Source organism: Dendrobium catenatum, unplaced genomic scaffold (assembly GCF_001605985.2).
Source record: "Dendrobium catenatum unplaced genomic scaffold, ASM160598v2 fragScaff_scaffold_1374, whole genome shotgun sequence".
NCBI classification, from domain to species: Eukaryota; Viridiplantae; Streptophyta; class Magnoliopsida; order Asparagales; family Orchidaceae; genus Dendrobium; species Dendrobium catenatum.
Genome location: NW_021319836.1, coordinates 619,307 through 691,395, shown reverse-complemented (window position 1 = coordinate 691,395; position 72,089 = coordinate 619,307). Strand labels below are relative to the sequence as shown.

General features: G+C 34.1%; 3 protein-coding genes across 5 annotated transcripts; all 3 read left to right on the top strand.

The window, feature by feature from the left end:
• The first annotated feature begins 17,716 nt into the window (after positions 1 to 17,716).
• Positions 17,717 to 28,416, top strand: LOC110102424 (probable WRKY transcription factor 26). 2 transcript variants are annotated; one of them, XM_020830760.2, is made up of 6 exons: positions 17,717 to 17,917; positions 18,549 to 18,827; positions 18,920 to 19,057; positions 19,400 to 20,106; positions 26,196 to 26,351; positions 28,118 to 28,416. In XM_020830760.2, exons 2-6 carry the CDS (start codon positions 18,663 to 18,665, stop codon positions 28,227 to 28,229), a joined length of 1,278 nt encoding a protein of 425 aa, XP_020686419.1. In that variant the 5' UTR covers positions 17,717 to 17,917; positions 18,549 to 18,662; the 3' UTR covers positions 28,230 to 28,416. The 2 variants fall into 2 exon arrangements, with proteins under 2 accessions (XP_020686419.1, XP_028555558.1); XM_028699725.1 differs by lacking the exon at positions 17,717 to 17,917 and having other exon boundaries at positions 18,689 to 18,827; positions 18,933 to 19,057.
• A 16,878-nt stretch (positions 28,417 to 45,294) lies between these two features.
• LOC110102422 (probable serine/threonine-protein kinase PBL7) lies at positions 45,295 to 52,169 on the top strand. 2 transcript variants are annotated; one of them, XM_028699724.1, is made up of 6 exons: positions 45,295 to 45,330; positions 45,478 to 45,597; positions 47,447 to 47,667; positions 48,263 to 48,452; positions 48,844 to 49,235; positions 51,515 to 52,169. In XM_028699724.1, exons 2-6 carry the CDS (start codon positions 45,522 to 45,524, stop codon positions 51,839 to 51,841), a joined length of 1,206 nt encoding a protein of 401 aa, XP_028555557.1. In that variant the 5' UTR covers positions 45,295 to 45,330; positions 45,478 to 45,521; the 3' UTR covers positions 51,842 to 52,169. The 2 variants fall into 2 exon arrangements, with proteins under 2 accessions (XP_028555557.1, XP_020686418.1); XM_020830759.2 differs by lacking the exon at positions 45,295 to 45,330 and having other exon boundaries at positions 45,337 to 45,597; positions 51,515 to 51,851; positions 51,998 to 52,169.
• A 10,461-nt stretch (positions 52,170 to 62,630) lies between these two features.
• Positions 62,631 to 63,493, top strand: LOC110102421 (NEDD8-specific protease 1). The gene has a single exon (XM_020830757.2). The coding sequence runs from the start codon at positions 62,687 to 62,689 to the stop codon at positions 63,362 to 63,364; it is 678 nt and encodes a 225-aa protein (XP_020686416.1). The 5' UTR covers positions 62,631 to 62,686; the 3' UTR covers positions 63,365 to 63,493.
• Positions 63,494 to 72,089: the final 8,596 nt, after the last annotated feature.

The window sequence follows — 72,089 nt, the reverse complement described above, 5'->3', positions numbered from 1 at the left end:
TCGATCCAATAAGAAGGGATCATCATCCAAGGAGCGACGTCGAACAACAACGAAGGAGCCAACAAGCGAACTCCCGTCATTCTTCCGATCAAAATTTTGCAACTTCTGATCCGACTGAAAGGGAACGTCGTCCAAGGAGCAAAGTTGAACAACAATGAAGGAGCCGAGGTGGTAAGGTACCTTCACAGCGAGCGAACTCCCTTGGTTGCTTCCGATCAAAATGTTGTAACTTCCGATCCGAGGTGGGTACTTCCTTCAACGACGGACTCACCCATTAGCACTATGTGGGTCGGGTTTGGGTCCTAAAAACTGACTCGTTTGTAAAACGGGTCGGGTCGAACAATGTCGGGTCAATTCGGGTTAGACCTGAACTCGATCTGTAACCCGATTTTGACATCTCTATCCAAAAGCACAGCTCAAAATTTCAATTATTACATGTGTACATATTTATTATTAACTAATTAAGAATTAATATTTTATAAATGCATTGTTTTTTTTTTAATTTAAAAAATATTTATATAATTAGATTATTTAAATTATGTTATTCTTTTTACATAATTAGTTGATTCAAATTAGGTTATTCATAATTAGTTTATTCATTTAATTTAAAAAATGAATATGTAGGTCTAATTTAAAAATTTAATAAATATAAAGATATGATTAAAAATAAATATAAAAGAAAATATGAGAAAGAATATACATAAAATATTCTTTTTTATGTAAGGAAATGGAGTTTGATTGTACATCAGTTACTGCACGATCTGACCCAAACTCCATGATAATTTTGAAAAAAAGCCAGTAGTTATCCTGTCATTTCACTTTTAAAATTGCGGAAGACCAAAAGGTTTAGGGTTTCCAAGTTGGAAGAGGACTTTGAGATTTTGATTGTCGAATAAATACTGCTCTCGTCTTCTTCGTCAATCTTCATCTTCGAACAAGGATTTCTTTGTTGTCTCCTTTAAGGTAAGTTTGATGAAGGTGCCATTTTATTTATAAGGTATTTGAAAAGAGAAGAAATGAACGGCTACTATTTAGGGTTTGCCACCTCCAACCAATATTACAATATTTTTTTTTAACAAATAAGAAAGAATATACATAGTTTTTTTTGTTAAGAAATAGTTTTTTTGGTTTCAGAAGGTGTTTAGGTTTCTTTATTTTTATTTTTAGATTATCTTTGTATTTGTTAAAGGCATGAACTACGAATCTACATTATCTATTTGGATTTTCTCCATAAATGATGTTTAAAATTCATGTGTACACATTGTATTGATTTGCCTTGCACACACACTGTGTATGAGTGTACATAAAATGCTTATAAATTTTTCTTGTATACACACTGTGTACAAGTGTACATCAAGTGTATAGATTCTTATTGTATACACACTGTGTACAGACACTGTGTACAATTGTACACAAAGTGCTTATAAATTTCTCTTGTACATACACTGTGTACAAATTATACACAAAGTGTATAAATTTCTCTTGTATATTATGTGTACAAGCTTGTACACACACTACGTATAAGTATATACAAAGTGCTTATAAACTCTCTTTGTGTATAGATTCCCCTTGTACAAATACTGTGTACAAAGTATACATAGTATATGTATAAGCTTGTATACACACTGTGTACAAGTATACAAAAGTGCTTATAAATTCTCATGTACGCATATTATATGCAAGTTTACGCATATTCTACACCCATTATGTACAATACATAGTGTGTGTACAAGCTTGTATACATACTCTATACAATTGTACATAAACTATTCATAAAATTCTCTTTACACACAGTGTGTTAAAGTTGTACAGAGTGTGTCCACAAGCATCTACACATACTATATACAAGTGCATACAAAGTGCTTATAAAATTTTCTTATATATACACTTTTATATAAAGCACTTTTATATAAAGCATACATAGTGTATAGATTCCATATATATATATATATATATATATACCTCTTCTACACACACTTTATATAAGTGTACACAAAGTACTTATAAATTATCATTGTACATACATTGTGTATAAGTGTACACAAATAGTATAAATTCTTCTTATACACACACTGTCTATAAGTGTACAGAAATTGCTTATAAAATTTTCTTGTACACACTGTGTACAAGTATACAAAAAGTGTATAAGTTTTCCTTGTACGCATATTATGTACGTACAAGGGGTATACAATATATGTATAAGCTTGTATATACATTGTCTACAAGTGTACAAAAAGTATTTAGTCCTTGTACGTGCATTGTGTACAAGTATACATAAAGTGTATATATTCTCCTTATACGCACTATGTACAAGTGCACATAATGGACTTATAAATTTATCTTGTACAAGTGTACACAAAATGCTTATAAATTTCTCTTGTACACACTGTTTACGACTTATACATGGTGTGTACAAGTTAAAAAAATATCAAAATAAACAAAAATATCACATAAACCATTTTATCATTGCATCTAAGCTTTTAAAAAAGCATTAAAATAAATAAAAAAATTTATTGTACACACAGTATGTATAACTACAAAATACATTAAATTGAATAAAAACACATCATAAATCTTTAATATTATTATATCTAAGCTTTTTCACATGCAATACATAGTGTGTATATACGAAAAATATCTCATTTTAATAAAATTTCTCTTGCACCCATGCTGTGTGTACAAGTTCGAAAAGCATCAAAATGAATAAAAATAACACATAAATGAAAGAGGAAAAATACATAATAATTACAATTGAAATAATAAATGAACTTTAAAAAAACTATCATTTAACATAAAATTTACCTAGTCGATCATTTATAGAAGCATGCATTCTTCAAGGCATTCGATATATAAATAATTGAAGAATGCGTTCGAGTCAATGTGCAAACCATCAAGGTGAACACAGTTATGTTGTAGTTGCCTTTATGATAGATTTCTTTGTTGAAAAAATTAAGCTCAGCAAAACATACATTACCTCAAAATAAACATTAAAAAGACAATCATTACGTAAATTACATCTTACTCTTTAGTTTTTCTTTTTATCCTGTTGGTTCTTTATAAAATTTTACGTGATTACTAGACAAAAGCATCCATCTTTTTGACATTCGACGTGTAAATAATTGAAAAATACACCATAAATTCTAAAAATTATACATTTACGAGAAATACAAGAAAACTTGAGAGGAGTTTAAATTTTATCGATAAGAAGTTCAAACGCAACGTCTTCCAAATGAATTGTGGGCTTTATCTTATTTTATGTGGATGCTGCTGCAGTATTGTGGACTTGATCTTATTCACTCTAATTGGTGTACCGATCTCAATGATGTGATTTCTTTGTTCGATCTTCCCTTGAAATGTCGCTTTAATCTGAATGGTCTGATATTTTGCCTTCATTTTACAATCAGGTGGTCATCACTCCACCTTTCAATAATAGAAGAAATTATTCTGCGGGGTTATCGGACGGTTCAGAGACGAATCAGGATGTGTAACATCATTTTTTTGCTGTGTACTGATTTGTACCGAGTGACGTGGCACATCCCGATTTACCTCTAAACCGTCTGATAACCTCACAAAATAATTTCTCCAATAATAGTGCTTGAATATGTACTACTTAGTCGCCCTGCCTGAGCTCACGCGTACAATCCCTTTGGTTGACACGAAGGAATTCTCCCGCGAGGCTCACGTTCGAAGCCCCTAACCTTTCAAAGAAAGTTCTCCCTGCCACCTATAATGCATGTGGCACTTCCATTAATTTAGTCCTTGTTTGACTAGTGGGTTATAGTGAGCCCTATTTATTTTTTTTTTTTGTCTTTTTAGTTGTTTTCTTCTCTTGTCAATCTCAAGTTCTAATCTTGTTTTTGTCTTTGTCGCTGGCTCGCTGCACCTTTTTTGGCCCTTTTCATAAGTAACTTTTTTGTTCATAAATGAAAGCTGAGCCTGACCCCTAATTTTCCCAAAAAAAAAAAAAAAAAAATTTTATCCAAAAAAAAAAAAAAAAAACTATTATGAGACACTTAGACTTTATAGGGCTCATAATACAAATATTTAGATAAATATCTATTTATACATTTATTTGAGTAAATATATCCAAATTTCTACTTTACATAAAATATCCTAAAAATTTATATTTCTCCTAAAACTATAATCCACTCAAATCACAAATAAGTAGAGTTTGTAGCTACTTCAAGTATATTTTTGTAATAATTCAAATATGTGAAATATATTTTCTTGAAAAATATAGATCTAGAGTGTGATAAAATGGCATTAGAGCAGATAAAAGTACGTAAAAGATAATTATCGCACTATTCATTAAAAGAAAAACTGCAGAGCAATTGTTATTAGAAGAATTGAAATATAAATAGAGCTTATGAACAGAATAGAAATATGATTTATGATTTATAATCAGTTGATTTGAGTTTGAATTTTTGTTTTGAGCATTCTCTCTTTCTCTCTCTCTGTGTGTGGCTGATATAGAGTGTTGAAACAATAGGATTGAACCAATTTAGTCAATAATTCAAAAAATGTTCGAATCTTGTTTTAAAATTGCTCAAATCTTGTTCAAACCTTATTTTAACTTCTTTTGATTATTGATTGGAAGCTCATTGAATCTCAATTAGAAGAAACTTTCACAAATGCTATTCCTAACTAGTTCGAACTAGATAGCAATCTTTCTTATGTTTATATTTAAAGTTCTTTTTTTTTTTCTTATGCAAATGAGAACATAAAGAAGACAATCAGCCTGGTTAGTTGTTTAGTGAAAAACATAGTAAAACTATATTTTTTCTTAAGCAGGACGTCGAGATTGAACATCGGGCCTTAAGCGAGACGTCGAGTCTTCAGTAGGACGTAGGGACTGAACGTCGGGCCTTAAGCGGGACATCGAGTCTTCAGCAAGACGTAGGGACTGAACGTCGGGCCTTAAGCAGGACGTCGGGTCTTCAACAGGACGTAGGGACTGAACGTCGGACCTTAAGGCAGTGGTGAAATGAAACTCCGGCGAGGCTTTGGTGGTGGTCCGGCGAGGTTCCTGCGGTTGTCCGGCGGGACTTCTGCGGTGGTCCGGCGGTGGTCCGACAGCCGTCGAGGAGGAGCTTCTTCGTTCTCTTCTCTTCTTCTCTCTATTGCTTCGGCCTCCCTCTTATGAAAAATAAGGGCTCTATTTATAGATTTTATGGAGTGGCATGGCCTGTAAATAGGCGTGAGATCAGGGGCGAATAGGGAGTGGTTGAATGGACGGTCGATATTGAATCCTACGATCGTGCACCGTTCATTGGTCATTTGAATGCCTTAGTGATGTCGAAATTCAGTGATCTTGGGCTCGTTGGATTCTTCTCGTCGAGCCCTTCGATTCGAGTATAAGCTCGTCAAAATCGGAGACCGTTTGGTAACTTAAATTGCAGTTTGAATCTTCCAACAGCGCTTTGAGCCCTTGATTCAGACTCATTTGGGCTCGGATTGGGTTGATCTTGGTGTCCTTGGGTTCCTATTTCCGAGACGCTCAGTTCGATTATAAGCTTGCTGAAATCGGAGTTCGGGTGCTCTCTGAATTAATTTTTGAAGTTTCCAACTAGTTTTTGCCTCGAGATTCGTGCCCGATCAAGCTAATTTTGCATGACGTATCAACTATAATTCACTCAAATCACAAATAAGTAGAGTTTGTAGCTACTTCAAGTATATTTTTGTAATAACTCAAATATGTGAAATAGATTTTCTTGAAAAATATAGATCTAGAGTGTGACAAAATGGTATCATAACAGATAAAAGTACGTAAGAGACAATTATCGCACTATTCATTAAAAGAAATCATGCAGAGCAATTGTTATTAGAAGAATTGAAATATAAATAGAGCTTATGAACAGAATAGAAATATGATTTATGATTTATAATCAGTTGATTTGAGTTTGAATTTTTGTTTTGAGCATTCTCTCTTTCTCTTTCTCTCTCTGTGTGGCTGATATAGAGTGTTGAAACAATAGGATTGAACCAATTTAGTCAATAATTCAAAAAATGTTTGAATCTTGTTTGAAAATTGCTCAAATCTTGTTCAAATCTTATTTTAACTTCTTTTGATTATTGATTGGAAGCTCATTGAATCTCAATTAGAAGAAACTTTCACAAATGTTATTCCAAACTAATTCAAACTAGATAGCAATCTTTCTTATGTTTATATTTAAAGTTTTTTTTTTTCTTATGCAAATGAGAACATAAAGATGACAATCAACCTGGTTAGTTGTTTAGTGAAAACATAGTAAAACTATATTTTTTTTTAAATTTAGTGGGACATAGATTTTTTAAAATTTAATTAAACTTAGCTAAATTTTTATTAAATCATAATATTAGCTAAATTAAATACTGTTACTTTAAAAACTAAATAAATATTTATGATGATAGAATACAGAAATTTAATTTCTGTATTCATTCATGAATCCAAAAATTAGTTCTTCTTATTTGCTTATTATAAATTCTTCTTTAACTGTGCTCATTCTCTTTAATTGTTTTTCAGGCTTTATTTGGGACAACTTTTTTTATTATTTTCTAAATCAAATTTTTAGTTAAAATTATTTAATTTAAAAAACTATTTTAGAAAATAAAAAGAAAGCCATACCAAACGAAGCCTTAGTTCGGCTCCTCATAATTTTGCCTTCTTCTTATCCTATGAGATCTTAACAAATGTTGATTATTTGGCATTGCTACATGATTATAACTTTGGATTAATTTATAAACTTTTCAATTATCAATCTAATCCATATCAAGATTTCGTTTGGAATGACTTTTTTGTTGCTTTCTAAAGCAGCTTTTTAGTATATATATATTTTTTTTAACTAGAAAATTTATTACTAAAAAGTTACTTTAGAAGTAGCAAGAAAGCTGTCTCAAACAAAGCTTAAAATCTAACCATTAAAGGACACCATATTCCAACATTTAACTTTCAAAAGTTGATTGTGTGATTTAGATTACAACCTCTCTTAAGCCAAGTTTTGTATAAAGAAAGTCTTTGATTTTATTTTGATTAATTTTTTAATTTAGCTATTAACTATCTTAATTTCTATGAACACTTAGGCTTCTTTTGAGACGGCTTTCTTATTGCTTTGTAAAACTGTTGCATAGAAAATAATTGTTTAAATTTGTTGTGAAAAACAGTTTCTAGTACAATTTTTTTAAAAAAGCAACGAAAAAATAGTGGCCAAATAAAAATTTTGTGGGATCTGAAAAAATAAAACAGTAAGAAAAATATCCCAAATGATTAATCGAGCATTATGGGCATAAAAGTAGTATGAATCCAAGGCTTCTTTTTCCCAATGAATAATATAATTAGAAAGTTGGTCTTTTCTATGTGGCCTAGTATTGCATTTTTGTACTTCAACACCCACTTATGTTAATTGAGTAAAATAGTTATCATGATTATTATAGAATGGCTTGTTTGGGTCTGTTTTCTTTTGCTTTCTAAAATAGCTTTCTAGTACAAAATTTTTTTGAATTTGAAATTTTTATACTAGAAAGCCGTTTTAAAAAGCAGCAGTACGAAAGCTGTCCCAAACAAAGCCTTAAATTGATTATATAACTGTACGTGTTCTAAGAACCACAAATTCTCAATTGTGTGATTTTTCTTCTTTTCTATTTTAAAAGGATTACATAGCTTTGTATTTATGTAAAATCAAATGATTTGCTAAAATCTAGATAATATAAAAATGCGATTCCAAACAATCCATTAATTTTCAATCAATAAATAAGTTAACTTAGGCTTCGTTTGGCACGACTTTTTTATTGCTTCTTAAAGCAGCTTTCTAGTACAAAAATTAAAAAAAAATTTGTACTAAGAAGCAGCTTTAAGAAGCAGAAGGAAAGCCGTCCCAAACGAAGCCTTAGAAAAAACTATCATTGAGACAATTATTAATCTAAGAATAGGTTGAAACAGGACCAGGCCTAATTAGCTGAACAAAATGAAACTATTTGAAGACCTAAATAAAAAGGTCTACTTTTTGGCTTTATATGACCTTTTATTCATTGAAGTTATTAATTAATCTCTAACTAAATAACTTCCTAATCTTTGCAAAATTACTCTTAGGATAAATGTCTAATATTCATATATCATCCAATATTATATACCAACAACCGGCTTAATCGTGTAAGGTTCTCATAAGGGTCATTACCTGAATCCAACCCGTTTAACTCCTCGACAAACCAATTGACCCAAATCCAACCTAATAACCTATTTTGATTTTAGAAAAGTATATATAATTTATCAACTATAAAATTTTGATTAATTTCTCAAAAATAAGAAGGGCATATTAATACGTAAAAAAAATTTGAGAAAAACACTTAAAACATATTACTATTAGGTCAAGATCAAGTTTGCATGTTAGCCTGGCCAAAATTCCGAACTAGAACTCAACTCACTTATTAAATGGGTCAAATCAAATCCGAATTTTTGGATCAGGTCTGTTGGAGTGCCAGATTAATACATATTCTTGAACAATACAATAGTGCAACTAGTGTATCGAAAGAACTGAGTGTCAAACAAATTATATGATCATCCAATTAAAGAAGAATAAGTCCTAACTCATTAGTTGGAGAGTACTAATCAAATGGGCCCAAACTTATTTTAATAGACCAAAATGATCTAACTCGTTTCCAAAAACCTTAAGCCTTACAACTTAGCCCCAATCAGGGGCGGAATCAATCTCTTTTTTAGGGTAAGCAAAATAGGATTATGAAATGCATAATTTTATGTATGAAATAGAAAATGAATTTTTGTTCCTAAGAATTTGAACAACTGCATTTACTGAAGGTGAAAAAAATAATTAAAATATTTATTTTTCTAAGAAAAAATAATATCCACCATGAGCTCTTTATGATTCCACCACTGACTCCACTGTAGTGTTTTATATCTACACATTTTATATGTGAGCTAAATTGAAACACTTATATATATAAGAGAGGAAAGAACTTTATTTCATAGAATTGATCATCAATCTAATACATGAGCGAACTTGTGCTTATGTGAGGATGGGCAATTACCCACCACCCTCAAAATTTTAATAAAATAGTTTAAGTAAGGGTATTTTTGTTATTTCCCCACCCGTAGCCCTAGTGTTCCCAACAAAGGGAAAAAAAGACCGCATAACAGTAGAAATTTTTCGTCCCGCAGCTACAAACAATCACCAGTGCCTACCAGCCGTGTTCAGCTCCAACACAAAAAATATTTTTGAGTTCGAACGATTAGAGCAGCAGCTGCAACTCTTGTTCGATCGTTCCCCAGTGTCAGCAACCGTCTGCAATCCGTGCACAGCTCCAAGCCTCCAATCGCTTGCAATCTGAGTTCTGATCTTGAGAATCCAGTAAAATCTATCATAATAAAATACAAATTTTTTTCTTTGAATTATACCTTCATTTTATTGTTTTTAAATAGTAGTCCATTTATGTGAAATTTTTATCCACCCTAAAATGGAAGGCTAGTTCCATCTAATATATATACAAGAAAGGTGAGAAGAGCTACTAACCACACTCAGCAAGTAGAATTACTTATGCATAAATTTTTAATGTAAAATAGTACGCCTATTATGGCGAGCATTAATTCACAAACCCAAAAAAGCAAGGTTGCTTCGGGTCTTATTAATTGCATTAAATAATAATTTAAAATTAGTATAGAATATTCACAGTATTAAAAAAATAAAAAATAAAAAACTCTCCCAACTAGTTTCAGTTTGTTTCTCACCTGTAATGGAAAGCACGTGCCTCAACGACCATTCAAAGAGACCACAAATGAACGCTGCTTTAATGAGACAGCAAATCATCTTACGTGGCGCTTTCCCTGCCATATGTATGTAAATCCGGTCAAACTTTCTCGTCCCGCTTTCCGGGATCCAATGAAACGAGCCAAGCATGATTTAAATATTATTAAAGTTACTCTTACATTAATACACAATACAAATTCCTTATATGTAATATTTATCATAAAGCAAATATAGGGATTCACAAGTCTGTTCTCATATAATTTTTATCCTGATTTTCTGAGTTTTTTTTTTATAATTTCAATGAAATCTTAAACAGCTTTAATTTGAATTCTAAACTTTAAAATTACAGACTAAGAAATTATTTAGTAAGTCTGCAACATTTTATAAAGTTGGTTGTGAAAAAATAACTTGGTTACTATAGTTATAACAAATAACTTTCATCATAAAAATTTATAAAAGGCAGTAATAAAATAACAAAAAATAGTAGGAAAATAAAATTATGGTTGTTGCGGGCTAGAATATATGTGGCGATAGAGTTAGTAAATTTCCGTCCGAGTGTTGTACGAATATTCAACACATAAACAGGAAAGGAAAATAAACACTAAGATTTTTACGTGGAAAACCCTAAAAAGGAAAAAACCACGGGGCATCGCCCAGTTGAAATGATTCCACTAGTGTTTTGTTTGAGATATAAGATACTGATTCGTCCAACAAGTCAATACGATCAGATTACAATGGATTTTTCCTGAATTGAGATTCAATTACAAAGTTGTGCAGAGTTCTAGCGTCACCCGAATGTCCGGCAGAATTCCGGCGTTATTCAGGCGGCGGGAAGAACTCTGGCGGTGGTCGAGGAGGAGCAGTTCTCTCCTGTCATTCTCTTCTCTTCTTCTCTTCTTCTTGCTTAAGTTCCTCTTATGAGAAATGAGGGGTCTATTTATAGTTTTTCTAGAGTGGCATAGCTCATAAATAGGTGTGAGATCATGATCAAATAGGGAGTGGTCTAAATGGACGGCTGATATTGAATCCCTTGATCGTACACCGTTCGTCAGACATTTGAAGGCCTTAGTGATGTCAGAATTCAATTATCTTTGGCTCGTTGGATTCGTCTCGTTGAGTCGTTCGATTCGACTATAAGCTCGTTAAAATCGAAGATTGTTTGGTAACTCAAATTGTGGTATGAGCTTTCCAACAGCGCTTCAGGTTGAGTTCGTATTTCCGAGACGATTAGTTTGACTATAAGCTCGCTGAAATCGGAGTTCAGATGCTCCCGAATTTAATTTTTGAAGTTTCTGGTTCAGTTTTGCCTCGAGATTTGTGCTTAATCAAAACAATTTTTGGAGAATATATCAATGGTTGTTGTAAGAAAAGCAAAGCAATAAAAAAGCTATCACAAACAAATCCTAAGATGGATTCACTATACCCTAAAATTGATATCACAAACAAACCCTAGAGTTGAATGCGGATGGTGGAGGAATTTTTTTTTTCCTAAGACCGATAAATAAGGTATAACAACTATTAATTCTCTATTAATAATTAAAAAAGAAAGGTGGATTATTAATATAAGAAGCCAACCAATTGACATAGATTTGGGGGAACCCTCTTAGATGAAGTTTATTAATGATAGCTTGGATGTTCACACCATCAAAAGCATTTTGAAGATTGATTTTAGTCTAAAAGCAAGTAATTAAGTTAATTGTGAGATTTAGAATGCTTAAATAGCTTAAGGGGAAGGGAAATATTATTTATTATGCACATATTTAATGAAGTAGCTTACGAGAGATGAATGATTGGACATATTTTGAACTAGTGATAAGAAACTTGGCAATGATTTTGTAGAAGATTTTACGACGAGTGTTAGCATGAAGCTATTTAGGGATGAGAGCAATGAAATCATTCAACCGAGGGGTTGAATATTTAATATTTTGTTGAGTGAAAGAAGCAACATGTTGTTCATAGTTGCTCCTAAAAATTATTAGATTAATAAGAAATAATAACTTGTAATTATTATAAGAACACTAGAAATTATTATATAGAGGCTTGTAGTACTCAATAGCCTCCTTAATAATATTGTGATGAGAGGAAGGAGTATTATATAATGAATGTATCTCTTTAATATAATTGTTAGTTTTCCTACATTCTTTTGTAAACTAACTTATGATCATCACTCCTCCCCTCCCCCTCCTCATCTTAAATGTCAAAAATTTTAAGGTGTTGATGAAGCCATTGGATTCATAATTAGAATGCCAAGGAATTCCATTTTTGTAAATGTCTTTACTTTAATCATTTATTCTTGATTAATTAAGCTCCTTTCAAGAAGTTTAAAAAACATTAATTGATGCTCTTTAAGAGTAGTAGTGTTTTATGGCAATTGATTAGTGAAATTTTAATGTAATTTTTACTTTTTCCAATTTATTATAAAACATAAAACTATAATCCCACGTTACATTAGTGAATAAAGTAGTGTTGACCTATATTGGGGGTGTCAAAATGGGTCAACGAGTCGGGTTCGGGTCCAACCTGAATTGACCTGAGTCTAAACAAATCAACCCGAACCCGGACCGGTTTTACAAACTGGTCATGATTTCCAACCCGGACCCAACTAATGCAGGTTACCGGGTTTACTCAACTCGACCGACGAACTTGGACTCGAAGGTTTGATCCACGTGAGTGAAAGAATGGTGCATCATGCAAAGTCGTGGCACCACAACTGGTGCGAGAGGCATGCAATGTGAGGCTAGTGTGCTAGGTGAGGGTGAGGCCAGTGCAAGGTGAGGCTAATGTGCGGGGTGGCTCGGGCGCAGACTAGCTTGACCGCAGATGTGAGGGCCAGCGAGGCTATCTTGCGGGGCGACCAGGCATCTAGGCAAGGCCAGCGCCAGCACGGGTTTAGCCTATGCGAGACCTTGGGTTCAACTGCAAGGCTGAGGCAGGGGGGGTGGGCCGGGGGGTCGAGTACTCAATCTACAAAGCAAAACACGGACAACCTATGCAGATACGTACGACGTGAGTCAAACCTGGGTTGATTTTGGGTTGCCGGGTCAACCCAACCAAATTTTAGAAACGTTTCGAAATCTCAAACATGAACCTGCCCTATATGGCAAACGGTTTGACCCAAACTAGACTTTTTTGTGCCAATTTCAGGTCAAGTCATATTTTGACACTCTTATGTATTGCATGTTGCTCTGGAATCCACCAAATCAAAATAATTTTGTATGGATTCCCATCTATCCAACTTTAATTACTAATTGAAAGCTTTAGAGTATATAATTATCATTAAATAAGAGCAAGGAGTGAAAAAAGGAAAAGAAACCTTTAGGGGCAAAAAATACCTTGGGAGCAATACGACGCAAAGGGATGCGACATCGTGGCATTAAGATATCTGCTTGAGAAAAATATTTCTGGGATGCTGTAACATTGGGTGGCATTAATGCGGCACTGGGTGGCATTACTACGATGCTCAATTTCCTGTTTAGAGGAATATGGGCGGATCTAGAATTATTTTTTAGAGCGCAGCAATGCTATGGAGGTGAGCATCACTAGGGGTGTAAGTGAGTTGAGTTGGCTCGAGCTCGACTCATTAAGGAGTTCATTAGTCAAGCTTATCGAGCCACGAGTTTGAGCATGAGCCTATAATTGAGCTTATATATTAAACAAGCTCAAACATGAGCTCAGCCTGGCTCAACTTGAAAGCTCGTTGAGCTGCTCGATTAACTTACATCACATTTGAAATCAATTTAAATTAACATTATATAATATATTTAATATTTTAAAATTAATCATATATTAAAAATAAAATTCTATAAAAAAATAAAAATTTTAATTTAAAATAAAGAAATCAAGCTCAACAATCGAGTTAAGCTTGAGCTTTCCAAATGAGCTCGACTCTATAAGCTTTTAATGAGTCGAGCTTGAGCTCAGTTAGAATTAAACAACCTTAGCTTGATTAACTAGATACTCGACTCGTTTACACTCCTAAATACTGCAGTGGTAGATTTAAAATGAAGTGTTAATATATATATATATATATATATATATATATATAACTCTATTTTGTCATTTTCACCTCAGTACCCTTGCCGTAGAACAAAGAAGTAAAGGAGAGGGAGAGGAGAAGAAGGAGAGAGAAAGAAAGAAAGGGGATTTGGATATCGTGGCTCGGGTTTTGTCCATCGGGATAGTTACATATTTTTTAGAGCACGAAGTAGACTTTTGAACACTTATCTCTGATCTTAATAATTTTATAAAAAGATATGAATAAATAATTATTTTTATAGGGCTTTATAATATTTTTACCATGCAACTTTTACTATATTATTGTGTGCTTTATTTTGAACACTTTGACTATAAAAAAATAATTTTTCATCGATTATCTTCTTTATAATGATTTTTGTGTGTATTAAACAAATAAGGTATTTTTGGCTTTCATGATAGTTCTTGAAAAGTCATAAAATGTTATTCTAGATATTCCCTGTAATTGTTACTGGATTGAAAAATATTTTGTGAGTAGGCTTTTACACATGTAATGTAGCTTAATATTACCATTTTTGGCAATTCAAGCATCATCATGGTCATAATAAGCTAAAATTGCATTCAATATGCACGATTCATGGCATGGCATTGGAGAAGTTATGAACATTAGAATGTTACGAGTGCACTCTATAAAGTGTTACAAGGGCCTTATATGTTCTATTTTGACCCCATCTGTTTTGAGTAGATGTGGGAGGGATTCTGCTCCTAATTGTTGAATGTTGGTGTAGGAGGTTACTATGTTTTGTTCTGTTATTGCCCCATTTATTGTAAGTAGGTTTTGGAGGTCAAAGGGAGCATTTAAGTGAAAGTGGAGTTATAATCAAGTATCAGAACATATGCATTATACTCATGCATTGCATACTATGATGATTTGATAAATTCAGTACTAATGACAGCTTAGTTAGTTTTGATAGTCTCAGGATTTCTTGTATAAATTCTAATAACATAAGAAAGACATGTACAAATAAGACTCTGATGGTAAGTACTCTCTAAAATCTCTGATATCTATGAGGGAAACTATATGTGAAAGTATAACTAATAATTTTGAAACCAAGTGCACTTTGATGATCCTAAGAAACCATGTTCTGCTAGTGTTTTATTCCTTCTTTATTGATTTATTGAATGTTTAAATAAATTGTTATTAATTTTTTAAATGGATATTGATATCTCTATTAGGTTTGTAAAGGAAGTCTACTGAGCTCGTTGTGTTCATCCTATGATATTTATTATTTTTTCAGGCAAAGGGAAGAGCCTAGCAGAATATAGAAGGGTAAAGGTGGGGTCATATGAATCAACATTGTTGATGTATTTTGTAATATATCATAATTATTTTGATGTATAGATTACATGCAAACTGGATTAGTGTATATGGGTTTTGATAAGTTAAATGAAATGCTATTTGAATTATTCTTATTATTATTTTGGATTTTATAGATGGTTATGGTTTATTCTGCATTGAGGTTGAGTTAAAACTAAGGATTAGATCTTCAATCTTTACATTAAATCTTAGGGTGTCACATGACCAACTCAAAATACTCCAAGTAATTGATCTAAATAATTAGCTTAAAAAGGAATTTATGTCCAAAGGAGGAAAAAATGAAGTTAAGAACCAATATGCAAAAATCAAAAGAGAAATAATAGAATTGAAAGAACTTATCCCATTAGTTAGCATTGTAAACTTCTTTATTATTTTAATCCCTAATAAGAGAGTCAAGTTTGTTGTTAAACTAGTATAAGGATCCTCACAAAAAAAAAAAACATAATCATTAAAGTTCTTAAAGTTTATGAGAAGAGAGGCATTTTCTCCAACCTTTTCTAAAGGGGAGCATATTTAAAATTCCCCAAACAATCCAAACCATATCAACAAAGTTAAGAATATTATTAAGAGAATCCTTCTAATACTAAGTACTTTAGGCCAATCCTTGAGGTATGCATTATTTATAGAAATCCAAAATGTTGATTTAAAATTTTCAAATATACATAATAACCATAATAAAAGCATACCGAAAGTTATGACGTAAAAGATGTCAAAATATTCAAATTTGTTATTTTTTATAAATTATATAGAAATAAAATACAATAAATTATATGAGTAAAGAAATCATCGAAAATAGAGGTGGGATAAAAACAACCTATCTTGCATAGAATAAATTTTCTAATTGGCATCCTCATAAAATATGTTGTAAAATTGCAAAACCATCTAGAACTTTTTTTCTCACATATATCTCCCTTACTTTCTTTCAGATCCAAGAAATGTAAAATAAGTACTTAAGAGACTTGTGGAGAGTTTATATATATGTATAATAAAGAGATGGTATGATTAAAATTATCTATATTATTTATTTTTAAATATAAATTTTTATGGTTCTTGATGTATGAAGGTCACATCATATAATTATCTGAGTATGTAGAGCTATTTCTTTATTTTGATTATTCCGCTATGTAGCTCAATCTATATCTATGTATATTTATTTTGATGATGAAATGAAAAATAAAATTTTGTGAATGAGTTATTTTTAGCACATCGAATGTTATTATTAGCTATGCGATTATTGTTGTATATTTTAAAGTTTAAAATTTTGGATAAAAAAATTTGAGAAGTTTCTAAAACGTAGATCCTGGGATTCGCCTTTTGCAAACCAACACGATAAGACCTATCCACTTTGTGGGTCTTATCGAGTTGGATTGTAACACTACGGTCCTTCCAATCTCCATCACGTATTGAATATAGTCCTTTCAACCACTATCATTCACCAACTAAAATCCTTTTGATCTTTGTTGATTGCCGACTGTTCTTGGACAACCATGACTATGGTCCCTAGACCTTTGTCTCACAATATAGTACTTCGACCTTTGTCATTCAACTATGGTCCTTCGAAATATCATCACCCAACAACAGTCATCCGACCACTGTCACCGTTTATAGTCCATCGATCATTAATCTTTGATTATTATCACATGGCTACTACGACGCCTACTAACTTCATCATCTGTCATCACTACTGATGCCAACACACGACATCACTTATATAATTGGTGCACCAACTTAATCACTAAGATTTATGCTGGATTTTTCCCACAAGACCCTTCCAAGTTCAATAATGTAATATATTCCGTATCAATACATTTCGTCGAGGAGGGGCATCATATGTAATCAATGATAGGCAATACTGGAATCATTTTAATCAGGTCAAACCCGTGATTTTTCTCTTTATACTGTAAAAACTCTATTGCCACTTATGATTCTTGCACTTTGTACTTTATATGTATGTGTGTTGTATCTTCATATAAAATTAGGATGTTAAACTATCTACATCTCTAGTGCTGCAAATATTTCAACACGCGATAATTATCATATGCATTTATTTTGCGTCCATCCAAATAATTTTAAATATTTTAAATATATCAATTTTTCACTGTGTTATATTTTATTTTACTTCCAATTTCAAAGACAATTTTTACGCATGCGTGGTAGTGATAAAAAGTTAAAAACTAAATAATGTTTGTATGTAACGCTAGATTTCTGAGTCCAATTTTTTGGTTTCAGAATTATCTTTTAGTTTTTTTTTTTAATGTTTATTCTACTTGAGCTTTGCCCTTTTGGTTGCTGCTTGATATAATTTTGGTTTCTGTTACATCTGGGATCTAACTGCCTCTGTCATGTATTTTATAGTTAATCAAATGGGCTTTGAAATCCACCGTTGCTTAGCTTTGTTGGTGGGATCCGTACTCGATTTCCCTCGAGCGTCAGTACCTCTTAAGTAGGGCTCAATCAAGTATGGGCCAGGAGGTTTTTGGGGTGGGTGTCTCTTCTAGTTCAGCCAAGGATTAGTCTTGCCGCCAAACATCCTTTTGAAGATGTCAGCAGGTGGATATCCCGTTCCCAAAAAATAAAATAAAAAAGCTTTGCCCTTAATTTTTCCAAAAAAAAAAAAAAAAAAAAAAAAAAAAAAAAAAAAAAAGTCTGTGCAAGTCTCCTGCTTATTGCAGAGCGCACTCTCCCTCTCTCTCTCTCTCTTTCTATTTTAAGTGTGCATGTGGATTCATTTGAGAACTGATAGCATTCATTTCTCCACTCATCTTGCTCTCCATCTTCAACTTCTTGGAGTACGGGTTGCCTTTAAGCTGTCTCCTCTCAATTAGAAGATGAGGTAAATTTGATTCCAATTACCATTTTCAATTCGCTCATAACACTGTTCATTTCCACTGCAAACCATTTATCTTCTCATCTCTTCTTCTCAAGGCGCTCTCACGGTGTTCTTATCCTTTTTCCAGGACAGAAGTTTCCTTTTTGTGTGGTTCTTCTTCATAAATGTTCTCAACTTTATAAACTGAGCTTAGTGTAGTGCTATGAGAACATCTATCAGAGAAATCTTGCAGTCAAAACTCTGTTTATATGCTTCTACACTGAAATCTTTTTCCTTTCAAATCTAGTTGTAAAATCTCTTCAAGATTTGAGCTTTCTTGAGGTTTTCATCTCTATTTGTTGCATATGTGGCTCAAAATTATTTCAGTGCTCTGTTAATATTTTTTTATATGTATTGACAGTACATTTTAGTGTTAATCTAGTGTCAATAGTAAGTAATACTGTGCAAAATGCTGATCAATGCAAGGAATTTTTTTTTTACTTAAGTTCACCTAAATCTTTTTTCAAATTATCTGGTGTTCTCTAGCTAAAGAGTTTCTGATGAGATACTATCCTTTACACACAAAAAAAGCCTTGAAGTTTAGAAGAATAGTCATTTAACAAATTTTCTGATATTTTTCCTCTCTGAACTGCAGAAAGAGCCTTCAATGACTAGATGGAATTCTCTCATTCTCTAATTCTATAGGAAATCATTTGATTCTCTGATATCAAGTGGCCAAGCAGAACAAATATAAAACTTCATTGTGATCATGCAAGATAAAAACAAGAATTCCTGTGCCAATTTAAGGAAATCTCCCGAGCAGCTTGCAGGTTCCAGTAGTGCTTCTCCAAGTATAATTTCTGAAATAGCTTTCAAACCAAAGGCTGTCAGGTTGAAACCTGTAGCTAATCTTTCATCTGAAATAGCCTTCAAAGTGAGTTCCTGACTCTTCTTTTTCAGAAAATTTAGATGACTTTGTTGCTGTTGCTTTATTGAATTTTAGTGATCAATCTCTTAAAATTTCAGTGTGATGCATCAGTTCAAGCAGCTTCAATGGCTTTGGATATGGAATCAATTGATATATCAAAAGAAAACTCAAAAACTATCATCTTGTACAGACCAATTGCTCAGGTTGTTCCAAGCTCAGTGTTGCTGAAAAAATTGGTCAGTTCATTCTAACTTGTAATCTTTTCAATTATTTATAATCAGATAAGCTCAAATTCAGAAGATTTTTCTCCAATGAACTTTGAATTATGACTGTAGAGATTTTATGTGAGACATTTGGCCAAATTAGGAAGATAGATTAAGGCTACGTTTGGGACAGCTTTCTTACTGCTTTAAGAAGCAATAAGAAAGCCGTCCCAAACGAAGCCTAAGAAGTGATTATATGTGAGAAACTGTAGAGAGTAGCATTCAATAACAGCAAGAATTTATGAAGAATGATGATTCATAAAGCAGATTCCAAATAGTTTGGATAATTCTAATAATGAATTATTTTCTTCTCAGGAAAACCATGAAGAGCATAAACAAACATTACTAGATGTACACTTCCAACCTCAAGAACTAAATCAAGTAAACTGTAGCCAATCCACTATGAGTCTTCATCAAAGTTTGACATCATCAAGCAATGCAAATAATTTTCTCTGCTCTTCAAATTCTTCTCATGAGAGTAAGAAAACTAAAGTGAAATCTCAACAGATAACAAAGAATGGAGATCGAAATTCTTTGGATGGATATAATTGGAGAAAGTATGGGCAGAAGCAAGTAAAAGGAAGTGAATATCCAAGAGGCTACTATAGATGTACACATCCATTTTGTCCTGTGAAGAAGATGGTTGAGAGATCAAAAGATGGAGAAATATCTGAAATTGTCTATAGGGGAGATCATAATCACCCAAAGTCTCAAAAAAAAGAGCAGATTTCATCTTCCAGATTAAGAGAACAGACAAGTGTTCTTGATGGAAATGGTGGAAACTTCATGGACGATCGAGCGTTTACTGATTTTCTTCTTGAAGAGAATTTGCTTGAAAATAAGACAGAAAATTGTGATGTTGAAGACTTCTTAGATACTGGCATTAATAGGAAGGCACTCTACTCTGATGATTCAGATACGGTTCTTCATGCTCTTTCTCTTAGTTTTGGTGCAGATCTCAACGGAGGAAAAGCTGCTGCATTTTCCACCAGGGATGGTTATGAGAAGAAGAGTCAGAAAAGGTATTTATTTTACTAATTGGTTTATTATGAGATTAGAAACTAAATTTAAATTTGACTATCTGCATCACTGCATGAATATATCGTACATTTTTTTTTTTTGTGATATTTAGGACCATTAAGGCAAACTCACACACACACCACATTTGTAAGACTTGTACCCAAGACTTTTGGTTGGTAGCCAAAGCTCCCAACCAACAGACCAAAATGAGCTACGTAGTAAATTCATTTATGTATGTGATTAAGGCTTTGTATGGTTTGAATTAGGCTTCGTTTGAGATTGCTTTCTTAATGCTTCTTAAAGCAGTTTTTTAGTATAAAAAATTATACTAAAATTATACTTTAAGAAGCAGTAAGAAAATCCTCCCAAACGAAGCTTTAATTAGAAGAAAGGAAGTGAAACGGAAGTACTAATGATTAAGGAATTGAAATTGAATTTTTTTTTGCCTTACTAGTTTTCTGAGAAGAAATTTAATGAAAAACTATTTTAGTTCTTGTTTGATTGATGAAAATTTGAGTTTTTATTTTTAGTGATGTCGGTGTGTGCTAGTCTCAATAATGACCTCATATTGTTAATGGGAAGATATTTTTGTAAAAAAAAAAAAAGCATTTGCTTGCATTTCATAGGTAAAATTCAATTTCCTGTTAATTACATTTGAGCCAAATGCTCAATATCTAATTATGAAATAGCATTCCCTTTAATTTCTTCAAACCATACTGACCCTAAAAGTTTTTTTTTTTTTTTTTTTTTTTTTTACAGTTAAAGTCTGATAGTGTTTGCTAGAATTTGGAATAGATTTCATGTTTCTCGTATGAATGATAAGCATTGCAATGATAGAAGCAGTGATGCAGTAGTATGTTAAAAAATCAATAACATTTTGCGTTAATTTCATATTTTCTAAATTATTCTAGTTTTTTTAATATTTTCAATACTTTGTTTCAGTTTTATAGTATTCAATTTAAGAATTAGTATTAAATAAACAAGGGTTCCGACATTATGGACGGATGTGGGTAAAGAAACTAATCCATGAAAGTATAATTAAAATAAAAAACTTGGAATATATGTTTGTTTACAGACAAATTAAAGGAATTAATGTATATTATTATTCATAGAAAGAAGTTCTGTGCATTTAGGAAACTAAATGGGTTGGAGAGAAGACTAAGGAGATTGATAGTTTAGTATTTAAATTTTGATATTCATGTAGGAGTCGTACTAGAAATGATGTAGTAGTGAGTATAAATAAAAAATTGAAGGATAATGCTATAAAAATTAATAGAATTAGAGATAGAATTATAGCTTTATAGATTGTTGTTAATTTGAAGATTATTAATATTATAAATGTTTATGCTTCTCAAGTAGATTTAAATGTGTTTAAAATTAAAATTTTAAAATGACCTAGAATAATTACTACAAAGTACACCTTTTGAAGATAAAATTTTTATTGGAAGAGATTTAGGCTTTGTTTGGGACATTTTTCTTAGTGCTTCTTAAAGTATCTTCTCAGTGCAAAAAATTATTTTTTGTACTAAAAAATTGTTTTAAGAAGCAGTAAAAAAGCCGTCCCAAACAAAGCCTTAAATGAACATGTTAGTAGAGTGGTAGAATTTTTAAAAGCATTCATGGTGCCTATAAGTTTAGAAAGATTAATGAAGGTGGTAGTATCATGTTAAATTTTGCTCTAGCTTATAATTATTTAGAAATTGCTAATACATTTTCTTAAGAAAATAAAGGAACATTTCATCACTCATAAAATTGGATATAAGAAAACTTAGACTGATTATTTTCTTATAATAAAAATAAATCGTTTAGATTACAATGATTATAAAATTATTTTGAGTGAAAGTTTATGGACCTAACATCGTTTGTTAATTTTAGACTTTACACGATGAATGAGCGAAATATGAAAAATAAAATAAAATGTTGTCCTAGGATTAGGTAGAAGTATTTAAAGAATGTCAACAAAAATAAATTTAAGAGTAAGATTTAAGATCTTAAATTTTTGATTGTGCATTAGGACGAAGCTAATATTAATTGAGAAAAAAATAGTTAGTGATATTAATAATGTTGCAATGCATGTGCTTGGTGTATCAAAACAAAAATCTCCTTATAGTAAAAATAGTTAGTAGTGTAATAAAAATGTACAAGAAAAAATATAAAATAAGAAGTTTTATTATAAAAATTGATTTAGATGTAAGAACTCGAAAAATTGAGAAACATATTGAGGGGCTAGTAAAGAGTATAAGAAAGCAATATGCGATGTAAAGAATTTAGGTTTGAATGATTTATATAATAAATTAGATATGAAGAATGGCAAAAGCAAGCAAAGAGATATGATAAGTAAGGATTTAGTTCAAGTGAAGTTCTGTAAAGATATTCAACATAGGTGGATGAGATATTTTGATAAGTTTTTCAATAAAGATTATGAGAATATGATTAATTTTAATGAACTTAGCACCCTAAATAAAAATATGGAATTTTATTTTTATTGTTTTATTAGTAAAATTGAAATTAGAGACTTTAACTAAAAAAATTGTGAAAAAAAATTGGACTTGGCGAGTGATTATATTCTAATAGAGGTGTGAAAATGCTTAGGAGATGCAAGAATTTTGGCTTACTAATCTTTTTAATATTATTTTGAAGACTAAAAAGATTTGAGATGATTAGAGAAGGAGTTTGTTGGTTCCTATTTTTGAGAATAAAGGTGATGCACATAAGCGTGCAAATTATGGAGGAATTCAATTAATGTATCATAAATTAAAATAATGGGAGAGTAATTGAGCATAGATTATGATGTAACACTAATATTTCTCAAATTCAAATAGAATTCATGTCGGGTAGATCTACTATGGAAGTTATACATTTATTGAGAGATTTGATGGATAAGTATAGAGAGAATAACGAGGATCTATATTTGATATTTATTGATATATAAAATGCATATCATAAAATTCCAAGAGATGTGCTCTGGAGAGTTATAGAAGAAAATGAATTAATAATTCTTATATTTAAGTCATTAAAGATATGTATGCAGGAGTAGTTGTGTTAACATAAGGTGGTTTGACCAAATATTTTCTATTTCAGTTGGATTACATCAAGGATCAGCTTTGATACGTCATGCAAAAATTATCTTGATCGGACATGAATCTCGAGGCAAAAAGCTAGTTGGAAACTTCAAAATTTAATTTCGGGAGCATCCGAACTCCGATTTCAGTGAGCTTATAGTCAAACTGAGCGTCTCGGAAATACGAACCCGACGGCACCAATTAAGTTCAACCCAATCCGAGCCCAAATGAGTCCAAATCAAGGGCTCAAAGTGCTGTCGGAAGGTTCAAACAGCAATTTGAGTTACCAAACGGTCTCCGATTTTGACGAGCTTATACTCGAATCGAACGGCTCGACGAGACAAATCCAATGAGCCCAAGATCGCTGAATTCCGACATCATTAAGGCCTCCAAATGTCCAACAAACGGTGCACGATCTAAGGGTTCACTATCGGCCGTCCATTCGAACCAATCCCTATTCGCCCTTGATCTCACTCCTATTTACTAGAAAATCTATAAATAGAGCCCTCATTCTTCACAAGAGAGGATCCAAGAAAGAGAGAGAAGAAGAGAAGAGAGGAAGAAGAGAAGGAAGAAGCTCCTCCTCGACGGCCGCCGGACCACCGTGGAAGCGTCGTCGGACCACCGCAGAAGCACCGCCGGACCACCACAGGAACCTCGCCGGACCACCACCGAAGCCTCGCCGGACCACCGCCGGAGTTTCATTTCACCACTGCCTTAAGGTCCGACGTTCAGTACCGACGTCCTGCTTAAGGCCCGACGTTCAGACCCGACGTCCTGCTTAAGACCCGACGTTCAGTCCCTACGTCCTGCTGAAGCCCCGACGTCCTGCTGAAGACCTGACGTCCTGCTTAAGACCCGACGTTCAGTCCCGACTTCTTGCTGAAGACCCGACGTCCTGCTTAAGGCCCGACGTTCAGACCTGACGTCCTGCTTAAGGCCCAACGTTCTGCTGAAGGCCCTACGTTCTGCTCAGGGCTATACCATCAACACCCGAACTTTCAAGTGACATCAAGTCTAACACCTGACTCCTATCGAACAGTTACTGATTGTAAACCTGATCACCCTTGGAGGGGATTCAGTTCTTTGTAACCAACTCAAAGTCTAGTGGAAATATTTTCAACTGGGCTAGGCCTCGTGGTTTTTCCCCTTTTCAAGGGTTTTCCACGTAAAAAAAATTTGTGTTCTCTGTGTGTGAGCTAGTTATCCGTACAACGCTAAGACGCAGAATTAAATCTCTATCGCCGCGTATTTTCTAGCCCGCAACAAGCTTCAAGCCCATATATTTTTTGTTTTAGTCATGGATGCTCTTATGAGACATTTACAAGAGGATATGCCCTAATGTATGATTTTTGCTGATGATGTTCTTCTTGTTGATAAGACTAGAGAGGGAGTTATGAAAAACTTGAATTATGGAGGTTAATCTTAAAATTTGGAAGTTTTTGCTTGAGTAGATCTAAAATCGAATATATGGAGTATAATTTTAGTAGTAATAGATCTAGCGGTAGGATTGTGACTTTGGACGATCAAATCAATAAAAAGAGTACACATTTTTTATATATCGGCTCTATTGTTCGAAATAATGGTTAAATATATTGAGATATTATTAGTGGAATTTAATATGAATAGTTAAAGTGGAGGAATGCTTCAGTCCTATTATGTGATAGAAAAATACCCCTCAAACTTAAGGGAAAATTGTATAAGATGATGGTCAGACCTATAATATTTTATGGAATAGAATGTTGGCCATTAAAACAAAGCATAAAATTAAGTAAGGTGTTGCGAGGATGAGGATGCTCGGGTGGATAAGTGTCTTTACTCTTTAGACAATGCAAAATGAGTATATATGTGAAAAGATTAGAGTAGCTCCAGTGGTAGATAAGTTTAGAGACAGTCGCCTTAGATGGTTTAGTCACTTAAAATATCGGTCTTCCGATGACTCGATTAGATGTATTAGATTTGGTTTACGTTAAGAAATGTATAAGTAGACCTAAAAAGACTTGGTTAGAAAGTATTAGAAATGAAATTTTTTTTATTAGTTTTAAATGAGAATATGACTCTTAATAAGACACTATGGAGAAAAAGGATTCATGTAGCCGACCTCAGGTAGTGGGATAAAGTTTTGTTGTTGTTGTTATTGATGGAATTTTCAGGATTTATCTATTTAAATTTTGTATTAGTTTTATTTTATCGTGTGACTTTGTGTTTATAAATAAGGATTTGAGTGTTTATAATTTGATTATATATTGTGAATTGAAATTCAAAGTTAAATCCTCTTTCCCTCATTAATTCCCCCAAACCTCTCTCTCTCTCTTTCTCCCCTCTCCCCTCTCTATTCTTTCCTCTCTTCACATGAATCTCTCTCTCTTCACCTATTATTTTTCTCTCCCAATGTCCTCACAAGAACCATAAATCATGAGACTGCTTTAGGTGTAATTTCCTATTTTTGAGAAACCATCACATGAAAATCCTCTTTCAATTATAATTCCCAAGGTGTCACATGTCATGCCCCATCTCAATGCAAGCTCTTCACAATAATTGGTCATATTGACCTAGGGTGTAGCAGATAAGCAGAGTTTTGATCCATTCATTCAGTACCAATATATTCTTATCTTTCATAGCTCCCCTCAAGACAAAAGCTTGAGCCACTAAACTAAATCAATAAGGTATTATAATTAATAAGATAGCCATGATTACATTTGAGTCAGTACTTTACATGCATGCCAATTCATTTACATAATTTAATTAGCTAAATATGTCGATCTTAGATGTGATCATGCTTGTTGAATCAAGAGCCTATTCATCAATGTTTTGCCATGATAAATAAGTACATTCTTATTATGAGATTTAGGTATTATTTGGGATGGCTTTCTTACTGCTTCTTAAAGCAGTTTTTTACTAAAAAAAATTTAATTTTTGTACTAGAAAGCAGTTTTAAGAAGCAGTAAGAAAGCGGTCCCAAACAAAACCTTAATTATCATTTTATTTTACTTTTCTGATTTGTATTGCTGGATTTATCATATTCGTAGAAAAAATGGTGAAAACACAAATGAATCTTCAGTGGCAGCACATAAAACTTCAACACCTAAAGTAGTGGCTGCAGTAAATCACAAACATACAACTGATGATGGCTATCAATGGAGGAAATATGGACAGAAGGTTGTTAAGGGTAACTCTTATCCAAGGTTAGACAAATCAGCTTGATTTACTCATTTGTTTTTTAAAATCTTAGGCTGTGTTTACTGATTTCATAGGAAAAATTATGCAATGCTCAATGTAATTTGTGTGGAGAAAAATTTTCACTTTTATTCTACTACTCCTTAAATGTTCAACTTTTCTAAAATATTAGGAAAACTAAAACTCCTAATGATTTCCAATATCAAATCTACTAAGGTTTCACCAAACCTTGTAGTATTATCAAGGGACCAGCTGATAGCAAATTATCAGGTTTGGTATAACCCTTAAATTCATCTATGAATCAAGTAGCATATCAATCATATATGTGTCATAGTTAGAAGGCTATTACTGGTAAAATAATAATTTGATTATGAGCTCTTTAGCCTCTAGTGTTATGGTGCCTTCATTCCTTTCTCTCAGCTGAACTGAAATGCTATATATCACAAACATCATTTATGTTTCTGATAGGAAATACTTGAGTTATCAAGCAAATCTAGCAATAATCGGTAAAAACAGCGAGCAATAAGCGGATTTCAGAAAGAAAAACAACAAAAACGATGCAGGAATTTCAGAATATTGGAGAGAAACACAAGGAAAACTTCTTCAATTCAATCCACGAACAAGAAAAGCAAGACAAGATACAAGTTTCTTCGATTCGAGAGGAAGATCAAATCGAAGAAACAGCTCTCCAAATCTCTAGCACACCTAGAGCCCAAGACAAACCCTAGATCTCAAATTTCTTCCAAATTCAAGTTGAAAATCTAACCCTAAAAATAGAGACTAATTAAAGCAAAGCGGACAATTACAAAATCCCTAAACAACCGTTAATTTAAATTTCCCTTCCAAGAAAAACTTAATTAAGAAGTGGGTCCCATAGCTCCAACCGCCCCCTCTCTCTTTTCCCTTGTTCCGCCCGCCCCTTGGTCCACCTCCAGTAGCATTGAACCAGTCAAGGATGGACCAGTTCAGTCGGCCCCTGGGCCGGCCTAACAGTTTCCTCTAGCCTGTTTGGGCATAATGAGTAGGAGAAAACATTATCATGTATATTATTTAAGTAGAATATTTTACAATTTTACAGCCAACCAAAAATACAATTCCCATACATTTAATTTATGGCAATCAAGCAGCTTTGAATCAATAGAAAACTTTGTTTTCACTTTACATTTCATTTAAAAATACATGAATATATGGTAAAACCAAACAAACACTAAAAGAAGGAGAATTTAACTTCTAACAATGACAAGCTCAACTGACTTCTTAAATTATAGCAAAATAAGAACTTACAGACTAACTTTACTCAACTCAGTAAGCATGCTAAAAGAGTTTTCTAATCCCTGACCATATAGTTATAGATTTGAGGGCCAGATTTGCTAAGACTTTATCAGAATGTTGCTAAGACATTATCAGCATGAAAAGAAATATCACTATTAGATAGAAGATGTAGCATCTCCTTCCTCTTCTACAGTCTCATCTTCTTGGGAATCCATAGAGGTAAAATTGGGAAACATTTAAACTCTTCAATATTGATAGGATTGTCAAAAACCTTAGCTTCATGAGCACCATCAGCCTAAAGCTTCATTTGGAATGGCTTCCTTACTGCTTCTTAAAGCAGCTTTTTAGTACAAAAATTTAATTTTTGTAATAGTAAATTGCTTTAAGAAGCACTAAGAAAACTATCGCAAATGAAACCTAAGATAAACTTCTGATGTTTCACTCTCCTAATATAAATTTCCTCTATAAATGGGTTAAATGATAATATAATTGTTTCTTGCAGAAACTATTATAGATGTACCAATCAGAACTGTAGCGCTCGCAAGTATGTAGAGAGGGCATCAGATGATCATGGTTCATTTATCACAACATATGAAGGGGATCACAAGCATTAATGGAACTGATGGAGATGACAAGAATGCTATTGGCATTAGACTCTTATACTGCTGCTCTTTATAACATTGGAGGAAACTTTTGGGTTATACAAGGCTTAATTACTTGGTTCACTTCTTATTTTTAGTTCTCTCTGATAAACTTGAATCGGATCGATTTTAAATTTTTTTTTTTTTTTCATTTCTAAAATGTTGTCTCTCAAACATAAATTTTTTTCTTACTAACTATTTTTCTTATTGTAAAAGTAGTTAAATATTATTTCAAACCAAACTTTAGGCTTCATTTGGGGCAGCTTTCCTGTTGCTTCTTAAAACAACTTTATATTATAAAAATTTAAATTTTTATACTAAAAAGTTATTTTAAGAAGCGACAAGAAGGCCATCCCAAACGAGACCTTAATCTTAGTTAAAAATTAATATGATCTTTATATAATTTTTAAATCTTAAATTTTAAGATAATTTTTATATAATATGTATGGCGCTTCAAGGTTTAATTTGAAAGAATTGTTTATTTTATCTCTTAATTAGTATATCAGAGTTACTAATTTTCATTTATTTAAATAAAAACTAGAAAAAATGACTATTGGCATCAAAACATTCACTATATTCATCATTTATCTAAAATTTATTTATAATAGTTAGAAGTTTAATTAATACAACAATGCATTAGTGTTTTTTTTTATTACTTCTAACTATAAAAGAGTAAAACTCAAAATAGAAAATGAAAAATTAAACCTGAAAATCTTGTTTATAAGTTTTATTTTTTTAGTCTTTATGTATTTAGGTGTATGTTGGCAAGACAATCGAATCCATCACGAGTGAGGATCACAATTGAACACTTAGTTTCTATGTTAAATCATACTGTACTATCATAATCATGTTATATGATATGTTGTTTAAAAATGAAATCAAGTAGTTTATAAAAATTAAGAAAATAAAAAAATAGTATAATTAATTATACTGTATAATCTAGAGCATTCATGATGACTAGTTATTTTGATAAATGCTAGTTTGAAACTCTCAAACTCTAGATTTCTAAAAATAGATACATTTAAATTTTGAAATTTGAACTAATTGTACTATACAATCTTGATCTTATTGTACGTATATTAATAAACTTTGCATATTTTGATTTGTCATCCAGGCAATCGAATCAATTCAAAATCATAATTGCACTTTGTACAGCACAATCAAAATCGTACAGAATGAATGCATAGAATATTTGGTGGATGAATGATGGTTCATCTAGGATGATTCCTGAACTAATTCAACAAATCATATTGTACGATTCATATCATACAATGTGATCCTATAGAACTTAAAATCAAGTATTCTCCCATATTTTGTATTGTACGATTAGTATATTAAAATTTTAAAATTAAGTTTTTATGTAAATTGCTAATTCTGATTCTTTTGACCATGTGAGTGTACAAATGAGTAACCAAAGATGTTTTCTTCTTGAGAGAGAGTCATTGGAGAAGGAGATTGATGTTCTCTTTACTTGAGAGAACTTGCCCAACCCACTTGGTAGAGAGGGTGAGGTTGAGAGGTTGTTCCTTGGGGATTCAAGAGTTTTGTAAGGGAGATCACATGGTTGTCCTTGTCGGCTTGTATCTTTGTTCTCTAGGTTTTGTGTTGGAGCTTTTGGAGAGGAGCTCTAGGGAGAAAGTTTTTGGGTGAAAGACTTGTGACTAGTTGAAGAGGCTAGGGGAGCGGTGTCTCCACCGTTACGAGGATCAGAAGGAGGGTGAAGGCACCTCTGCCTAGCAAGAGGTAGGAGGCAGAAGGAGTTTAGGCTTTTAAAAGGAGAAAGAACTTGTAAAGATCATTCTCCAACTAGAAATAGAGAATGAACTTCGCCACCTTGCTAAGTGCAAAATGAGTGGTTGATAGTGGAATTTCAAAGTAGGAGGAACTTAGGGAGTTGATGTAGGTTAAGTTTGGCCGGACAACTATAAAATTTTTGTTTGCATTTCTTTTACTTTTTTGCAATTTTATTTCTTGCAACTGCATTATCGAGATTTGTGATTTCAAAATTATTGTGGTTACATTCAAGTAAAATTTTCAAAAAAATTTCTTTCAATCAAAAGTATTTGTTTTGAATTAACTTTTAAATTAGCCTTAAGTAATTTTTATTGCTCTGAAAAATAAAAATTATAATTAAAAAATAAAAAATATTTTCAACACTTTCTACTCTGGTGGGTTTTCTAATAATGCTTTTTTTTTATTATTTCATTAAAAAAAAAAATTCTGACCCAACGCTGCAACGCTCATGACCCTAACATCACTGAGTTCACTCAAATTCCAGAAAACTCGAGAGCTTAGCACTACAACGTCCAGTAGGCTCAACACCACAGTGCTTACTTGATCAATTTTTATAAATTTTAGTGAAATTAAAGTCGAGACTATTACAATATATGCTTCCATTTTGTAAAGCTATTTTTGGTGCATTGTTTTTTTAACAAAGCGCTATAAGAATTTCTAAAAGTGATATAAATATTTGATTAAAAAAATTATATATGCACGATCTGTACGATTTTACAATTGATATATCATCAAAAAATTATCTTGATCGGGCACGAATCTCGAGGCAAAATCAAGTCGGAAACTTCAAAAGTTAAATCCGGGATCATCTGAACTCTGATTTCAGCAAACTTAGAGTCAAACTGAGCGTCTCAGAAATACTAACCCAACGACACCCAATTCGCCTCAATCCGAGCCCAAGTGAATCCAAATCAGCCCGACTTTCCAGTTACGCCGGAACTATGCCTGATCTCCAAGTGACGTCACAGTTTTGCCTGAATACCATTTAACGCCGGAGTTCTCCCCGGCCATCGATTGAATTCGGACTTCTACCCAACGACGGACCTCCGCTCGTCGCCAGATTTCTATCTGACACCGTACTTCTACCTGTTGTCGAACTTTCGCTGGATAACTATCCAATGTGGGATTTATATATATAACTGGACTTCTTCTTGACGCCGTACTTCTGATCTCCGTCATATGACAATAGTCCTTCCGATCTCCGTCGCCCGCCGACTATGATTTTTCTGACTTACGTCGCCCACCGACTACAATCCGTTCGACCAAACAAACACATCAATAGTGATTCTTTGTATTAAAATCATGTAATGTACTCTATAAGATGTACATCGAGTTAAGGCTTTCACCCAATGAAGGGCCTCATTTGTAATCAACCGCAATACTAGTGGATTCATTCAAACTGGGCTAAGCCCCTTGGTTTTCCCCCTTTTCAGGGGATTTCCACGTAAAAATCTTGGTGTCTCATAAATGCTACACCCCTCTCTTATCTGATTGCGTGCCGGATTTTCGTACAACGTTAAGACGTTAAATTCTATATTTCTCTACCGCCGTGAATACTCTAGGACGCAACAACAATAATAACAAATAATTTTATTTTTGTAGGAATTTGAGTCATCAAACTTAAATTTAGAGGTCAAAATAATACAAATCAAATTAATAGCACAATAATAGATCAATTTATTCACATTTATAAAAACAAGAACAATTTTTTATTCATAAAAATACAATTGAAGACACAAAATCATGGTTGCCTTAAGGTCTAAAACATAGAGTGAATTATCTTCTTCTGTGCTTTGTTTTAGCTGTGATGATAAGTACATCTTTCTCATTTCTGGTCATGGATGAACAATGACATTTTCTTGATATAAATCATTTGAGATATTTCAAGCAATACTATTCCATAAAGTTTTTAGACTAGTTTCCTTTATGTCTTAGCTTTCACTAATGAAATGACAGGAGTGGACTTCTAACAATCTCATCAGAAGAAAGGAACCAATTCAGGAGAAGAGTGATATTATTAACTTCTAAAAGCTTCTTACTCTAATTTGATGAGAGGAGAGAGATATCTTAATACGATCGATAGGTAGGGGTATCAAAAGGGGTCGACAAGTCAGGTTCGGGTCCAACCCGAGTTGATCCAGGTCCAAATGGGTTGACAACACTGTGCAGGTCTAGCCTGCACGGACAACGTCGACGACACGGACGACATGAGTGCACGGGACGTGACGATGCTTGGCTCTCAGCCTGAGCCTCTCATGCGACGAGACATCAAATGTGGTCAAGCACTCACCTGACATCAGATGTGGTCGCGCACTGTCGCACTCACGCTAGCCGACGACTAGATGAGACGTCAGACCGCGGTTCCCGGTTCAATCCGGTTGGTTTCTTGGGTGAACCTGAGCCCGTCCTTATTATAAACGGGTTGAAATCCTAAACCATAACTTGACCCATTTCTCAAACGGGTTGACCCTAACTCGGAATTTTTTAGAAGAATTTTTGAGTCTTGTCAAATTTTGACACCCCTATCGTTAGGCCACAACCTTCAACATTATTCGATCAGCACAATAATATTTTTGTCTTGAGGCTACAAGATGTTGATTAGAATTTGTCCGGATAGCACAATCATCATCATTATCATTTGATTTTTAATATTTCTCACCAATTTCCATCTAATGCTTATGAACAATTGTCACCTATCAGCCATCAAGGCTTGATGTTCATCTTCTTCGTACATGATTGTTAGATCACCCTCTTATCATGATGAGAGAGGGCTTATTACCTATCATTGCTTAATTTTTTTTTTTTTAACAAAAAAAATATTTATTCAATAAAGAAAAAGGGGCACAACAACAATTGACCAACAGCCAGAGATACAAAAAGTAAGAACATAAAAAACCAGACAAAGAAAGAGAATCAGCAAATAGGGACTTAGGAATGGAGGCCCCACACCAACCTCGCAGCCAAGCACAACCCATCCATAGGTGTCAGTAGTACGAACACATTTCAGAGTCCACCAAGCAACAAAATGAGGCACCCAGGTTGCCAACCAGCCCAGCCAGCCAGGGGAAGCTGGGGGCCTCCTCCTCATCGTCCAGCCACAATCTAAAATCATCGACGAAATAACAAAAACCAAAGACAACACCCTATTTCTTCTTGCCTTTGTTTTTATGCTTCTTTCCACCCACATTGACAAGGGGCGACCACTTAGTAAACTTCATATAACAATTATAAATCAAATATGATATATGACATAAGACCCTATAGTAATCAAGGTTGTTTGCTCGCTTGATAAGAATGTGCGACGAATCCAACAGGGTGACTGAAACCTCCCATTTAGCTTGAGATTGAAAAAAAACTACGAATGGTATCAAGAGAGGGTTTTTCAGAAGGAAAAAAACCAACTAACGAGAACTGAAAAGACTTAGCTAAAGCCTCTATTTTCTGGTCCGAGATCCAAAGGGAAGGCAAGCCATGAAAGGATGATGCCCTAAGTTCAGAAAATTCAGTGATTGAAGCCTACAAGAACATGCAAAAAAGACCGCGAAGAAGATGAACCCCCTAAAAAACTAGGGTCGAAAAGCTTCGGTGCCATCCGGCACACGCTGGAAGCGGAGAAAAAAACCAGCAAATCAAAATCAAAACCAGAAAAGAAAGGAGACTTCCCTGGAAAATGCAGAGATGACCGGCGCCACCGAGGCGAGCAACCCTTCAACGTGGAAGCTAGGGCAGAGCCCTAGCGGAGCCCTAGCGGAGCATGTGAAACGACATAGCGAAAAAATTGAACATAGAATCCCCTAATTAAAAAAAAATGTATCATAGCTTAAACTTGGATATTTATAATCGATAGTCACTCAATGTCTAATTACATTTTCAATAATGAAGAAGTATTTAAAATAGCAAATTAATGAAATCAATTTATTTTTTTATACAATGATATATTTCCATTAAATCACATTTTAAGTCATACAACACAGAGTAGCCACTTTCCTTCAAATAAGAACACATTTTCATCCTAAATCATACTTTTTTTGCAAATATGATATTTATAATTACAATATATTGCTCATCATTTTAAAAAATTTACAGGCAACACAAGTAAATTAAGAAAATTATGTTACCACCTGTCATAGTATATTTGGCTAGAAGTTTTATGCAAAATTTAAAAAATAATTTCATGCTTCATTTGAAATAAATTTATTACTTTTTTTTTAAATAATATTTTAGTTTAAAAAAATAGCATAGAAGCTGTCCCAAGTAAGCCAAAATTAGAACATTTGAAATATAACTCGCGGACCAAGAGAAGTTGCAGCAAAATTTTTGACGGAATGTTGGAATGTCTAATTTTATTGAAGATTAAGTATGAAAGTGCAAAATAATTTCAGTTAGATTAATAAGAAGAATTAACAGCTCAGCAAAGATTAAACACATCACTAACGGTAAATATTTTAAAGCAATTTCTGAAAGTTGGGTTGGAAGCGAGTCCGGGGAGGTCAAATTTGTAATAAATGATTTACACACATTTAGCTTAAAAAAAATTAAATTTTGAGTCAACTTAGAGTGAGTGAGGCCTTAGGCTTGGTTGAATTTAATTTTATTTAAATAAAATAAAAAATTGCATGATCGGACATCTGTTCTTTTTATGCAAAATTAGAATTTAAACTCTATTATGCTTGCTGAAACATAATTATTTAATATAATATATGTATTTTGAGTGGGTTTTTAAAATAATAATAGTGACAAATAGGCATCAAAAATATAAATGAAAAAATATTTAGATTCGAATGAAAAATTTTATGCGGATAAAAATCATGAACATAAGAGAAGAGTTCGCTACATGGAAAATTTGATGTGAGCAGAAAATGGAGGCTCACAAATATCATATTGGAAAATCCTAATTACCCACAGTTGGTTAGCTCGTGTGGGAGAGAACCGGCTGGGCAAAGCTCAGGTCCCAGGTTCGATCCCCATGGGCCGCAGCGGAAGTCTTAAGTCAACCAGGGCCGCAATGCGGATTGGTTCATTGTCACCTAATTAGGGATCAAGCGATCTGACACATTGGTTGATGAGCGGAAAATCCTCCCATCTGCTCGCGCTCGAATCCCCCATAATATATATGAAAAAAATAATAAAGGCCTATACTGTTAGGGTGTGGACAGATCCTCAAAAATTCGCATAATTAAATTGCACTACATTTGTTGCATCACTAGCATTTCATCTCACGGCTAACAGAATTTGGGACAGACTTTAACAATTCGAGCCATATTTCTTGATACGTTACCAACAAAAAGGTCTTGATTGCGCACGACTTTGAATGCATGTTCAAGTTGGAAATTTTTTAAATTAAATTCTGAATCATCTTATAATCAAACTAATTCATAGACTCTAACAATTTGGGTCATCGACTCTAACAATTCGAGTCCAGACTTTTGTCGGACCATCGCTCGGCTTCTGCTCGCTGTCGGACATCCACCTGACCACCTTCGGACTTCAGCCCGATCATTGTCGGACCACCGCTCTGTCGCTGACCACCGTCAAAGTTCCACCCAGCCGTCAGAGACTTCCACCCAGCCGTCGTCGGACTTCCACCTCGCCACCGACCGCCGCCGAACTTCAGCCCAACCTTCGTTAGACCACCCCCTCGGCCTCCAAGCGTCGTCGGACTTCCACCCTCCCGTTGATAGTTTTCGGACTTCAGCCCGATGATCGTCAGACCACTGCACGACCGCCGAGCGTCACCGGACTTCCACCCAATCGTTGACTACCGTCGTTCTTTAGCCCGATCTCCGTCGGACCACCACTCAGCCGCCAACTACCACCGAACTTCAGCCCAACCTTTGTCAGACCACCGCCCGGCCGACGATCGCCACCAGACTTCAACCCGACCTTCGTTGGACCACCCCTCAACCAACGACTAGCATCAGATTCCAGCCCGACCTTCGTCCGATCACCGTTGGAACGCCGACCGCCTCCAGACTTCCACTCGGTAGCCGAGCATAGCCAGACTTCCGCCTGACCTTCGTCGGATCGTTTCCCGTCAGCTGAACTTCTGCCCGGACACTGTCAGACTTCTGTCCGTCCGTCGTCAGATCTTTGTCTAACTCTCAAAACTACTGTAATTTGACCGCCTCTAAGTCAAATTTATTGAAATATTTTCACCTGGAAGAGGCCTTGTGGTTTTTCCCTCTTCCGACTTTCCACGTAAAAAGATCGGGTGTTTTACTTTTCTCTCTTTGTTTGTGTTCAATATCCGTGCATCACTAAGATGAAAAATTTATTCACTCTATTACTAGCCCACAACATTTCTATTAAATTAACTATAAAAATTTCGATTGAGATACTGATCCAAAACTCGACTAAAAATTTCGAGAAAATCTGAATAGGGATATCCGAACTAAAATTTGGTCACGATAGATTTAAAATTTTAAAAAATTTCTTTCAGACGGCGCAATTAACTTAAATTTTGATTAGATTATTCTTCACTAATTATTTTCCAAAATTTTATAATATTAATTTCAAAATAGTTAAAAAAATTATAGCAAGTTTCAATGGTGCAAAATAATGGAGTGGCTTTTTGCATCATAGCTTATGTTTCGTTTGGGACGGTTTTTTTATTGCTATTTAAAGCAACTTTTTCGTAAAAAATTTAAATTTAATTTTTATACTAAAAAATTGTTTTAACAAGCAGTAAGAATGCCGTCCGAAACGAAGCCTACTCATCATTAGTTTTGGTTGCATCAAATTCTTTTATTTCATTAATCACCAAAATTAATGCTTTGAAGAGGCCTAATCACGTGCTTAAGAATCCGATTATATTAGGATTATGGAATGCTATAAGAAACAAAAGAAAAGTGCATCTAATAATTTTCTTCCCTTTTTTATGCTGAAAGTGAAAGAAGATTCCTATATGGAATTCCTTGCTTAAATGAAGCGAGGTTAATTTTTTAAATATTTAGATTTTTTCATTAGTAGGAATAAATTTTAATTAATTTTAAGCTTTTTAAATGAAAAATAAAAATAATAATTTGATATTGGAGCAATTTAGTCCCATAGTATCACGTTGCCTCAATTTTTTTTAATCTTGTGACGGTAAGACTGTATAAAATTGATCCAAATAATCTTTTTAGGATTAAATTTGATATATCATAAAAAATTATGTTGATCGGACACGAATCTCAAAGCAAAATCTAGTTGAAAACGTTAAAAATTAAATTGGAGACCATGTGAATTCCGATTTCAGCAAACTTATAGTCGAACTGAACGCCTCGGAAATATGAACCCAACAACACCAAATTCAGCTCAATACGAGCTCAAATGAGTCCAAATCAAAGACCCGAAGAGCATTTGGAAGGTTCAATCTATAATTTGGATTGCCAAACAGTTTTCAAACATGACATGCCAGTAGTCGAATCGAGCGGCTCGACGAAAAAAATCCAACAAGCCCAAGATAGTTGAATTTTAATATCATTAAGACATTCAAATGCTCATCAAGGGATTCATCATCGGACGTCCATTCAAACCACTCTCAAGTTACCCTTGATCATCCTCCTATTTACTAGCCATGTCACTCTCAAAAAATTATAAATAGACCCCTAATTTTTCATAGAGAGGGACCGCAAAAGGGAGGAAGAAGAAACCCAAGAAAGAATAGAAGAGGAGGAAGAAGAGGCCAAGCAAAGAAGAGAAACTTAAGTTCTCTTGCCACCAGACTCCTCCTCGACCACCTCCTGGCCACTGACTGACGTTGGACTTCTTCTTGTAGCCGGATTTCTATCCGACACCGGACTTTCACTCGTCGCAAGACTCTCGTCGGACTTCCACCCGACACCGATTTTCTACCCAAAATTAGACTTCTGTCCATCATCAGACTTTCATCGGACTTCTTCTCTAAGTTGAACTTTCGTCCGTCGCCAAACTTCTACCCGACCGCCAGCTAAAGTTGGATTTTTGCCTAGCCACCAACTAATGTCGGACTTCTGCCGGACCGCCAACTAACGTTGAACTTCTACGCAACTACCAATTGACGTCGGAGTTCTGCTCCACCGCCAACTGAAGTTGGTTTTTCTATCTGGCCACCAACTAATGTTGGACTTTTGCATGGCCTCCAATTGGTATCTGACCTCCATCGCCCTCTAACAAAGATCTTTCTGACCAATGCCGTCTGTCGACTACGATGCCTCCAACCTCCGTCACCCCGACCTTCATCTCCCATCGACTATGGTCCTTCCAAACTCCATTGCTAGATAAAAGTCCTTTCGACCTCTTTATCCCGTTGACTACGGTCCTTTCGATCTCCGTCACCCCGACCTTCATTGCTCAATGACTATAGTAGGCTACAGTCATTCCTACCTCGATCGCCCTGACCTCCGTCGCCCACTGACTATGGTCCTTTCTACCTCCGTCGCTAGATAATGATCTTTCCGACCTCGGTCAGCCACCAACTATGGTCCTTCCGACTAAACATATGTATCAACAGTGATTCTTTGTATTCTCACCATATACATCAAGAAAGGGCCTCCCACCAAGGAAGAGCCTTATTTGTAATCAACTATAAGGGTGTCAATTCAAGTCAATGGGTTGAGTTCGTTTCGAACCCAAAATTGACCTAACAGTAATCTGGTCAAACCGAACCTAACTCGTTTTTAAAAATGGATCATGTTTTTGAACCCAAAACTAACCTGATTCGGGTCTGGGTCAACCCGACCTGACACGAATGACTCAGGTCTGACCCAAAATTGCTAGTTTTTAGGTAAAAAATTTGGTCAATCTTTGATTTTCGGGTCAAAAATGGGTCAATCTTGGGTTTTCGGGTCAAATACGAGTTTTCATGTCAATTTCGGGTCAATTTTGCATTGCTGGGTCAACCCGAACCTGACCCAATTTTTAAAACTGGTTGATTTGTTGAACCCGAACCTAACCAGTTTCGGGTTCGGGTTGACCCTAACCCGAGTTTTTTCTTGTCGGGTTTAGGTCGTGTTTCGAGTCGTGTCAAAAATTAACACCCCTAATCAACTACAAATACTAGCGGATTTAGACAAACTGGATCAGGCCCCGTGGTTTTTTCCATATTCAGGATTTTTCACATAATAATTTCGGTGTCTCTTTAAATATAACACTCTATCTCTTATCTAATTGCATGTTGGATCTTCATACAAAGCTAAGACGTTAAAATTTATACTTCTCTACCGCCGTGAATATTCCAGGACACAACAAAATTGTATCAATTTTATATAGTCGATTGACTAAATTATATTAAATTTTATATCACAATTATAACATTAGAGATTGTTTTTGATCAATTTTGTATAGTCAAGAGATTAAGCCTTCATTTCAGATAGTTTTCTTAATGTTTTATTTAAAAGCTTTCTAGTATAAAAATTTCTTGAAAGCATAAAGAAAACAATAGCCAAAAGCTTTCCCAAACAAAGCCTATTTTAAAGCAACTTGATATATTGCAAGTAAGGGTATATTTGGGATAATTGCAATGTTTTATAAAGTTGATTATGAAGTTGTTGTGAAAAAAACTAACTTTGCTACTATGATTGCATAAAGTAGCTTTCTAAAACATAATTTTTTTTAGAAACGGTAGGAAAACAACAAAAAAAATAGTAGTCAAAAGAAATTGTGATTACTATCTAAAAGGCAAAGTAGTTATAAGGCTGTCCCAAATAGGAAAAATTATTCAGTGCGGACATTAGATGGCATCTGGAAACCAACCAGAATGCGCCACGTCACTTTTTTGCTCGGTACTGGGTGACGTGGAACGTTCTTGTTGGTCTACAAGCTGTCTTGTGTCCGCACATTATAATTTCTCCCCAAATAGACCCTAAATTGACCAAATGCGAATAATCTGAACGTTATAATGAGATTTTGTTTTTGGAAATATATCTCTAATTTTGGTAAAGAGTAGACATATTCCTACTAATCCATAAATCTCAATAGGAAAATATCCCTTGTTATCACATTGCATTGGAAAAAAAAGGAAAATATCCACGTCATTTTCATTTTTTAACATAAAAAATAAATATAAGATATCATTTCATTTAACTTTTTAATTATTATGATTGGATGCAAGAGAAAAGTTTTATTTTCTCATAATTTATTTTTTTAATGCTATTTTATCAATAACAATATGATAGAATAAGATCCATAAAAATATCTTTATAAAATCGTGGTTGAAATTTTATAAATTCAAATTTCAATAATCAAATCTGGCTTTCTTTCTTTTTTTAAATTGATATTTGTCTTTGCAAATCAAATATTTTATTATTTCTAAGTAGGTACTAAACCTCTAAAGCAAAAATTTGGTTAGAGGAGTTAAATTTATTAATGGTGGAGCTTGGGATGATATATGAGTGGACAGAAACAACAGGGTTAGCAGATCAGGTGGATGGGTTGGATGGCATGTTATTGGAAATTTGTGGTGTTAAGAAGATGGTGGAGGGAGTATAGGAGATGTTAGAGGGGTTCTGGGTAGTTTTGGAGGGGGAAGAGGAGGAATTGGCATTGGCAGGAGACAGTGCCCCCAATTACTCTAGTCTCCATAAATGTCCTTTCTCAAAATAAATTTGACTCACTCAAAAATAATCTCTCCGAGCAAGACACTCTTTCATTAGAAACCTCTGCTTTCTCTTACAGTGAATCCCATGACACCTCAAACCGTGAAACCACTACACCTTCACAAAAAAAAAAAAAAAAAAAAAATCCTCAAAGGGGAGAGCTTCCAGGAAACCCCCAAACCCAACATCAAAAAATAAAAGACCAGTCCCTCCATTGCAGCCTGGAATATCAGGGGATTTTTCTGCTCTGATAAAGTGTTTGGTCTAATCTCTAGGGCTAGATATGTTATGTTCACTAGAAAATATGATTCACCTCTTAGCTCTTTTTGTTTCTATTTTCTTCAACAATCACTTTGTGTTTGATCTGGAGAACAGTTGCAATAATTTTCACTACTTTAGCTCGGGCAGAATCTAGATGAAATGGTCACTTGATAGGATTTCTTTTAATCCTTCATTCATTTCTTCTCAAATGAACTCTGACACTGTGGCTTATGGTGCCTCGAAACCTTTTCTCTTGTCTATGATCTATGCATTCAATAATCAAGATGAGAGGAAAGTACTTTGGGAAGATATCAAATCTATTGCTCCTATTACAGACTACTCTTGAATTATTATGGGAGACTTCAATTATTGTAGGTTTCCATTTGATAGGCTTGGGAGAAATACCTTACTTCAGAGTCATCTACATGATTTCAACACTCTTATTTTTAACACTAAGCTTAAAGAACTTGCTTCTATGGGGAACCCTTATGCTTGGTTCAATTAGATATTGGATAAGTTTATTCTCATAAAGCTTGACCGTATGTTGGTTAATGATGATTGGTTGGCAACCTTTCCCAACTCACATTATGTGGTTAAAAGCCCTTCTTGCTCAAATCATTATCCTATTGTGCTTCAACCAGGGGAAATAATTATTTCCCACCACATATTCCTTTATAAGAACTATTGGGCTAAAATTGATTAGCTTTGATTAACTCTGATTCCCATCTTCTATGCTAAATCCATTGGTCAGCTTATGGTTGATCTTTATAACAAGCTTAAGCAACTAAATATGCTATTAAAGGAAATTATTGGGTTATTCCAATATGATGGGTATGCATCTGGAGGCTCTTCATCAAAGCATGATGAATTTCAATATCCTGAGTACGGACTGTAACAATCAAGATATCACTCTTTCCCTCAAGAATGTTAGCCACCAACTTGATGTTGTCACCTCAAATTAGTCTTCAAGGATTATGCAAAGGGCCAAAACTAAGTGGATCTCACATGGGGAAGATGACCTTAAGTTCCTTTTCTCTAAAATTTAGATAAGGAGAAATTACAGGAAAATTGCCTTATCCCTCACTTTGTCTACTTCTTCCTCTTCTTATAAAGATGTTGTTAATACTATAATCTCTCACTATCAAAATCTCTTTAATCGTCAACCACAACACCATTTTGATATCAACCTCTTTCCCCCTAGGGATATTATTCTGCTAGATCTGGCTGCCTCACTCACTAATCCTATCTCCAATCTTAAAATTAAACAGGCGATTTTCTCTGGAGCTTCTCACTCGGAATACTATCGCTTATTAGATATGGGGATCTATTATATTGAAATCTATTATTAAACAAATTGATAAACTCAATGCTAAGTTCATTTACTTTGGAGATCTGAATGCCAAAAAATTGTTACTAATTTCTTGAAAAAACACATGCAAACCAAAACATCATGGTGGTCTTGATCTCCCATCTTTACATGCTATTCATTTTAGCTATAATTATGTGTTGATTACTAGTTTTTATAACAATGACAATCTTATTTCCAAATGGCTCTTATTTAAATATACTTCACCTTGGAAATCTCCTCCAGTAAAAGCTACCTCCTCATGGAAATCTCTATGTAAACATGTGGTGTGGGCTAAAGAGATGTTCAATTTTAATGTATTTCACAATTTCTCAATCTCCCTTTATTGGGATCATTGGATCGGAGGAAAGAAATTTGAGGAGGTTATTGGTATGCTTCCCTTGCGTGACCTCTTCCCTCTTAACGTAAGACTTGCAGTTATTCTTAAAGATAATGGATGGATTGTACCGTACGTTCACACTTCCTCTCTTCTTGATATTCTTAATGGTATCCATGTTGACAATTCGGTATGTATTTATTGGGGTGGTGGTGAAGTATTTGGACACAATAAATTTTTAAATTATTATTATAGACAGCTTACTTCTGTCAACTGGCATCATTTTGTTTGGCATAAATACTATGCGTTACATTACTCCACGTACTGTTGGATGGCTCTTATTGATGGTCTAAATACTGTGGACAACTTGCTAAGGAGGGGAATTTCTGTTAACCCATAATGTGCGTTATGTAACACATGTAATGAATCCACCATCCATTTATTTTATGAATGTGACTTCTCTTTTACTATCATATCTAATTTGATGCCTCATCTAAGAAGTCACATGATAAGGCCAAATATCCTCTAAGTGTTTGAAAGCATTTCTGTGTTGCATATCAAGATCCGGCCTTTCTATAACTTAATGGTTAGCTGCTCAGTGTATATGCTCTGGAAAGAAAGGAACAATAGGAAATTTGGGAACTCACAAGCCTCTTCCATTACGGTTTTCCATATGATTAAAAGAGCAGTTTTCACCAAAATCACGAAATGGAGAAACTCGGAATATCTATTTGATATGATTTAATGCTATATTATGAGTTTTTTCTGTGCTGCTGCTAGACTTTGCATTGTTGTTATGTGTCGGGGCATTTTGAACAGGATGCTGCCTCTCTTATCCGATTGGCTGATGGGTTTCAATTTTTGGCGGGCAATGATGTCCGAATTGCTTTTTATTCCCATTGGATGGCAATCTTTTTGGTATCCTTCATTATAGTGGCTTCTATTGCAACTAGGGGAAAGGGTTCATTTGGCAATTCTCTTTACTTAGCCCATTTACCCCTCAGGGTCTTGCTTTGACTATGGTTTTTAACCATTTTTTGCTCTCCTGTAGGTTTTTGTTGTGCATGTTGTATACACATAGAGTTGTGTCTCAAATTTTGGATTGTTCCTTATTTTGTAATTTATTTTTCATTTTATTCTCTTCTTTTACACATGTAACTAGTCCTTGATTTATGGAAATGGGCTATGCCCCTAAATTTTCAAAAAAAAAAAAATTCAAATAAATATTATGTGAGGAATTTCACAAGGAGATTTTGTCTTATTCAAGAGCGATGAACTACTTTGACACGTTTGTTCGGTTTCCAAGCTAAAATGGATGTTTAGCTTTAAACAATAAATAAATCTTTTGATTTGTCTTTATCTATGAGGATTGAGGAGGCCTAAATTTTTTTTTTTTTTTTTAGAATGCAAAGAAAATGACCAAATTTTATTTTTTAGAATACAAAAAATTTTTTTTTAAAAAAAAAAAAAAAAAAAAAAAACAGTTATGAAACATAATTTTTGTAAAGATGTCAAAGATGAAAGACTGGCTTAGTTTAGACGACATTCTTATTGCTTTTCAAAACAACTTTTTAGTATAAATTTTTTTTTTTACTAAAAAACTGATTTACAAAGCAAAAAGAAAGCCGTCCCGAACGAAGCCTAAGACTTCTTAAACCAGCTTTCATTTTTGTATTAAATTTTGCTTAAAGAAGTAGAAAGAAAGCCGTCCTAAAGCTTCATTTGGGACTCTTACTGTTTTATAAATCAACTTTTTTTTTACAACTGCGTGAGAGATACGAAGGAGAGAGTGGTTAAGTATGAATATAATAATTTTTGGTAATAAATATTTAAATTATATGAATTTGAATTTGATGTAAATAAATCTCTAATATTTAATAGTTCATCACTCCTAACAAAGATAACACATCTTAATGCTTATTGTCATTAATATTAAGAAAATTTTAAATTTGAAAATCAGTCTAATTATATTAATTTATGACGAATTTCTATTTCTTAAACTACATTGAAGATTATTTTGTAATTATCGGTAAGTTAAGCCTTAGTTTTAAAGTTTTTAGTTATTAAAAAAGAAACATCTTTAATTAATATAGAAATATACTTTAAAAAATTATTAATTTGCCAATAATTTATCTCTCTATGACTTGACAAGATTATCTTCTAATCCATGAGATTTAATTACTCCTCCTCGTATGAGATTTTCGCTAATTACATAATTAATTAAGATATATGACCAAAATTCTCCTATCAAACGTGTGGTATATTTTAGTTTAAATTTTTATTTCTAATCCATAAACGCCTTAAGAATTTCATATAGGGGTGTCAATTCGGGTCAGTGGGTCGAGTTCGGGTCGAACCCGGAACTGACCCGGCACTATTCGGGTCAATCTAAACCCGACCCGTTTTTAAAAACGGGTCAGGTTTCCAGACCAGAATTCGACCCGATTCGGGTCCGGGTCAACCCGACTCGACACGAATGACCCGAAGTTGACCTAAAATTTCTAGTTTTCGGGTCAATATTAAGTTTTCAGGTCAACAACGGGTACATCTTGGATTTCCGGGTCAAATAGGAGTTTTCGTTTCAATTTCGGATCAATTTTGGGTTGCTGAGTCAACCCGAATCAAATCCAATTTTTCAAACTTGTTGATTTGTTGAATCTGAATCCGACCCATTTCGGATCCGGTTGACCCTAATCCGAATTTTTTAGGATCGAATTCGAGTCGTATTTCGGTTCTTGTCAAAAATTTACACCCCTACCTTCGTAAATGGATCGGTCATAGGTCGGAGATCGGAGATCCCAAGGGCTCCCCCTCTCTCTCTCTCTCTCTCTCTCTCACACCTCTGCTACCTCTTCTGTCCTTTCTTTGTTTCTTCCTCGCTATCTCTAGCTGTCTTCCACTGTCATAACCTGTTCGTCTTCGCTGCAGAGGAAGAGGAGAGAGAAATAGAACGAGCTTTGGTTTGTGAGGGGATGGGTGGTTTATGCGCCAAAGAAAGCGGCAAGAAGACTAAGAAGAAGGATCAGATCGCAAACGCCTCACCCCCTGGTAGTAGAAATATACTTCAACTTGTTCGGATTCCAGTCATTTTTCGATTGGGGGATTCTAGAAATGGAAATATTTGGGTTTTTTTTATCTGTTGGGAGATCAAGTTGGAATATTTTGGCTTTATTTAGACTGTATCAGATTGAGTTCGGAGTGATTATTTGATTAATCAGGAAGCGCTTTCGTTACAATTGTTTTTTGGGGTTTTTTTTTTTCTTTTTTAAAAAATTACTTTAAATTTGGGGTTTTGATAGATTGTAGAATTGTGCTGGCTTTTTTAGCCTGTGTTGCTATGGTTGTTTTGAAAAGAATGTACAGATTGCTTTGCATTGATGAAAAATGATTGAATCATGCCATTGCCTTTTTTTGTTGTTCACGTTGGGTTTCACTTTCTATTATATTTTTGCACTGTACTTTTTTATCAGTGATTGAAATTTTTCATCAAACCCTAGAGGAGAATGTTATGTGCAGGGGACAAACTAGTCTTTTTTTTGTGGGTGGGCAAAATAGGATTGTGAAATGCTTAATTTTATATATGAAAAAGAAAAAGAAACATTTTTCTTAGAATTAGGGCAACTGCGTTTATTGAAGGTGGGCAAAATAGTTAAAATGTTTATTCTTCTAAAAGAAAAAAAGATTTCAGGGTGAGCATTCGCCCAAGTGGTTCCACCCCTAATTATGTCTGTATTATATAGCTGATCCGTGCAAATGAGAATGGTTATTCTGGGTCTAATATAATCATTTGGTGCTTGAAAGAGTTTGATTTGGGTCTAAAATAAACATAAAATAGCAGCCTTCCAATGACCCAGTTTGGAAAGTAGATGAATTATATTTGACTTATATTAAAAAAGGTAGAGGTAGACCTAAAAATGTTTGGTTAGAAAATATTAGAAATGACATTTCTTTATTAAATTTAGGTGATAATTTGACCCTTAATATGACACAATGGAGAAAAAGGATTCATATAGCCAACCTTACATAATAGGAAAAAGGCTTATTGTTGTTGTTGCTTGAAAGAGTTTGATCTTGTTAGTCATCTTAGTCATTTCATCAGTGAATTACTATTATTGATTGCTTGAGGTTAGCAAATAGAGGAAATTAACCTTAGGTCATATGATTGAACGCTATTTATTTATTTTAGTCCTATTAAATTTATTTTTCAAATTTTATTAAATAATTATTTCTGATATCATATGCATTTTTTATCTACCTCTCATGAATAATTTGAGCTTTGAATTTACATGTCATCTGCTCACCCCCTCTCTCTCTCGCTTTGATGTTTGGTTATTTCTTCCTTGTATATGGCTATTACAGTATGCCTGTTAATAAACAATTTCAAATTTTCAATAGCCAGATTGAGGAAATTCAATAGAAATATTTAGTCTTTTGATGACCATATGCTAACAGAAAATAATCATATTGAAGATGAAAAACAGAAGAAAGGGTAGGATTAAAAAAATAAATTTTAATGACTAACAGGTTTTCTTTATTTTTTGTTTTTGAAAATGACTGGACTAAATATTAGCTGTAGTTAAATTCTAAAACCTTAAAGTGCTTCTTCCTAGAAAATATTTTTAAAAGCAATGTGTTTTACTCGATTCTATAATTTGATTAATTGGATTTAATTAAAATCAATACAGATTTTCATCTCTATGAACACAGTTAAAATCCTTAAAAAATGAGGATTTCAATTTACAGTCAAAATGAGAGAAAATAAAGTCATCATTTTCTAAAACATAATTTTAATCCGAAAGAAAATGAATGAGCTCTTAATACAGATTTTTAATAAACTTATTCTGCTTGATTCTAATATTACAATATTTTGATCATATTCTATTGTTAATTTCATCAGTAGAGAAGTTTGCTAAGACAAGTCAATCAGTGGATAACAAAAAGGAAGATTCTGCTGAATATAAGGAGTTATTATCAAATAGTGGGTCTCAACAGATTTCTGCTCAGACATTTGCCTTTAGGGAACTGGCAGCTGCAACAAAGAATTTCAGAGCCGATTGCTTTCTTGGAGAAGGTGGATTTGGCAAAGTTTATAAGGGTAGGTTGGAGAGCTCTAACCAGGTTAGTTTGTAACTTCCGTTCATCTATTTGTTCTACAATGCTCTAGATTTTATTTCCAAGGCAAATTCATTACTGCAAAAGATGACCGTTTCATTCTATTTTTCTATCTTTTTTCTGTTTTATATTTGCTCTGATGCTTTTTATTATTCTTTAAAGCCATCATGGTTATAATAAAATGAATTCACGGTCTCGTAAAGATAATAGGCTTCTATACCAACTTATTTGAGACATGAAATTGTGTTCTAGTACTTCTTGTTAATTATATTGAGGAATTTATAATGAAGGAATTTGACTTGTCCAAAGTAGAATTAGTAGTTAATATGAAAAATGAAAGTTACCACACCCCAAATAGCTGTCATAAAGCTAATATGATTATGTATTAACTAAAAAGTATTTTGTTTTCATCACATTTTACTTAATGTTTTGTTTATTATACTTTTTTTTTATTATATTCACCACTTATTGTTTATTATGACCTTGCACAAAATGCTTACTGTTGTTGAACACTAAGGTATAAGTTAACTATTCAGTTTTATTGCCTTTTTCATTCGAGTTGTCTATAAATCTTATGTTACATGGACTATTTTTCCTCCAGATTGTGGCTATAAAGCAACTTGATCAAAATGGTTTGCAAGGAAATCGAGAGTTCTTGGTAGAAGTATTGATGCTTAGTTTACTGCACCATCCTAATCTTGTTAATCTAATCGGTTATTGTGCGGATGGCGACCAAAGGCTTTTGGTCTATGAATATATGCCGCTGGGATCATTAGAAGACCATCTTTACGGTGCGCAATTTCTCATTTCCTTCTTCCTGCATAATTTGTATGCCTTGGGAGCATTTTTGTAGCTTGGTATTAGAAATCATATTTTGAATAGCAATGAAAGTTACTAGATTCTGTCATTTGGTTGAATGTACTTAAAAATTATTGGAAGTTTCAAGATTTTGTTATTTGGTTGAATGTATTTTGAAAATATTATTGATTTTAAACTCTGCAAACACCATCGAAATCTAGATGCATTCTGATTTCTTACATAAAATGAGTGAAAACAATGAACTCATTATTTTCTAAAACATGTTTTCTACATACAACAGACTGAAGTGAGCCCTAAGAAGAGTGTTGTTTTGTGTTCATTTGAATTTTGATTTGTATTTATCTCATTTATCTGATGTGACAGATCTTTCTCCGCAAAGGAAGCGACTTGATTGGAATATGAGAATGAAAATAGCTGCTGGTGCTGCAAAGGGGCTAGAGTATTTACATGATAAAGCCACTCCTCCAGTAATATATCGAGATTTGAAATGCTCGAACATTTTACTCGGCGATGGTTATCATCCAAAGTTATCAGATTTTGGTTTGGCGAAGCTTGCTCCGGTTGGTGATAACACACATGTTTCTACTAGAGTGATGGGTACTTATGGATATTGTGCCCCTGAGTATGCAATGACTGGTCAATTGACAGTTAAATCAGATATTTACAGCTTTGGAGTTGTGTTGTTAGAGCTAATCACAGGAAGGAGAGCTATTGATAATTCTAGAACTGCAGGGGAGCAGAATCTAGTTGCATGGGTGAGTGTATAACACCCCTCGTAAATTTATGAAATCTGAGTTTTTTTCATCTTTCTCTATAATATTGTTATGCTTCTTTCCTGAATTGGTTCATTTTAAACCGTCATTAGTTTTAACAGACATCATATATTGTTAAACATTTAGTTCACTGCTAATTCATTGACTATGCTCATCTGTTGCCTGATTTTCTTTTCTAATCAAACTGAACATTTTACTTAATTTTTGTTTCAGTATAAAATTTTGGCAGTTTGTTCTGCTTTCTTGTTTCCTCGATTGAATTGAATGAAAAACCGAACAACATTCAATAATCCTAAATCCTCACTACAATCCGGAAACTGGGAAAAAATTATTACGTGCAGTGTCCGGACGTGTTTGGAAGCCAATCTGGATGCGCCATGTCATCCATTGCACAGTGCATTGGATGACGTAGTGCATCTGGATTAGCCTCTGGACGCATTCGGACACCGTACAAAATAATCTCTCGGAAACTGGACTGTTTTTCAGATTGTATACCCCTTCTGTTTCTGAACTGCTGCAGTTCGGAATCTAGATTCTATGAAGTTTGTTTTTATCACTATTGAATGGAACCAACCGAATGCAATGATGTGGCTTGGCTGTGGACTAGACTTTAGTAGGTTTGGTTTCAAGATCGGTGAAGCTGAAATTGATCATTAGGCTTCGGTGAACTGAACTGATGGAACAATCTGAATACTTGCCCTATTGGATGGTAAGAACAATTTGCCAATCAAATCTATGTCTAAACACAGTTTTATATTTCAAGGCATACCATTCAATTCTTATAATCACCTGCATGTATAAATATTATTACCAGCCTTTTTCTACTAGTAGAATTAGTCTTCATTTGGGACGGCTTTCTTCTTGTTTCTTAAAACAGAGTTTTTGTACTAAACTAAGGCTTCGTTTGAGACGGCTTTCTTACTGCTTCTTAAAGCGGCTTTTTAGTACACAAATTTTAATTTTGTACAAGAAAGCCGTTTTAAGAAGCATTAGGAAAGTTGTCCCAAGGCTTCGTTTGGGACGGTTTTTTTACTGCTTCATAAAGCAGTTTTTTATTAAAAAAATTAAAAATTTTTATGCTAAAAAGCTGTTTTAAGAAGCAGAAAGAAAGTCGTCCCAAACGAAGTCTAAAAAACTAAAACTCCATTTTAAGAAGCAAGAAAAAAGCCGTCCCAAACAAAGCCCGAGGGTAGAGAAGTTCGCAATTATACTATATGTTGTAGCTTTGTACTGCAAATCCTTGAAGAGTTTGTCATGTAGATATAGAGGGAACCATCATGTACGCTGGCAATTAAAGTAGATAAATAAATAAATAACTGAATGGAATCAAGTTCCTTTTTTGAATAAAGAGGTGTGAATGAATATTGATGGAACTAAACCCACAAAAGCATCATAGTAGTTCAAAATTTGTATGGTTTGTATTATTTAGGTTGGTGGTTGAAGTGGAGGAATGCATTGGCCTTGTTTTTTTTTTTATTTATTTTTTTATGCATCGGGCTTGTTGTGTGATAGAAAAGTCCCCCTCAATCTTAAGGGAAAATTCTATAAGATGGTGGTGAGACCTGCAATGCTTTATGGTTCCGAATGTTGGCCATTAAAAGAGAAACATAATACTAAGTTAAGTGTTATAGAGATGAGGATGCTTAGGTGGATGAGTGGCTTTACCCTTAGGGATAGAATACTAAATGAGCATATACGTGAAAAGGTTGGAGTAGCTCCAGTGGAATATAAGATCAGAGAGAGTGGTGACATTAAACCGAGGCCTTCCGATGACCTGGTTAGGAAAGTTGAGGTATTAGATTTGACTTATGTTAAGAAAGGTAGAGGTATGCCTAAAAAGACTTGGTTATAAAATATTTAAAAATTATATTTTTTTTATTAGATTTAAATCAGAATTTGACTTTTAACATGACACAATGGCGAAAATGGATTCATGTAGCCGACCACATGTAGTGGGACAAAGAAAGGCTTGATGTTGTTGTTGTTGTTCTTGTACTATTTACTTAGGCTTTGTTTGGGACGGCTTTCTTTCTGCTTCTTAAAAAAATTGCTTTAAGAAGCAATAAGAAAGCCGTCCCAAATGCAACATTAGTTCTATGACATCATTATTGTCATTCCTCTTTCAATTCAGCTTTATGAATTATCTTTTTTTATTTGCTTATTCATATTCAGTGCACATGAGATTAGAAGAAAAAGAGTAATCAACATTGCTATAAAGATTGTCAACAATGACTAAATGCTAAAATGTTATGCGATTGTAGGCCCGCCCCCTCTTCAAAGACAGAAGGAAGTTCTCTCAAATGGCTGATCCAATGCTTCAGGGCCAGTATCCTGTAAGAGGCTTATACCAAGCTCTCGCCGTCGCCGCCATGTGCGTTCAAGAGCAACCCACCATGAGGCCTCTGATAGCTGACGTTGTAACTGCACTCAACTACCTTGCTTCCCAGCTCCATAACCCTCAGATTCCGCCTGCTCAAAGCACTTCTCGATCTGTTTCATTTGGCACTCCTCCCCGCATGCTTAAGGGAAAGCAGGGCGAAAGTGATAGCCAGGAGAAATCACTCGAGAATTCCTCAGTAAATCAGTAGTGATTTCAATGTATATTCTTTGATCACCAATCTTTTTTTCTAGTGTAAGCTGATAAGTCGAGTTTGAGCCCATTTTCCTTTTCTTACAGTTGCAAACTCAACTATTATCTAGATTTCAATTATTTATTTTATTTTATTTTTTTGAATCTTTGGCAGGTAACGGTCATGTCCTTCCTTTAAATGAAAATAGTTTTTGAAGTGACGGTTCATTTGTTGCTGTACATGTGAGCTTCTGTAACGATATGTACAATGTAATGAACAGCATTCATCTCCATTGGTATGATTTTGGTTAGTTAAATGAAGATATATATCTGTGTAATTTCATCAAGCTGCCTTTTCTTCCTGCTGCTCTTTCAGAACTTCTGCAATGCAAAACTATGGCAAGTAGGAGTATATTGAAGAAATCATGACTATGTAAATATAGTGGATAATGTGAAGGTGTTTTTTTTTTTCACATCATTTATCTAGGGGTGTCAAAATCGGGTCAAGGGTTGGGTTCGGGTCAAACTCGGAATTGACCTGGGACCAATTGGGTCAACCAGAACCCAACCCGATTTTACAAACGGGTCGGAATCCTGAACCTGGACATGACCCGTCAGGTTCAGCTCTGACATACGCGACGTCGACACATGAAGGTAAGGATGATGTCGAAGATGATTGGGAGTCTCGTCGCAACGGTCACGCGATCACTCACTCTCATGTTATGTCAACGACACGATCCATTTGTATGTTAGGGTTTGCAGGGCCACTGGCAAGTGGATCGCAGGCGGTGCGACGAAGACTGGACACCGCATTGTGCATGACTGCAGGGCACGGGGTCGGTCACTCACGAGATGAATGAAATGACGCTTATGATGTGTCGACATCAGATTGTTTGACTCAGACGCGGACTGTTATCACTCAATCACGCGACGAGTTGGTTCCCAGGTCTACCCAGGTTGGTTTTAGGTTTTCGCGTCAACGCGAACCTGGCCTAGTTTTATAAACTGATCGAAATCTCAAATTCGAATCCGACCCGTTTCTCAAACGGGTTGATTCTAACCCGAAATTTTCAAGTCATATTCGGGTCGAGTTTTTGGGTCGTGTCAAATATTGACCCTCCTACTTTTACCCATTAATAACAAATTTAGATGCTTAAAATTTGATGTAGTTAAGAGATGATATTTCTTTATTTATTTAATTAACAAATGTTTTTAGATATTTTAAGTTTTATTTATTCAAATTGCTTTGTATAATTTTTATATTTATTTATATATTACTTCAATTAAAAAATGAACAATTTGATGTAATTTAATGATTTATATGCTATATAAATAAATATTAAAAAAATTTCAATTGATATATAATATATGAAAATTATGGGGTATATATGTAAATCCTCCATTAGTTAATTGCATGATGATAATTTTAAAATATTTTAATCAGTAACTTATCTATGTTGAGTTGATATTATGGAAATAATATTATTTTAAATAAAATAGGAGAGTGTAAGAGCAGTTATATATTAAAATTTGAAATTGGTTAGATCCTTTTTAATTATTTTATTATTTAAAAAAATATAGATTTTTAAAGTGTTTAATATCTATTTTTATATGCATGACACATAAATTTGCTATCCTTACATCCTACACCCCACATTGCCAAGTTGCATAACATAATTTTAATATTTTTAATATTTGAAAATATAAAATATGTAAATATTTTTTCATTATTTATAGTATTTGAAAAATAGAAAAAAAATGCTCTTGAGAATTATTAGTATGTTTACATTATTATGCCAAGAATGCCAATAAAAAATATTTTAATATAAATATATATAATTATCAAATATTAATTAAAAAATTATTTTGGATTTGGTCCAGCTTCCAGCTAAGCCAGCTAAGCTTATTGACTGGACCCAGCTATATGAGTCCAAAATTCAATGATAAAGAAATGGTCAGGCCAGTTTAGGTCCTTCCAATGGGCCATCTGGTGCAATATCTAATATCCTGTGGGCCCTATCTGACTTCAGCTTGAATTTGGCTCAAGTCAAATCAAATAAGGTTGACCTTTTAAATCTTGCTTGCAGTTAGGTCAGAAGGGATTAAAAGATTAATAATTCAAGCTAACAGCTTCTAGTTTTTAATTATTAATAATTTGATAGTAATTATTCATGATAATGATTAGATCACAGTCAAATGTTTAGGTTTAGGTGGCTGAGTATGTTTATATTTGTTGAGAGATAGAAAAATTATGACGATAGAATGAGAAAGTTTTACGTTTTAGTTTTGCACGAAGATTCAACACATAAATAGATAAATGAAAGGGCATGGATAATACTAGAGTTTTAATGTGGTGAACATATTAAAGGAAAAAACTACAGGTCTTGCACGGCTGAGATGATTCCACTATGTGAGTATTAGTACAAAATTGGCTCATCCCTCTACTTAAAATAACAAAATTATTAGAATTTGGATAATTGACATAAAATGTGGCAGAGTTTGTCTTACATTTGAGGTTGAATAACAACATGTTTGACATTATTGATTGGGTGGTGGTCATTTGATGATAGCGACCGCTGAGGAAAGTCCAACGGCGAAGGTTGTCGGGTTGCAAAACGTTTGATGTGGTTGCTGGCGAAAGGTCTGATAGTATCGGTTGTCTCGTGGAGGTCTAATGGTGGCAGTCAACCTTTCTCTAACAAGAATGGTTGGTCAATTGGGGTCTAATGGAAACAGTTGACCAATGAATATTCATTAGTGGTGGTTATCGGTTGGAGCTCTACGATTCTTCAAACTTTTAAGTTATCTTGAATCTTTAGCCTAGGGTCTCCTTCATGTAGAAAGTAAGGCTATATTTATAAATTTTTTTAGAGTACTGTCATGATCCATAAATATGAAGAAAATAATGACTACTAAATTGGACATTTTATATTGATTAAATTAATCATAAATCATTCATTCAGAATTTAAGTATCTTAACATCGTCAAAACTGAAAGATCTTGGACTCGTTGAATTCATTTCATCAAGCCGCTCGATTTGACTATAAGCATGCCAAATTTAGAGGTCATTTGATTCTCCAATTAATATTCTAAAATTTCAAATCACGCCTCAAATGCTTGATCATAGTTCATTTGGACTTGGATCATATCACTGTTAGTGTCTTTTGATTCGTTTGGTTGAGCCAATCAGTTTGTTTGTGAAGTTTATTGAAATCATAATTTAGATGAACATGAATTTAATTATAGAAGCTTCCAATTTAGATGTACATCGAGATTTGTGTTTGATTGAGCTGATTTTTGATGAAGTATCAACATAAAAAAAAAAACCTATAAATTATGTATAGAAATATTTAGTTGATTGAGTATTTTGATCTTAATAATACAATTTAGGTATTGAGTACATATGTATATATGTGTATTTTGATATTAAAATTTTAAAAAAAGTATATAGCCAAAGTATGCAAAGTGTTGTTTTTATTTATTTAATTATTTGAAAGATTTAATTTTCTTAATAAATGGCATAATATCCTAATAAAATTTGATTTGTAAGAATAAAATTTCATGTAATAGATAGTCAATCCAAAATCATGATGATAAAATTTTAAAGTTTTTTTTTCTCAATTAATTGATAGTTGGTAGTAAGTTCGAGTACATAAATAAATTTTAAAAAATTTTATCAAAAAGAATATTTAAATAAATCAAATTAAATAAAAAAATTTAGTAAAACATAACCGAAGCGGGTCGATTTCGGGTCTGAAAAATCGACTCGTTTGCAAAAATGGGTTGGATCGAACAGTGTCGGGTCAATTCCGGGTTGAACCCAAACCCAAACCCGTGACTCGATCAGATTCAAAATGAGCTCAAATCAAGCACATGGATTATATTTGAAAACTTCTTTATATTAATTGAACGTGTCAAATCTTGGAAATCAAGCGGCTCGATGAAATGAATCTAACGAGTCCGAGGTCACACGATTCTAATACCAAAAGCATTTAAATGTTTGATAAATGATCTATCATCAAGGTGATCACTATGGATTATGATGAGTATTTTTATTTTGATTAAATTTACCAATGTCCCTCTAAAAAAGGCTTAAATATGGCTCTATTCTCTACAAGAACTCTATTACAATTTTAAATGATCAATGTCAATGACCTCCATTAATAATACCTACCACCATTATCAAATTACCGTCATCTAATTATTATTGCTTGAATATTAACATAAGACCCTATTGTTTGGCTTTAACAAACTGATTGCGAACAACCAAATTTTTTATCCCTATAAGGTGAATCAGAGAATTGTTCTTAACTATGTATAATCTCATCTTATTCAATTATGATGAAGAGATAATTATTATATAGTAAATTATTGTAATTGCGCTTACTCTATGATTTTTTCTTTTTTTTTTTAATTTTCCGCGTAATAAATTTGATCTCTTATAACTTTCATTTGTGCGTGCTAAATTTTATAAAAGGCTTTGACAACAAACTTATTGCTTAAAGAAAATTTTCATTTTAACCCTTTTTTTTGTGATTCTCAATATAGTTATTTTACTTAACTCATAAAATCTATGTTGAATATATCTTATTTATTTTTTTATAATTTTGTTGCGTCCTGGAATATTCACGGCGGTAGAGAAATATATAGTTTAACGTCTTAGCGTTGTACGAAGATCCAGCACACAATCAGATAAGTGAGAGGGTGTAGCGTTCAGAAGAGACACCAAAGTTTTTACGTGGAAAACCCCTGAAAAAGGGAGAAAAACCACGGGGCCTGGCCCGGTTTGAATGAATCCACTAGTATTTGTAGTCGATTACAAATGAGGCCCTTCCTTAGGAGAAGGCCTTGGATTGATGTAGCAAATGTACATCATATAGATTGCATTACATGGTAAGAGTTACATATACAGGTTTGTTTGGCCTGAAGGACCGTAGTCGGCAGGAGACCGTAGTCGGCAGGAGACCGTAGTCGGCCGGAGACCGTTGTCGACAGGAGACCGTAGTCGGCCGGAGACCGTAGTCGGCAGGAGACCGTAGTCGGCCGGAGACCGTAGTCGGCCGGAGACCGTAGTCGGAAGGAGACGTAGTCGGAAGGAGACCGTAGTCGGCCGGAGACCGTAGTCGGCCGGAGACCGTAGTCGGCAGGAGACCGGAGTCAGAAAGACCGTTGTCTGTTGATGGAGGTCGGAAGGACCATAGTAGGCGACAAAGGCCTGAAGAACTGTAGTCGGCAGGAGACCGTAGTCGGCCGGAGACCGTAGTCGGCAGGAGACCGTAGTCGGCAGGAGACCGTAGTCGGCAGGAGACCGTAGTCGGCAGGAGACCGTAGTCGGCAGGAGACCGTAGTCGGCCGGAGACCGTAGTCGGCCGGAGACCGTAGTCGGCCGGAGACCGTAGTCGGCCGGAGACCGTAGTCGGCCGGAGACCGTTGTCTGGTGATGGAGGTCGGACGGACCGTATTAGGCGACAGTGGTCAGAAGGACCGTAGGCGGTAGGAGATAAGGAGTCAGGTGTTAGTCCCAGTGTCACTTGGAAGATCGGATGTTGATGGTCTGGCCTTGAGTAGGACGTCGGGTCTTAAGCAGGACGTCAGGTCTTCAGCAGGACGTCGGGTCTTCAGCAGGACGTCGGGACTTAACTTCGGGCCTTGAACAAGACGTCGGGTCTTTGGCAGGAAGTAGGGACTGAGTGTCAGGTATATATATATATGTGTGAACATTAAACATATATATTTGTAAACTCAGAAGGCTCATAATTTTTTTGAAGCTGACATAATTGTTTCATTCTTATTATAATTATTTTAGTTAATCATTACATGAGTGTTTCATATATAGGTTATTTATTTATAAATTTTTAATCAACCACATATTAGATCAATATCACACTAACATCTTATAAAAAATGGGGGAGAAAATCCAAATAAAAAGCCAATTAGAATAGATTTAAAAATTTTGAATTTATATTTTGATGAGTGCAATATAAGAATTAATTTATTTTTCTTATATTATACTTATCTAAATAAATTTAAATTTTATTTACATTAAATTTGATTAAAAATATTTTTTATATAGTTTTTTTTCCTCATACATCTTATTACTTAATATGTTACATATTGGGAAATTTGAATTTTGATATCATATAATAGTTATAATTGATCAAATATGTCTAATATTTGTTTTTTTATAGAATAAGATTATTAAGGCTAGGATATTCTCTCATGAGAGAAACATAAAAGTATGCATGACAAAAAATGCCTTTTCGTGAGTGTTGTCTGCTAGGGATTTTCCCTTCGTGAAACCTAGCCGCCGCCGTCTTCTCGCCGGTGTGCTTGCGTTTTCATGGCGAATAAGAGGTTGGATCCGAGTTTTCTTGAGGGTAAGAACTCCAAATCCTTCAAAGATGTGCTTTCTGGTTCAGTTGCTACGGCTAGTTTTCCGGATTGTCGCGTGTCTACCATTCGAGGTATGTCGGTTTTGTGGTTTTCGGAAGATGAGTTTTTACATCTTGCTAAACCTTTCGAGTATGCTTTGGTTGGAAAGTTTCCCCTGAAACGGCCGGTTTTGGATTCCATTCGTAGATTTTTTTTTTCAACCTTAAACTCTCCGGTGATTTTTCGGTCACTCTGTTAGATCAATCGAATGTGTTGATAAAGCTCTCTAATGATTTAGATTATGGGAGGATTTTTGCTCACCGTTCTTATTTTGTTTCTGGTTGTTTCATGAAAATAATCAAATGGTCGCCTCTCCTCGACCTGTCGGAGGAGTCGCCGATCATCCATGTGTGGATATCTTTTCCGGGCTTGCGTCCTCACCTGTTTTCTCCTAAAATTTTATTTGGATTGGGTTCGGTTTTTGGGCGACCGATTCAAACAGATAACGCTACGGCTGTGGGATTGTGTCCCTCAGTCGCTCGTCTCCTGGTTGAAATTGATATTTCTAAATCTCACCTGGAATCGGTGTCGGTGGGTCCGGAAAAATTTGGGTATGTTCAAAAGGTGGTTTTTGAAGGTGTTCCAAGCTTTTGTCATATTGTAAGGCTGTGGGTCACAGTAATGGTGAGGTTAATTTAGCCCCTGGATCTTTGAATTGTGTTGGTGCAGGTAACTCTGTGGAGGTAGGGGCTTTACCTGTGTTTGTTTCGTCCACTGAAGCCGTGGTTTCCCCAGTTTTGTTGGATGTGCCTATCGGGTTGGGGGATGATGTTTTACCTGTTAATGGTGTTGGTGTTGTTTCACCCCCTTTGAGGTCTCATGTTGATATCAACTGTAGTGAAGGGAAGTTGTGCAATGTTGTGACTTGGTCTGTTGAACCGACTGTTGTCTCTGGTTTACCGGACGTGAATGCTGTTAATAATGCTGAGTGTGTGCTGGTGGAGAATTTAAATGGGAATTCGATGTGCTCCAATAATTTTGTTGATGTCCCGGTTCACATGGTGGAAATGATCAATATGGTGAATCTTTTGAACTCTGGTTTTGATATGAGGGATCAAGTGGATTGGTTGCATGGATCGTCTGATGGTGAATTTGAATCCGAGCACTAGGATTGTGGTTTCATTTCGCAGGATTTTTGCGGGGGTTCTGACCTTGGGAATGACTTCTCTCTGGTTCGTGTTAGACCAGGTCGTTCGATAGTTTCTCGTGGGAGGGGCCGTGGGAGGGGCCGTGGAAGGGGCCGTCGAAGACGTTGATTGCTTGTTGTTCTTTTGTTATCTTTGATGTGCTTTTCAGGTTATGCTTCTTTCTGTTTTAATGTCGAGGTGTTCCGCTATGTTTGGGGCTATGATGTGGCTGAGGCTCGTGTACTCGTCGTTTTGTTGGTGGCAACCTTTGGTGCTTTTCGTAGTTGGTCGAATACTGGGCACTTTTTTCACCTTACTGGATGGTCCGTGCGAGGCGTATGGGGCTCTGGAAGCCTCGGCCAAATACTTAGCCCAATTCTCAATGTATTTTGCCTTTTTCTTTTCTGGTTTGCCATCTTGGTGTTGTAACCATTTCTTTTTATTAATAAAATTGTTTTTGTTAAAAAAAAAGGCTAGGATATTCTCTTTTAGTTAAGGCTAGGATTGTTGATAATAATCTCATTATTAAGGCTAGGATAATCCCCTTTTTTTTGCTAATGATCTCATTATTAAGGCTAGGATATTCTCTTTTAGTTATTAATTATTATTGATGATTGTTGTTAGTAATTAAAATGAGAGATACTTAATTATGTTCAACATTGAATCAACGAACAAAATATTTAGAGTTACTGAATTTGATCGCAATTCTCATTTGAGGAGGAATTTAAGAAGATGAGTAGAAGCATGCAAATAAGCAATAATTTGTTAGTTAACTACTTAGGCTTCGTTTGGGACGGCTTTTTTATTGCTTTCTAAAACGGAGTTTCAGTACAAAATACAAAAATAAAAAATTTTGTACTGAAACTCCGTTTTAGAAAGCAATAAAAAAGCCGCCCCAAACGAAGCCTTAGATGATAATAAGATTTCATGCAAATATGGAGAAAGTGTCATACCCAGTGAAATATTATGCATTTGTACATGTTCTTATTAGGTATGGTAAGGGTAAATCACTAAAATTTTGCATTTATATCTCTTGCATCTGTATATGAGTGTTATGGATGCATGTGTGTCTGAATCTATTTTGAAGTAGGTCACAAGGGTTTGTGTGCTTGAATATAATATTAAAAAATATTATTTTGGGAGCGGCACGACAGCTGGGCCGGCGACACTACGGCGTTAAGCTCTATGTCCTTTTCAGAAAAAATAATTGAATGTTGCGACACAAGGGTAGGCTCTAGGCACCGTGTTCTTTGATGGAGAGTGACACGGAGCTGCGAGGTCGAACGACATAGTGTTAGGCCCAAATCTTATATAAATATCAAATTTCACTCATTTTTTTAATCAAAAACTATTTTCTCCACCTAAAAGTAGCTGGGGGGAGAGAGAGAGAGATAGAGAGAGTTGAGTTTTCACAACTCCAGTCCATTTTCTTTAGTCAGTTTAGTTCTAAAAGTTGTCTGAATCGAGATATGTTATGTTATATGCCAATATCAATTTTAAAAAATACAAAGATTTTGAGATTTTTTTAAAAAAATTTCAGTTATAATTCGATCTGTAGCTTAAAAATTGAGATAACTTTACACCTGCTAAATTTTCACCATGTAATTTCTTGTATGTTTTATATACGACTATTATGCACATTGAAGCATTTTTCTGAAAAAATTTTCTAGTGTGGGCCATTTTTATCCAATTAAGAATAATCTATTTTCTTATGAAATCCCAGTTATACATTAAGAAGAGATTATCACTTATCAAGATCAAAATTAATTTTTCATATTCATCACATCACAAGATATTATGAGAACATAGATAAGCATCTTCATCGGTTACTTCCGTACGTCCTCTTCTTAAGTCCTCTAATTGGATATTCCTCTGCCTCTCTTCTTTCGCCCCATGCAAGGCGGATAAGCCTTTCTCCTTCATGGAGTATTGGACAAACTCCTACAGACCATTTTCTCCACGAAAAACAAAATTATCGTACCCCACTAGCTAGATTCCACAATATCAAAAAAAGCTTAATAAGATCAATAAATCTCTTCCAATCAAATTATAACAAGCTCTTATATTAGAGCTTAGACTTTAATATTAGAGGATTAAGAACATGATGAAATTGTTAATATAAATGTAATACACAAAATCATTAGCTATAGTCAACACAATCAATAATATCTGTAATCATCAAAACTCGTATAAGCTAATGAGCTCACGGAGTTTAACAAGTATTTACTAATCTTCAATGAAAAATCTTCTCGAAGTTAAATGTGATCATATATGGTTCTATAGAGATCGTTTGTGTGTATATATTTATTGAACGACAATTCAAAACCATAGTTCCAATAAAAAAATATTGAATTATTTTGTAAATATTTTTGTTTCTATTTATCAATTCATTAACTTATCAGATGCAGATTTTTATCTATACGATATTAAATCAAATCCCCTATAAGATATTTCAATTTTATGAAATGTACATGGTATCTTTTATTGGTTGGGAGCTTTGACCGAAAATGACGAGGTTTTGAATTGAGTCTTATTTATATGATGTGTGTATGAATTTGACTTCATTGATATGAATGTCCAAAATAAAAATAAATAATGGTAAAATATCACCTATTGCTTTCTGTTTTGTGTTTAGGAGTGTCAATATTTGACACGGACCAAAAATCCAGCTCAAATTTGACCTCAAAATTTGGGTTATGGTCAACCCGTTTGTGAAATGGGTCAAGTTTGGGTTCAACGGACTGACATGTTTCAAAAATCGGGTCATGTTCGGGTTGACCCGGAAACCTGGAAATGACTCGGCTAAACCCACTGCTCGCATCTGCTGCCCTCGTTGAGTGCCTGTCGCGTCGAGTCGTGTCTCTTCGCGTGAGTCACCATTCAAGTCATTGTCCATGAGTCTCGTCTCTTCTCTCATGTCGTGTCTGCGGCCTCTACCGACGCTACTGTTGTCGTGTTGTTGCCTTGTCTGCTGGTCGGGTTCGGTCAACCAGGCAACCTATACGGATAGAATTCAGGTTGAAATATCTAACCCGTTTGTAAAATGGGTTCGGATTTGGGTCAAATCAACTAGTATCGGATTAATTTTGAGTTGAACTCGAATTTAATCCGTGACCCGATTTTCACAGCCCTATTTATATTGTCATCCTTTAATTTCACTATTTCTTGATCCGATCCCCTCCAACCAGCAACCGATGTGATAGAGGATTTTTTTTTCTTTTCAACTCGGCAGAAATACGGAGTTATAGACTGTTTCCCCGATTTAAACCGGAAACGGCGTAATTAAGCCGAAACAAACGAGGCCAATGACTACTCTAAACCCCGACGATAAGATCCTAAGCTATGGCGACGTCGTCCTCCGCCGCTCCGATCTCGATATTCTCCGCTCTCCCTCCTTCATCAACGACCGCCTCATCGATTTCTATTTTGCCTACCTCTCGTCCTCCCACTCCTCCGCCGGCGGCGGCGAAGGTCGCCTTCTCCTAGTCCCACCCTCCATATCATTCTGGCTCTCTAACTGCCCGAACATTACCTCCCGAATTGAAGCTGCCACACCTCTTAGTCTCCACGACCGCGATCTCGTCATCTTCACCGTCAACAACAACGATGATGTAACCCTAGCCGAGGGCGGTACGCACTGGAGTCTCCTGGTATACGATAGGGGCAACAATGTTTTTGTTCATCACGATAGTTGTAATGGACTGAACCATCAGCACGCTCGGCGTCTGTATGATGCCGTGAAGAACTTTTTTGGCGGAGATCCCAGATTTATGGGGGGGCAGACGCCGCAGCAGAGGAATGGGTATGATTGTGGATTGTATGTGATGGCGGCGGCTAGGGTGATTTGTGATTGGTTTGAGAATGGGAAGGAGGGGGGTGAAAATTGGTTGAAAAAGTTGGACATGGATGTTGGTGAGGAGGCGGTTGCGAGTTTGAGGCTAGAGGTGTTGAGTTTGATCGCCAGTTTGGGCGGGAGAGTGTAATTAGCAGAGCAAAGCGTGAGGTATGCTGTGAAAGAGAAGGAAATTCTTTTTTTACCTATCTTTCTTACAATCATATATGTGAATGTTAGTTATTTGCTTAAATAATGCATAGTCCACGCTTTTTAGTAATCTTGGTGGCTTTTTTAGGTGTAATTTTGTGCTTATGCTTGTTATCTCTCTTAGCAGCTGTTTATTATCCTATTTTAGGCAGAATTTAAGCAAGATTTGGGTTAAATCCTGACTAACAGATTTAGGAGATTCTACATCCTGTTGTTTTCATAAAGCTCATTTCGACTCCATCATTGCTTAATTCCAGTATTTGTTAAATCCATCATTCACATGATTTAACAGATTTCTCCCTCATAAATCATAAATCTTGAAACAATTCATCACGATTTAACCAGATTTAGCAATTGTCATTTCACATAATTTTCAAAATTAAATTCTCTTAAGTTTTACTAACTTGAATTTACAAGATGTATTAAAACCTACTTGTAGCCAAATGGCCCTTTGCTCCCCCCTACTTGTCTTGGGTTGGGCCGGTCGAGAAGCTGAGAGGCAATCTTTGATGAAGCAGGGAGAGCGGAGAATATCGAGATCGGAGCAGCGGAGGATGATGTTGACGTAGCTTAGAATCTTATCGCCGGGATTTAGAGTAGTAATTAGGAGGGTTAAGGTTTTGATGTGAAACAATGATTGGGGTGTTGGTTAGATGGGATCGGGTAGAGAAATAGTGAAATTAAAGGATGATAAGTAAGCAATAGGTGATATTTTACAATATTGAAATATGTAAGGGATTTGATTTGATATGTTTTAAGAATGAATGGAAAATGATGATACAAAGAATATGTAAAAAAAATTGTGTATTAATCTGTCTTTTTGACTTAGCATCATTATTCCCTATCCTTAATGAAAATGAAATGGTTTTGTTTATTGCTAAATGGTCAAATTATTGAGGTTATTTTCTTGTTCAATTTATAAATGAAGGAATCGGAGTAGAAATAAAAACTTAGCAGTACTATTTGAATATCTAAAGAAAATAAGATCACCGATGGGCTTGATAGGGTGAGCCATAAGGTAAATTTTCTTATTGAAGTACCTTCTTAAGGCTGTTATTATATCTCTGGGTTAACTATGAGTGTTTTATGTTGACCCATGGAAAAGTTTGTTTGATATTAACTGGATCATACCTTTCGACTCCATTTCTGATTGGTTTTACTACCAAATTTCAGAAAAAAAGAAAAGAAAAGAAAAGAAGGCTCAATCTTGGCTTTTTTTGGGGTACCCTACAAATTTATAATCTATGAATCAGATGTTATGCTAGTTGAAATCGAGGAATTTTGGACGAGAAGAGGCTTGAGATTTATAGAGTTCCAATTTTTTATAACTTCTATTTGTGCTTTGGGTGACACATGAAAGTGGTGTGGGATGGGTGCTATAGATTTAGCAAACTAAATGTTTTTTAAGAATGACTGTATTTGCTTCTGAGTTCATTCCCATCTAAAATCCTCTCATAGCTAGTTTCCTTGTAAAGTTTAGCCTTGTTATACTTAAGGCGTTTCTTCTTTTGTGAATTAGATTATACCAGCTTAAAGTGTAATGGTGTTACTCTTTCCTAATCTAGTCTAAATTTCTGTTTAGATTGCCATCTTTAGAATAACTGATGTTTTTTAGCCTTATGCGTTCGTCACTGATAGCACAGACACAAGAAAATATCTTCTTAAATCCAGGTTACCAAGGTCAGAATTGTTACGAAGTTAAACCTATCCATTATTTCTTTTGATGCAGACTGGTTGATTGAATTTCTCAAGTTTGGCATTGAACCAAGTAATTATGCTACTTTACGTGCTAGATCGCTCACAAATAAAAGAAGAGTTGGAAGAGATTAATATTTTATGTAGAAATTAGGACTTGTCCCAATTGAAATAATTCTGCTAGTGTAAATAATCGGTTACAAATTATACATTTTCTTTTAATCGAGGAAGTTATTGATACAATATGATATACATTAACGGTAGAGAATGAATTTAATGGTGAATATTGAAGGAGCTTCGAGGTATAATAGATTTTCCTTCAAAAGATCATTTGTGGTTTTTTTTTGTCATTCTTCTTTAGACAAAGAAGGTATAAGCCAAGAAGTTCAGTATAAATATTGATATTTAAGTTGAGAGTTGGAGTTGATATTGATAATATATATTAGCCTTGTAGGCAATTATATGCGTTGATGTTGGTGGCGATGGGTGGTGATTAAGTTGGCATTTGTTGATGTTGGTGTCAATGGTGTGCATTGGTCTTAACGGACAATGAAGTCAACAGACGCTAGTGTTGGTGTCGATGACATGCATCAGCCTTATAGATGATGAAGTGCATCCATATTGGTGGTGATGATGGGCGACAAGTGTCAATGTTGGTGTTCATGGTGTGTATAAGCTTTATAGGTTGTCATTCATCAACTTTACTGGATGGCTAACAAAAAAGTTGACAGATGTCAGTGTTGGTCAGTGTTGGTATTGATGATATGCATTGATCTTAGATGTGCTGACATTCGTGATGTTAGTGGTGATGATGGGCAATAAAGTTTATGGGTGTTGGTGTCGATTATGTGAGCCGATGTTGGTGGTGATTGTGGGCGATGAAGTCAACAGTCATTTGTGTAAGTGTTAATGACATGCATCGTCTTGTAGGTGATGGTGGACGCCAAGCATTAATGTTGATGATGGTGGATAAAATCGACACGTGTCAACATATTTGGGTGGTAGTTATTTGTAGACTGTAGTCATTGTTGAGTTATAATGTATAGAATATTGTAGTTGGGCGATGGTCCTCAAGAGATCGAGGTCGACTAAAGATGTTCGGTTGAGACATGTGACACTGATCGATAGATCGTAGTTCGAAGACGATAATTATGAGACCTTAGTCAAGCGATAGTGGTCTGAATATCATAGTCGGTAGATCGAAGTCTATTGATGGTGGTCGGGGGAATATGATCGGGGGGATATAGTCGGGTAATGGTAGTTAGGAAACTATATTCGGGAGGCAGTTTTTGTACAATAGCTATTGTTGTGCGTTGATGGTCTGTGACGATCATTCGATGGTGACAGTAGTGGTTGGATGGTGATGGTTGGACAATAATTGTTTGATGATGTTTGTTGGATGGAAGTGGTTTGATGGTTGTGTAGATGATGGTAGTTTAATGGTGGTGGTCGGACAACGATAGTCGAGCAGTGATGATTTTAGTGTCTCATTATTTGAAAATTTACTTAAGTGTTGTTGTCAATAGTGTGCATCGATATTATAAGTCATGGTGTGTGCTGAAGTTGATAGTGATGGTGGGCAACGAAGTTAGTGATCGTTAGTGTTAGTTTTGACAATGTGCATAGGCTTTTTAGGCCATGGTGGGCTACAAAGTTGGCAAGAATCAACATAGTTTAGGTGATATTGGTCAAGAGACCGTAATCGCATGACGGTGGTCAGGAGGTTGTCATCGAGCAATAGATGTTAAGAGATTGTAGTTGGATGACAATGGGCAAGATTCGAAGTCAGATGATAATGGTTGAGGGATGGTACTCGAGCGATGGTGGTCGGGTGATCGTAGTTGAGCAATGATGATTGATGGACTATTGTTGGGCAATGATGGTTGAGTGATTGAAGTTGGGTGATGGTGGATGTGGGTTGTAATCAGACGGTGGTGGACGTGGGCTGTAGTTGGACAATGATGATTGGGAGATCATAGGCAGGCGATGGTGGCGATTCGATGGCAATGTTCCGACGATGGTGGTCCGATGGCATCCCACAATGATGGTTGGGCAATAGTTGTCAGATCATGTTGATTGGATGTTAATGGTTCATTGATGGTGGTCAGATGACCATAACGATGGTAGTTGGATGATGTTGATCAGACAATGATGGTCATATAACAATGGTTCGATCGAGGTGGTCAGATAGTGGAGCTTGGGCGAATGGTCTAATGATGATAGTCGGATAACGATGGTTGAGTGTTGGTGATCATCGAGCAACAATTTTTTGATGGTTGAGATCTCTCTAATTTCATGTCAGCATTCAAGTTCTATGTTCTTCTTATATAGATAATAAGGCTTTTTATTTGCCGTTTTAGCTTTTATGGCTTTGCTTTTAAAGCTTCTTTCTCAGTCATAATTTCAAAAGTGATTTTCTAAAAATAGTTTCTTAAAGGCAAAAGTTTAAAACATATTATATTTTTCTAACTATTTTTCTGACCACGAAGCAATTAAAAAGCTATTCCAAACAAAACTTAAGTATCTATTTATAAATTTTAGAGTATCATTCTCTCTAAATGTACCTAAGATTCAAAACACTATTGTATGACTCATATTAATTCCTTTGACTATGTGATTTTTTTTTCATGCTTTAGCGCCTTGATGATGTAAGAGACCATAGACTCCTTGGATTTGTGTCGTCCATATGCTTGATTTAATTATAAGCATGTTAGATTTGAAGACCATTTAGTTCTTTAATCAATGTTCTAAAATTTCAACTATACTTTATGTGCTTGATTTGCTTTTTGAAAAATTTTTATGGGAAGTTGCTTTGAGAACTAGATTTGCTAGTGTTTGGTAGTTGTAAAAAAAAAGTTGAAATCTGGCTTTTAAAAAAATATTTATATAATAGTTTTTCAAAAAACTTATTTTTCTCGTAATAATTTTTCAATCCTCTTTACAAAAAGTTGTATTCGTCTTAAATAAAACCTTAGAGTATATTTTAGGGGCAGTAGTATTTTATAAAATTAGCGAAATTATTGTAAGAAAAGTAATTTTTTTGGAAGCTACTGTGGATATTATTAATATGTTTTTTTAATCAATCAATTGTTTTCTTAAAGCTATAAGAAATTTGGTTGTAAAAAGTAGTTTTCCACAACAAAAATGATTAAAAAATAGAAAAAAAAAAACATGATTGAAAATAATAGCCAAATGGAACTATGACAGTAATATGAAATGCAATAGTGAGAAAACTATTCCAAACAAATCCTTAGGCTTTGTTTGGGAGGGCTTTCTTATTGCTTCTTAAAATAGCTTTTTAACATAAAAATCAAAAATTTTGTATTAGAAAGTTGTTTTAAGAATCAGTAAAAAAGTCGTCCCAAATGAAATCTTAGGCTTCATTTGGGACGACTTTTTTAATGCTTCTTGAAGCAGCTTTATATTACAAAAATTTTAATTTTCATACTAAAAAGCTGCTTCAAGAAGCAATAAAAAAGCCATCTCAAACGAAGCCTTAATTTGTTCTTGAAGCTTTATGTTGCAAATGTGAAGTGTTATTCAAAGAGCTAAGGGGATTTATTTTGGTATATATGGAGATCAGGAAAGTTAAAATCCAAAGAAGCTTAGCAGGTGCTGTAATATTGGCTTTTTTCCCTTGTGTTTTTCACCCTTTCCAATTCTCCTTACAAAAAGCTCATTTGGTCAGAGGGGCTATTAATAAGCAAATTTCTCTGGTCATGAATACTTCAATTGTACAAAGCCTAAAATTAAAAAAATCAGATAAATTTCGAATTCTCTTGAAAATAGTGGTTAATAATTATCCCAAATGAAATCTTAGTAAACTATTTTTTCTTAAATTTATATGTTGGACAGATTGTTTAACTTGCACACTCATTTGAAGAGTTAAATTGGCAAATTTATGTATTAGATTTCATAATAAAATTTAGGGAGATTTACATACGTACCACTCTATATTATTTTATTTACATATTTAATACCTAAAATTTTAATATTATATACATACCACTCAGTTCATTTTTATATCAAAGATGAGTGGTAGAAATGTGAAATATATGAGTGGTAGGAAGGAAATATGAGTGGCATATTTGATATTAAAATAGTATAGGGTGGTATGTATGTAATATTAAAGTTTTAGGTGTTAGATATGTAAATAGGATGTTATAAAGTGGTATGTATGTAAATTTTCCTTGAATATTTATTTGTTAAGTACGTTATGGTTCACTTAGCTTAACCACTGTAATTTTTTTTAATTTCAAATGAAAAAATAAAATAAATATGAAAGATAAATTCATCTCTCCCGAGGGTTTAGAAAATATAAAAAAGGATGTATTGGAGGAAGGGAGGGAGGGAGATTTTTGTGGTGTTCATTAGGGGTGTCAAAACGGAACGATGTAACGGGTTGGGTTCGGGATCTACTCGAAATTCATCCAAGCTGAATCTGGTTAACTTATTTAAGAAACAAGAAAAAAAAAATTAAACTTGAATTTGACCTCCTAGTAATCCAAATCTGACTTGTTAACTTGTTTTAATTAGAAAACAATCTGTTTTATTAACTTATAAATCATAAATTTTAAGGGAATTGATAAAAATGTTTTAATGGGATGATATTTTGGTCCAATTTATATCACATGACTCATCTGATCCCGAATTTTAAAAAAAATTAAATTAATTGATCATACTTCTTAATAATATGTTTTGTTGCAATTAAATAAAATATTTGAAAATAAAGCTACTAAATGAATTTAAATTTTAATATAGTTAAACTTGAACTAAATTAATTTGAAGCATAAATATGATTAGAATAATTTAATTATATAAACCCAAATTATATTGGATTTTACTTTTTTTAGTTTGAATTTTGAAGCATAAATATGATTAGAATAATATAATTTTAAGATATTGATGATAATTTTAAATATTTTTATCAACTAAATTAATTGATCATACTTCTTACTAATCAATAACTCATCCATTTATTTGAATATTAAAAAATCAGTAAAAAATAATTATTTGCTTAAATCTATCAATCTCTATACTTTCATTGTCTTGGGTGTTTGTATTTAATTACACAATAACTAAAATAAGTCAAAATATAACATATAACTCACTTTAATATATGGCTTATCTTTCATTTATACTCTATCAACCATCACATAGGTCCCCTCTCTATAGTTATTAAATATATGAGAATATATATAATTATAGTTATTAATATAGAAATATAATTATATTAATAAATATTGAAATTTACATATTAGATATATAAATATATAAAAATATATGTATATAAATCCCTTAATTATTAATGATTTTTACACATATTTTCATCTTCTTAATGAGTTATAGAACAATATTTATGAATCATATTGCATAATTTATATTCCAAATAAATTTATTTTGCTTAACCAAGTCATAAGCGTTTCTCCATATTTATGAAATCATTTATTTTTATTCTTGATAAATTATCATGAAAATATTAAAATATTGTATATATAATATGCAGGCCTTACAACATTTAAAAAAAAATTAAATTATTACTAATATATTTTATTTTGCTATTATTATCACGATCAATATGATGAAAGAGATTGATTGACATCATCGATGTTGTAAAAAATATAAAAATAATTAAATTGCTGTCTTCATCAAGAAAAAGTAAAAAGAAAAAAAATTCATCTGAAAAGAAAGAAAGTTTTACTATTTTATTTATTTTTTTGATTTTAATAGACTTATAGTCAAACTAAATGCTTGGGCTAGATGAACCCAATGACAACTAAGTGGTTCGATTTGAGTCTAAATGAGCCCAGATCAAATAATTGAGGAATAATAGGAAACTTTAGGACAATAATTGGTAGAACAAGTGATCTCCAATCTCGCATGCTTATAATCAAATCAAACCTCTCGACAAGATGAATCCAATGAACCCAAAATTTTAAAATTCTCATATTATTAAGGTGCTTAAATGCTGAAAGAATTGCACATAATTAAGAGATCTAATATGAGCCGTTTGATGGAATATTCCAAAATATGGCTATATTTATAAGACATGACAATAAAAATCTTTAAATATGTCGGGTTGTGTTGACTCGGATTTGGGGCGGATTGAGTCTAGGTTCAGATTTCTGACCCGTTTTTGTAAAAAGGTCTGGTTCGAGTTGGAGCAGTTGAGGGCGAGCCCGTTACAGGTTGGACCTAAACCGAACTCGAAAACTCATTTTGACACCCCTACCATTAATTATAGTCCCGCCGACCACCGTCGTCAGACTACGATCCTATGAATCAAACGAACATGCCAACACTCACTTGAGAATAACTCTTATATTACCAGATTCTTCTAACTCCCATCATGCAATGTGTTATATATGATGTATATTTGCTACATCGAGCCAAGACGTTCCTACTAAAGAAAGGCCTCATTTGTAATTAACAAAAAAATTAGTAGAATAATTTTAACTGGGTTATGCCCCATGATTTTTCCTCTTTTTACGATTTTTCACGTAAAAATCTTGGTGTCTCTTATAACTCTCTCGCACCCATCTCTTTTTGCATGTGTCTTGAATTTTGTTACAAAATTTGATGTTAAATTTTATGTCTCTCTATTTCCGCAAATGTTCCAGATCTGCAACAAATGTATTTCATATACGAGCACAAATTATGACCAACTTTAAAATTATCCTAAAGTTTTTTCTAATAGTTTAGGGGTGCTATTAGTGATTTGATGAAAACATGTATGCATGTGTGCTGGATTTAATTGGATTGAAGTATAATACTTGATGTGTGAAATAATAATGTAGAATTATTAATTTGTTATATGTTGAATATTTTTACTTGTGCTCATTTGGTTTCTCACTAAAAAAAAAGTGATACTTAATTTTAGGGCTGCAAGCGAACCAAATGTTCAACGAGCTACTCTTTGTTATGTTCAATTAAAGCTTGTTTGTGATCGTTTAATTAACTAAACAAATAAA

Excerpts from the sequence above, each read along its gene's own strand:
- LOC110102422 (XM_028699724.1), top strand. The coding sequence starts at position 45,522 with ATGGGTGGTTTATGCGCCAAAGAAAGCGGCAAGAAGACTAAGAAGAAG. Across the intron at positions 47,668-48,262 it reads GGTTGGAGAGCTCTAACCAG|ATTGTGGCTATAAAGCAACT; the intron begins GTTAGTTTGTAA and ends TTTTTCCTCCAG. Across the intron at positions 49,236-51,514 it reads AGCAGAATCTAGTTGCATGG|GCCCGCCCCCTCTTCAAAGA; the intron begins GTGAGTGTATAA and ends ATGCGATTGTAG.
- LOC110102424 (XM_020830760.2), top strand. The coding sequence starts at position 18,663 with ATGCAAGATAAAAACAAGAATTCCTGTGCCAATTTAAGGAAATCTCCC. Across the intron at positions 19,058-19,399 it reads CAGTGTTGCTGAAAAAATTG|GAAAACCATGAAGAGCATAA; the intron begins GTCAGTTCATTC and ends TTTTCTTCTCAG. Across the intron at positions 20,107-26,195 it reads GAGAAGAAGAGTCAGAAAAG|AAAAAATGGTGAAAACACAA; the intron begins GTATTTATTTTA and ends TCATATTCGTAG.
- LOC110102421 (XM_020830757.2), top strand. The coding sequence starts at position 62,687 with ATGACTACTCTAAACCCCGACGATAAGATCCTAAGCTATGGCGACGTC.